The following is a 60,948-nucleotide window of genomic DNA, read 5'->3' as shown; positions in this document are numbered from 1 at the left end:
GTTTCCTTTTCTTATCATGCCTGTCTGGCACCTGAATTGACCTCAATTGTCTTTCAAGGCAGTGAGCCTAGTGAGCCTCTCCCACACCGACCTCATTATCTAGCTCCATGAATGCAATAACACGACTCCTCAACTGCAGGAGGTGAGACAGTGTCTTCGGTCTACTATAGTAAGTAAAGAAAACAAACAAGAACAAAAAAAACAAAACAAAACTGCTGAATCCTTACAGTTGTCAATGGAAACAAGCATTATGCACATTATCTTTCATGACTTAATGATTTACACCCTGTTGATCTGTAAAACCACTGTGCTTGATGATTTCAAATGGTTGAGAAAATACCACCATGCACAGCAAGGTTTGACATGTTTGATATACTGTACAGCTGGCACGAAAGGCCCCTAAAAGGTTAGGCACATTCCAGCAGCTCGTACTGTAAAATTGTAAATTCAAAATACGTCATACTCTCATAGGACAGGCTGTATTTATGACAGCATGAACAGACGATTACAACCATTGCAACTGTCCATACACATGCAAATATGATAGCACATACTCTTTCATTAGTGGGTGGATCCTGGCCTCTAGGAGTGATGGAAAACATATTATTAGTGAGGAATAATAACAATAGGGGGACGAAGATGAGACTGTGACCCCTTGAACCCACACAACACCACCCCTCAGGTCTAAGTACAAGTACACCTGCCAGGCAAGCCTCAATACGCCCCAAGAAAAGTCCATGCTTACAATGAAGCAGTCGGTGTAGTGTCAGAACTATATTTTGTAAATTCATAGGGACATTATGCCATGTTTGTTATCCAATGTCATATGTCATTAGATGGTAGAACGGCCACATGTAACAGGACTTGATAAAAATCACTGAAGGATCTATGAATGATGGGACTTGTTTGAATTTAAGAGTGTTCTGAGAGGCTATGAGAGGATGTTGCGTGTGACTGGACCTCTCAGCACTCTGTCACCCACTCTCTGTTAGTTTAGGCGATATCAGAGAAGCAGGATGTTGAACAAAAAAAAGTCTGTGACAATTAGAGGAGTTTCAGTAAACGAGGAGAAAATCCCCGCTAGTACATACACACAAATACACGTCCAAATCCCCACTGGACATACAATCATTCCCACATTTAGACCCCATCTCCAACAACAGCTGCTACCGCACCCCTGTAGAGGAAATGCCAAAGTCCTCTGAAGTGGAGCATAACAGCACTGCAGTCACATCCACAGTGAAGGGCTAAGAGGCTGGAAGGGCAGGAGAGCCTCTAATAGCAGGAAGTTGTAAGAATAATAGCAGTATGGGGATGTCATGCCTCCTGTCCTTCTGGCATGCAAGCTTTGGCCAAAACAGCAGAGTTTATATGTGCTGCATACTTTCTTACACAACGCTAATTTTTCACACAACTTTCAGTGGGTAGTAGTAGACCTATCAAATATTTCTGTGACACTGCCATCACCTAAAACTAGTTGCAACCCTGTGTAAAAATATCCAAAGAGTCTAAAGAAAAAGAGGAGTACAAAGACATTGACAACCTCTTTCCCTTTAAAGGAAGTGGGTATTTTCATGAGTAATCGCAACTTCTGAGTGTGTCAATCCAATATTCACCAGAGTATTACTCAGCCACTGTTAACTATTTTCAGATCAAGTCTTAGGGGTGAAAAGCATGGCACAGAGTATTAACTGTTGATGAATAGTGATCAGAATAGAAATTTCATGAGGTGAAATCCAACCTGAAACATCAGAAAATAAAAACCTGTGACTTTTATCCTCTACATCTGTCTTGGATTATCTAAGAATGGCTGTTAAGTAAATTACAGAGCTCAGGAACAGTCTCATAATCCAAGATCTTAAACCGCCATGTTGACCTACAATCTGATACCAGTGTATGTGTGTGTGTGTGTGAATTTATCTCCAGTATTAGCCAGTGGGTGCATGAGTGCACCTGTGAGCGTGTGGATCAATGCATGCTGTGTTTGTGTGTCACTGTTGGGCAGCAATTGAACAGACCCCCAGCAGTCCTTAAACACTGAAACAGCCTCCCCTGCTCTTTAAAAAAAAAGTGCAGTCTGTTTCAGACTCAGTTCCCATGAAATTGGTCCTTCTTTGGGTCCTTGAGAGTTTGCCTGCACTGTCTGGTTTCTCCAGAGTCTGCCAAGGGCCAGTGGGGCTGATTCAAAGACAAAAAGAGACAAAGAGAGACTGACAAATCAAAAGCTGCAACACTGCCCCTGTAACCACTCTAAAGCACATAAACAATGCTTATTCTGGATTTCTTTCCACCTGGAGCTTACCCACCAAAAAAAGGTGATAATAATTACTGATTTTGCAAGTTATTGGAAAATAAACGATTTAATTGGATTGGTCAATTTGCTGTGTTAGTGTTATCTAAATATTCGTGATGCGGTGCATTGCCACCACTACTCTCTGCTTTGCTTTACCACAACAAAAGTGACTGTTGGTCACATTGTGGAACAACTGAATAGCAGGGAAGCTGCCCCATCGAAGACTAAGGTTACTAGTGAAAACCAAGATAAAGTGGATGTATGAGATATACATTTTATGAGTGGTTGCATTGCAGGCTGAACACTTTTCTTCCAAGTGACCCAGCTAGTGGAGTCATTATGCTTTCCACTCTCTCAACGGGAGGTGGGGCTTTATAGTGAAAACTTATTCTACCCCGCTCCACAAAGACCAGTGTGCAGTCGCTGCAGTCTCCTCCACGCTGTGAGTGCGCAGCGCCTGGACAGATTGGATTTGGAACTTAACCCAACATTGCATGAACTTGCGTACCTTTACTGCTGTTTTCTCGGCCGTGAACGACCTTCATAGTTCCGCTGTGGCTGTTTCCAGCAGATAGTCCGACCCCGAAAACCGTGGGGACCAAATAAGAAAGAAGCTGCGGGAGTGGCCTGGAAACCTTTGCCATCATGAGTATGCAAACGGTCAACCTTGATACCTACAGCCTGTCGCTGCTCACGGCCAAAGAGGACATCCTCAACACCCGGTCCTCCACTAACTGGTAACACAGTGCTCTTGAACAAAACTGTATCTGCCTGCCATAACAGAACCTGATTTGACTGCTTCATAGCCTAACAGATTAATGTCATTATAGTTTTATGCGTTTTTAAAATGAGAAAGACGAAGACATGTGGAATCAGAAACTTCCATGAAAGTTTCATGTTTTACTGAATGGGCCGTAGCAGTTTGCTTACGACTACAGTGGCAGTTGCGTAATAGAAGTTTGATTTCAATTAATCCAATAAGTAAAAGGCACACGGAGCTGCGCCAGCACAAGGGTAGGACACAACCTGGACTATATTTTAAAGTTCAGCAGTGACACACGCATGCAAGCTGTTTTAAGTGGCACAAAGACATATTGGCTCCCCTCTCCTGAGAGCTGATGTGAGGTGGATGGCCGTCCGTTTCGCACGCCAGACGGTTGGTGTGGCTCAGAGCGTAGCACCTGGCTGGCGGCCCGCTACCCTAACCCAGTCCTTTCCTTCCATGACTTTACTATTCTCCCTCTGGAGCTCTGAGGCTTCATTCTTCGTATTGAGGATCAGGTTTCTGCTGATGTGCAGGTCTTTGACAGGGGTTGTCTTTCATTTGACAGACAGGATAGCACGCATGCATGAGTAGCATCCACTTGACTATCAAATAGTACGAAGTAACATTTTGAGTAACAACTGAGATGTGTACAATAGATGTGTGCATTTAATAAGTGTTTCATATATATAGTTTTTCTTCTTATTATTCATACATTATGCTGTGGCGTATGTGTGACCATGTAACTTGGCTCATTCTCTCTTGTCACAGGGTTTTACTGGTCTGTCACTATGGTGACCTGTCGATTTTTTTCCTAACATGCCAACATCCAACTCTGTCTGCATGTCTGATTCTCTCTCTTTTTTCCTTTTCTTTTACTGTGTGTGTGTGTGGTATTCTCAACTCGAGCCATATGTGTTTTCACTGTCTGTTTTCAGCTAGCAAGGGGAGAATTAGACATGCTATCCCTCTCTTTCCACTTTTCCACTTTTTCTCATTTTAATGACCAACGGTATTGTAAATTACATTATTAAAGTTATAGCTGTAGAAGTGGGGCAAAGCCCAAGAACACGTGTGCTCATGTGTAAGCAGATGACTGAATATGTCTATCTCTGTTTTATGCTTTTCTACCTCTCATCTCCCTCTGCCTTTGGGTGTCTCTGTCCACTTTCATCCTACCTTTTCCCTGGCTTTCCATGACACTATGCAGACTTTAGGAAATGAGCTTTCAGAGCACCATGAGTTAACCTTGACAAGCTGAAATCTGACATATACGGTGGAAAGAAGTTCCTCATCCAGGCAGAACATGCTCAGTTTCCTTTCTTTTCTGTATTTGGAAAATCTCTAGAAGTTTCCATGTTCAGTATCACTATGGAGATTTTGTCCCAACACCTCCACACTGAAACTTCCCTGTTCCAGCAATATCTCACTGGAGAGTATTATTCTAAAATCTCAGTGAAAAACAGATCTGGTTTGTATTTGTGCCAACCCACTGGCTGTCAAACAATCACACAAAGTATCCACCACACACACGTGTATGCTTGTGCTTAGAAGAGACAAAAAGAGAAAAAGAAGGCAGCAGAGCAAAATCCCCTAGCATTCATTGAGCCAGCTATAGAGGGCTAAATAACAGGACACGATGATGTCATGATTCCCACTGTCAAACCACTGAGACAGACACCCACCACGTGTGTGGAAGAGATTTTATGAGCGCGCATGTGAGCCTGCGTGTGAACGTATTTGTGTCTAGTTGTGTATCATACAGAGACTATTAAAGCAAGTTGGGGGCATTGAGAAGTTTGTATGGAGAGAGGGGTAAGAGACTTGTTTTGTGGAGAGATCCCACCCCCACTGTGTGGCCTTGAGGTCCCTGTGTGTATTATCTAATGACCTTGTGTCCTGAATGGGAAACAGACCCTTTGTGGTGAGGTTGTGAAGAAAAGAGAAGCAATTTCAATACATCCTCCATTCAGACCTCTCTGCTCAACAAACAGCCTTGGAGGTCTCTTCTTAGTCTCCCAGACCACTGAGGACAACAAAACATCTCACTCGTGGGCTGGATATCTGCACTGTCTGCATGTGTTTTGTGTTTGTGTGACACATACTCCCAATCATTTGTCCAATCCTATTAAAAGAAAAACACGAATAAGTCTGAATAGCAGAAGAAAGTATGATTTATTTCCATAATTCATGTACATTGATACCAAAATAAATGATGTACTTGTAAGGGCACTCCCACAAATATCATTTGTCTGAAAGGACTGATACAGATTCAATACTACATTCAATCTGATCACACTCAAAACATTCAAGGTTCTTGTGTTTTTACTATTCAATAAAATGTCTCAAATAGTGGTTTGCTCTGCACATTCACACATTTTCTACCCAGCCAGTGAGTCAGTGTAAATAAGAGCAAGTTTCCAAAGCAGCAAGTAATACTGGAGGTGTCTCCCTGCCAAAAATACTGCTGCACCAGCTTAAGAAAACATTTTAAACCGGGGGAGAAATAAGTTTAGAAAAATGTTTGCAGCATTGTTTCAGGATTGAAAAGCATATCAGATGGGGATTTCTACAGAACCATGACACAGTTTGATCTCTATTCATCAGAAGTGGGTGTGGGCTGTATCAAGGCATCTGTGGGCCCTTGCAACCTCAGCAACTGCCTAAACACACCTATCTCATGGACTTACATGTCAAGCAGTGACACATTCATTATAGCAACAGAGTGATTCAGTTGAGATAAAGTCTGTGGAGATCTGGTCAATCTCCCTTAACTTCCAGTGAAAAGGCGAGATCCAATTCAGATTATTTTTTTTTACAGATATTGTGCTAGTAACATAAGTGACTCATGCATCTGATTTGAAGGTGTTTTCTTTTACTGTAAAGACAGTTTCTTGTTAATTTAAATTATTAATAATTTCTTGATAAGTTAAGTTGAATTTCCTGTGGAATGATTTTAAGCCTTCCTTTGTGACATTGCAAGGTGATACACATCTTTCACCAAATGGTAATGGTCACAGAAGCACAGATTATTACTTTCAGTTTTCTTACTTTTTGCAGCACCACTTTATGGTACCCAAGATGTTGTTCTTTTGCAGCTGCTGTAACATTGTAATACAGCATGTCATTCACTCTGCCAATTATATGGATAACTTCTTTCTTCTTCTTGCGAAGGGACTCTCCTGTTGGTGATGAATGGAGGAGCCTTTATTTCAGCATAGGCCTGGGGTGTTTGTGTTGCTGCTACTTGCCAGAATTTCCACAGGCTCATGCATGATTAACCAAGACCTAAAGAGTTCTTTGGTCTAAAGTTACACATCAGATGGAGTACACCTGTGGGTGTGGGGAGGAGGCAGGCAAAATGCATGGTGCCCAGTGTGTGTGGATGCACATAGCTGCTTCTGTTTGTGTAATGGTGTATTTCCTGACTCCAGAAGGAGATTATATATATAAATGCAGCAAGCCAGTTATCTTGTTTGTAGAGATAAACAACTATTATCATCATGCTGTTATCAAGCAATTACTAAGTGTCTGAACTTCCTCACACAGGTTCTGCTTTTTGTTCAGTTCCTTAATTATCCACAGATACCCACCTGTCAAACGAAACCCAACATGTTATTTGTTGACACATGACTTGTTGTGCAATCTGCATCTCTTTAAGTAACGTTAGTTTTCTGCATTTAAACAAATTGTTCTGATCATCTGACTATTGAATCTCAAATAATGAAAACAAGCAGTCTGGTTGATTTCCTTTGTCTGTTCAGGATACAGAAGGGACTCAAGGGTCTCACATGGTGTTGTTATCAGGCTGAATGATAACAGGACATGTTTGATTGATCCCGGATATAAATAGCGGTATGTTGTAAATGGGGAGTCAAAGGGTAGTTACACTGGAGCAATGCCCAGTCTACACTTTTGCTCTAGGTCTTGCTCTCACTCTCTGTCTTTCTCTCTGTCTCTGCTTCCTGTGCAATACAGTACCTGGCAGTAGCTGCCTGTTTGAAATAGATCTCCAATGATTTCTAAGGAAGCATGCAGGCATTTGCAGGACGTGAAAGAGGGGTTGAATAAATATTCTGCTCTAGGAAAAGATAGAAATTAAGTGTTGATCTCCCTATTGCTGCTGTAACAGTCTTGCAAAAAACAATTTTCATGTATTTCAGGTGACAGGTAACATAACTTTGAATTTGAAGGTTTATGTCTTCCTATATTGGTGGAGAACGTTTTTTAAATCTCAGAAATGATTGGTATGCACAGACACTGATTTCAAAGTTAGTATTCATTATTAACTCTATGAGTACTCCAAAGCAGCACTTAGAGTAACAACTAAGCAGATATAGGCACTTGGATTGGACTCAGGAGGAGTTAACATGACTTAAGGGTTACTAAGGGCTCAACTATAGGGCACTTTGGCTGACCAGAGCTATTGTAGTTCCTTTGGTGTGACATTAAGGTAAAATGATGTGTCCTTTTAGGGTATGGACTTTTCTTGCTCACTGTCACACCTCTACTTTTGTTACCTTACATTTGCACACTGTGGGTCTTAGGTTGTGCCTTCTGCAAAACAGTACCTTGAGCTTGCCTAGCTGCTTGTGTGAGCCAGTCTGTGGGTGGCATTTTGGAAGATGATGACAATGATGGCTATAATAGCTGTTATATGTATCTCTGTTTAGATGAACTTAGAGAATGATTTGAGCAGTAATCACTAAACAACTGCTTACTACTGCCTTAAACATTATTTAGATGCATCTGAGTTGTAAGATGAAGCTGCAAGGTAATAGTAGGTCTCAGGCATGATGAGACATGACTGCATAAAGTTATACCGTATGTGTGTGTGTACATTGCGTGCTTGTCTCTGTATGGGTTCCTTAGCATGCAAACTGTTGAGAAGAAGACCACAAATTGACACCGTGTTGAGGTGTACGTTGTAATTGCCTCAATAGAAAATGCAAAAGGATGGTTATTAATGTTTCATGACTCTGTGGCACTGCAGTGCTACTATTCTTCTAAACAGGCAGTTTAACTTGAAAATTATCAACACAAATGAACCTTAAAAAGACATTATATGCAACAAGTGTGTTTTCATTGTAGTACATGTTTTATTGAGATCTTTGTACAACAATAACCCTCCAAGTATTTTGTCACTTGTCTTCACACCTGACCTTTCCATCAAGTCCTCCTTTTGTTCATGCAAGTGCCTCAGAGCAGCTGACCTTAATCCAGATGCCCTCAGCACATTGTTTCCACTGGAAATCTGTCCTTCTTATGCCTACAGCAGTGGACACAACACATACTGTATTGTTTTCCTTTGCAGTTCAAGATAAAGGCTCAGGCACTTGGAAAATTGGACAGTTATGAACTAGATTCATTTGTCATTGCAATACTATGAAAAATAGAAGCTGGGATGAGGTGAATTGCTTGTTTAAACTAACTAATGGGCCTTGAGTGTAGCAGACAGAGTGGTTTCGAAGGGTGTGTCAGATAGCTGTCTAAAAACATCTGTATTTTAGTGTTTCTTCAAACATTGACATGGAGATGAATACAGTGCTTGGTGTGTGTGTGAAGTCCTAAGCACAACTGAGGCACTTTCACAGGATGTCTATCAAATAATATGATATCACACAGATTCTTCTGTGTATGTTTATGTTCGTCTTTAGAGAATTTTCCAAAGAGATAACCCATGTAACCAAGTGTTTGGCACTAAAATACACCGAAACTCATATTCTAGTATTGCAGATATGAGAATGACCCACCTATCTTAATTCTGCTCTCATTTTTGGAACACAAAGTGCTTAAGAAGGAGATATAGAGACACAATGTTCTACACAGCTGTCTTTTTGCTACAGAATTACCTCATAAGAAAGTAGGCCTTAGAATCAGGCTGAAGAGGATGCCAGTTAGAATAATAGAATGTTACACACCAAATGAATCAAATATGCATGAAAATGCTGTACTTTCTGAAATCAAGTTAAGATGTGTTTTAAAGTCCACCTATACGCTATGATTTATGTTGGTCGGGCATCTTTGTTTTTAGGCTACTGAATAAGCCAGAGGTTTGAAAATAAAGAGCCAGAATGAATATTGTAAAAGGAGTAACCAAATGCATGCTAAAATGTCTTGTCATGTTCTGAGTTGCTGTAGCTCGTCTCTTTGTGAATGTGCCAAGCACAACACAAGCAGGCTCTGACTGCCACACATTTTTTCAAGGATGACAACATATTTGTTGTTTTGCTTATAATTACACAGTTACGAGAACATCAGACAGAGACTCCTTTGCTCTCTTTGCCCTAGTTGTCCTAACTGAGGTAACATCAGCTGTGTTTGATGAGTTACCATGGTTACAAAAGAAGCACCATGGTTGTAATCATGACGCTCTTATGTTTAATTGTTAGCGTCTTGCAGTAAAGTCACACTGGATGCAGGGCCTTGTCTGGGAACTCCAACTCCTGTCTTGTTTGTTCACTTGCTGGTGGTGGGATTGAGGTTGAGGAGAGTTGCGGGGCTCCGTTGTCCTGACGACCACGGTGGGAAAGCGAAGTTGTTTGTTAAGAATGAGTGAATGAAATGGGGGAGATGAGTGGGGAGGACCTGAGGAGGATGGAAAGGGCTTTGCGAATCAGTGGGTAAGGATGTTTTTGGTAAGAAATAAAGTGTAATAATGAGAAATGAGGAATGAGCAGTAACAGCAGATACTGAAGTTGTGTTCAGCAGCGAGGTCTTGACAAGACACTGTTGAAAGGCAGAATCAGTGATTGAATCAAATGATCGAAGTTGGTTTGGGGAGCGGGGGGTGATAGAGCTCAGAAAAGGAAAAGATCAGAGGACAGGTGGAGATGTGAAGAAGAATGAGAGGAAGATTAAAGAATTACACCAAATGAAGTAGAAGTGGACATGTGATACTCGTGAGAGTTTTGTTTAACTGAAGGAAATGGTAAGGGATAAGATGCTATCTTGTTGATGACCCTGTAGAAACTATGTCTGGTGTGTCTGTAGTAGTGTGGGAGAGGAAATGCCAGAGGAATCCCAGTAGACCACGATTTTTCACAACAATTATCATCACCCTCTCCTCTCTTCTCCTCTCTTCTCCTCTCCTCTCCTCTCCTCTCCTCTCCTCTCCTCTCCTCTCCTCTATATACCTCCCTGCAAGGGTCCTTTTAGGAGTCAGAACAATTTACCCCATAGAGACCCACAAAATTTCTGCTGTAATACTTCCATAAGGCACTTGCCCCCAATAACCACATACTCTTCTGCTCCCTTGGAAACCTCCCATACACTCTGGCTGTGTGTGAAATGTGCTCCTCTTACCCTTCCCATTTATACCTCTGTGCATCCCCTGGTGATTTTCATCATTTCCCCCAGTGTGAACTCCAACCTAAATATATCCCTCTCTGTTGTGCACTCTTTTCATGTACCTTATCACTCTTTAAGCACACACCCTTTTGACACTGATTTTGTCATCTCTTAGATCATGAATACTGATTTAATCAGTGTTAAAGCCCAAAGTCTGGCTATGTTTGCTACTATCAGGAGACACATGGTAAACTTATAATGCTGTTGTTGGCTTTAGCTGCATGTTTGAGCTGTACACGTGCACCTCAAGACAATGCCTTTTCTACTCTGTTATTCACAGGTGAATAAAATAATGAATAACTGCAATATCTAATGCCAATCTGCAGTTTAATATAAAAAGATGTTTAAAATAGAATAGTTATGGACATTGTTCTTTTCTCTATAACTGCAAATGTACAAAATGTGAAATGTGGCATTAGCATGTATGTTTCATAGAAAGCTGAATTGTATATTTGAGAGTAAACATACCTGCATCCTCTCTGTTATCAGCTTGTACACATGTTAAACACAACAGAGGAGGTCTAGACTGCTTCCTCCTGCTGGATTGAAAAATGTCATACAGCTTTGAAAGGCAGGATACTGTTTCTGTGAATCTCTTTAAAACCAATAAGACTGAGCTGCTCCAAGTTCCAGTCTGTCCAGGATGTATGCCATGATACAGCAATAAATAATGCTCTCACATTCTGTCTTGAGACAAAATATGCTGAGAGAGACAGACACAGTCACCTGGACATGAACATATACTTGCCTCTCTTTGGTGTTAGGATTATATTACACAGAAAGAAATGTAGGGGCCAAGTAATTAGTACATGTGCGGCTCTGCTTACACATTGACTGGCTAATGTTATCTGTGGATAAACTTGCAGCTGTAACACGAGTTCAACTGTTGTCCATGCATGCATGCACAACCCCACCAATATGTTCAGCGGTGTCCTCTGCAGTCTGAGGGTTAATGATCTGTTTTGTTTGTCACAAGTTTGTTGTTAGAAGACATTTGTAATGAACATCTTACATACAGAAGCATACTTTCTGTCTCTCTTTCTCTCTTTGTCCATCCCCCGCTCTTTTCCATCCGCCTCAGCACAGAGAGGGCTGTTTTCTCTCACTGGTCCTTGGCAGTGATTTAATTACTTATTTGTTTAGTTTTTCATATTCTAAACTTCTCTGGCTCTCTGTTTTGCTGAGAACAGATTTTTTTCTTCCCTCCCCTCCTCCTTTCAGCATTCCATCCACTCTCTCCCTCTGCCCCTCACTTCATCACTGCCTGATATTTTATGCAGTTAGTTGCTGTCATTTAATTTTGTACACACTGTGCTCTTTCTTATAATTTAGCTTCATATCACCTCTGTCATTTCCGTCCTCTATTTATCATTCTCTTCGGGCTAAATAGCTTCAGTGGTCTGTAATAGTCTCCAAGGGAGTCTGTTTGGTCCTCCACCCAGTCAAATATTATACAGATCAGTCAGTGTTACTCAGTGGGTGGATCTGAGCAGTACTCTTATGGGTCATATGTATTTCAAATCGACTTGCACAGCTGTCATGAAAGGGAGTTAAACACAATTCATCAACACTATGATACTATTAATTATTATACACTATTAATACAAATAAAGAGAGCAAATAAATATCTTCATGGTAACAAAGTATATGGCTACTTCTATATGTCCTTCTCAATGATGCAAATAGAAACTGATGTGTCAGAATCTGGGAAGGGACAAAAAAGTAAAGAAAGGAATTTTTGAAAAGGCTGAACTGACATGAGGTCATATTTTGACCCCAGTATGTCTCAACATCCTGTAAGTACTATTTTCAAAAGGTATTTGAAATATGCAAAGCAAGCAGTGGTTTTTGCATTAATTTGCTTTGTCTGGAGCCTGTAGGATTCTCCTGGTAGGATTTTATTCATGCACATTATTGACACTATATGGACACTGATTATGATGTAGCTTCAAGCACCACTGCCTGTCAATTACTCCATTAGTACATCAGTTAAATAGCAGAGCTTCAAACTGAGAAAGCATTTCATTTCAATTGTATTAATTAATATTGACTCATGTTTGATCCTGTAGCCTGCTGCTTTGTGTTGACTGAAATTGTCAGAGTATCAGATGAGGCTTTTCAGCAATGTTTCAGTTCGTTGCCACTGGTAGAAAGATTAGTGCAGGCTTCTGGATTAAGTGTGAGTTGAAATATCACTGAAGCATAAGGGGCTTTACAGACACAATGTTTGTCTTGCTTCATCATTTTCAGAATTAAGTGGAAAATTCTAGTTAATGTTTATTAAGGGGTAAACCTGTCATCTCCAGTGATACTGTTATAATATATTTAATCTAATTTTAGACTGGACATGAAGCACTGTATGAATCAGATTCTTTGGTTGTGCATCAAACTGAGTTTGTTTGTCCTTTGTGTTGTTGATTGGTGCTTGAAATGGCTCTGTTACTGGATCAAGGTCTCTATGCTATGCTTTATCATCACATCATAATCCAAATGTTGAGCATCTGCCAAAGGCTTACAAAGACTTTTCCTGAGCTAGCTTTACTTCTGACATGTTCATGCCTGAGGAGTAGACCAGACACTATATTGTGGAATATTAGTTTGAAAATAAGTTTCATCTTGAAATTCATGTTTCAGCTTATTTTTCTTGCATAAAATAGTGACTTGGTGATACAATGCCCTTCTCATGGAGTCTTGCTTGAAACTTGTCTCAGTGGGAGAGGGACATGCTAAGTATTGTCTTCAGTGGAAATGACAGCAAAAAGATATTAGACCTTACTTCATAAACCACAGTATTGCTTGAGGGTGCTTGGCTTGTTTATATATGATTTCACCCCAAGTCATTGCAGGGATCCACAAACATCCATCTGGCTATTGTCTTTGGTTTTTAAGACTTGTGACATGAGCCCATCAACAATATTTTCTGATGAGCAATAAATTCAAATGTAGACACTCTCTTCAATTTAATTTGTGGCAAGTTGAGCAATATAACTTTACTAATAACAGTTTAAGTTGTCCCTCAGGAGTCTTTGGTGCTGTGTTTCAATCCCCTCCTTCTCAGCAGCTCATATTAAGGGGCCCTGTTGCTTGGCCTGTCAGGATTATCGTGGTTTCAACCCACTCTCTGCAGGGCACCTGACTGAATACTTAACAGTGAACTATGTGTTTGAGGGCCAAGCCTCTCCACTGTTTGTGTGCTTTTTCCTTCTCTGTTTCTTTTGCAACTTGTCACTGGGACACTACCACTTTCTCTGTCTGCCATGCTCTCTTTCTAACTCTGTCGCTGTCGTTCTGTACTGCCATTCTTTTTCTCAGTGGATTTGGGTCAGCTCTATGGTGGCTGGTTTAATAACCACACAAAGGTCTTCATATAAACACCTTCCCTCAACAGCAGTCTTCATCCTTTTGACATCCACGTTTCATCACTTGATGAGAGGCCAAATAGGACAACATTGCTTGGGTTCTGTTGTCTTTACTCTAGGGGATTGTAGATAAATATTCCAGTCTTCAATTTTTTTATTTTTTTTACAGGACAATATGAAACCTCATGCAACAGTTAACTTTGTCATAAGTTTGTGTCTGTGGTTTTCTATGCCACATTTTTCAGTCATGATGTTTACAGTGATGCATCACCTTAGAACAAATGGTACCACTGAGTAAGACTTTACAAATCAGGAAACTTTCTTCCATTCTTCTGCCTTCTTTTTTGGATTTATTGTTCTATCGGTCTCTCAGTTCCTGTAACTCTCTCTCTCTCTCTCTCTCTCTCTCTCTCTCCCTTGCTCACATTTCTCAACTTTTACCCATAAACCCCTCAATATCTCCACATGTCTCTACAGTCCAGACGGATGGAGGAATGCGTGTACCACTGGGGTCGCGGCGTGGACACTGTATGAGTAACATGCTGGACAGGGGGGGGGGGGGGAAATGACTTTTTCAGCAGTTGAGTCTGGCTGGACTTATTTTGCCCATGTTTGGAGACAGGAAATGAGCGCTGTGTGCTGTGGGGACGTCTCTAAGCTCCCCTCAACAGCACAGACAGAGAGGTAGACAGAGAGACAGGCTAAAAATAGCACTGGGAGCCCAGGTCAGCTCTGAGCCAAGAGTAAGGAGTGATGGGGGTTGAGGGAGTGAGGGGAGAAAAAGCATATAATGAAAAATGAACTGAACAGAAATAAGCTTGTGGGCAGGTAGATGTAATGAAAATACAAATGTGAAAGAACTGAGAGCATGAAAACGTGTTAAAAGAGTACCTTAGAGCACTGTCAAAATCCCAACTCTTGGTTTGCCCACAGGGGATGTGTGTACAGCATGTGCAAAAGAAGGAATGAAATGATGCTGTTACATGTCTGATGGAGAGTTTTACTATATCTCTGCACTGAATCTTGGTGAGAGCTCCCTACCTTTCATCCATTTTCTCATGTGCACTTCATCATATCAGCAACAGCGTGCATAACCACAAATCTCTCATATCTCCCCCTCTGGCAAAGATGGAATGAATAAATGACCCATGAGCCTATGAGATCTTCTTGTCAGAGAGAAATGGAAGGTAAAGAAATGTGGAGTCAAGGGGGAAAAGATGAGTAGAAGGTATTATTTCAGTCTGCGAAAGAGGTATGCTGTTGTACAGTATTTAAAGTAGGAGGGAAAGAAATATGTCCTCTAAGCAATGGGGGTCAGAATAATGAATTTAGAGTGGTAATGATATGCTGATATAGCTGACATGTCAGCAGAATATATGAACAGAGTAGGGATGATGAAGTGCGAGGAATATAAGAAATCGTTATTGTATCTTGGGTCCTAAAATATATTTGCATAACTAAGTTAATTTTTGCATTCTTTTACTTTTTTTTTTAGAAACGGCTAAAGTCTGTTCAGAAATAGCCATAAAAAATAAGTGTGTACATTGTGTTAAAGTATTTCCTGCTTATTACCACATTCAAATGGCTCAGAGTTCAGCCTGGTGTAGCGGAATGCCTGAATAAGTGAAATCGAGGCCTTCTCCAGCACAGCTCACCATCTGTTTCTGTTATGTTCATCTTGAAATGGTAGAGCGTAGCATGTTTGGAGGTATTACAGGGGCTCTGGCCGTCCAAAACAAACCATCCCTATTGTTACTGGCTCAGGGTTACATTATACAGTGTGTGCACAAGCTTGTGTCTTTGTGTGTGTGCGTGTGTCTGTGTTCTTTTTGTATACTCTAAGATAAATGCTTGCTTATTTGTTTGTAGCTGAACTGAGTGGCTGTTTGTAGTAATGATGCACAGATTTAATTTCTCATTGTTAAGTTCATGACGTCATTGTATTTTTCTTCTCTTTGCCTTGCCCTATTCCCTTTTCATGCCTCTCACTCCCCTTAATGATGGCCTCTTTCCCAACTTCTTTCCTCTTCTTTTCTGCTCTCTTCTCTTCTCTTCTCTTCTCTTCTCCTCTCCATCTGTCCCTCCCTCTCTTCGAAGCTTAAGTCATAGCTGGCTGGGTATGGAGGTGGGCTGGAGTACAGAGATGAGTCTGTTTTTCTCATCAGCCAGTCAGGCTCTCAAGAAACCTACATAAGTTAAGGAATGGGAATGAGTCTATCTGCTCTGTTAGTTAGAATAGGTTTTACAAGTGGTAATACAATACTGACACTACTACAGTTGTACAGTAACAAGGCTAATCAAGTGGTACAGAGAAAACAAAGAGAGATGAGCATCTCATTGGCTTACCACACTGCTATCATTTATCACACAGTGGTTTTCAACAGGTTCAAAAACATTTTTGTTAGGGTTAGTTTTGCAGGCCTTCTCATCAAAGGTAATCCATTTATTTCATATCAATATAGTTTTCTTTTTTACATCCTTTGACATGGTTACTGAACCACAGATATTATTTCATATAAGTTTCAGCCATACAAGGAACCATTTGATAAAACTACTGGAGGAGTAAACAGTCATTAGAAAGAGACTTTCAATAGAGCTCAGGATGGTAACTTGATCCCCTCAATACACTTAATGGTGTTTTATTAAAGGGATTGTGTAGATTACCTTGTGAGGTAACTGGATTCATATGATGTCACAAGCTCATGCAGGAATCAATCTTGTCAGACTCTACACCACCAGTGGTTTGTACCTCATTGGACGCTGATTACGTCCAATGAGACTCTTGCGTGATCTCGCAAATCAAGCTGCTTCTCAAGGTAAGAAGGTGATAGACAGTGATGGACAGATGGTTAATCCAAGGACAACTTCTCAGATTGTTCTGTGTAACAAACCATCTGGTGCATCAGGTTATCATGTATGGCCCTATTTTTGCTTTTGAAAACAAGATTTCATTTGACAGATTTTGGTTGCTTTTATAAAATTATTGCATTTGTAAACCCATTAGCCTTGTATCCATTACAGGGATAAAAAAAGTCCTGGGAAGAAAAATGCCTGAAAATAGGATCTTTGTAAACTCCATCTCAGTAAAAGCTCTGGCAGAACAAAGAGTCTCACACAGCCTAGTGTATCCTCATGTGCAAGCCTGTTCCCTGTGGGTGGAGAATTTGCACATGCAATTATGACTCCTTCAGAGACACAGTGACCTATGACCATGACTTGTTTGTGAATGGTGACCTTTAGGCATGTCTTGAGGACTAAGGATCAGTAAATGTGGATTGGTGTCTAATCTCTGGATGCTTGTAAGACTAATTAGTGAGTGTTGTTTCTGTGTTCACTGTGGCTAGACAAATCCCTGAAAAGATATGCGAATGATCTGGGTGACACAAAGGCTCATGTAATGCTGGAGAGCCCTGGAGAATGTTTCCAAGGATTACTTTATATTCTGAGAAAATCTTATGTTCTATATTGAAATCATAAAGGGTAGTGCATACAGTAATTTGTTTACAATAGTAACATGATGCACAGAAAACACAGCATTGCCATCACAGTAAAAAATGAGAGTGCAGTGTCAGCCTACCTACTCACACGCTGCAGTTTGCAGCTTTCTCAATAGGGCAAACAATACGGTTATTGTGTCCTCAGCAGACACACACATACTGATTGACTTTTGTCACTCTTTGTTCTTTGGACTGACAGAGACTTGTTGTATCAGGTTGATAACTATGTTAGCTGTCCTTGTTTGTATAGTACTGTGGATTTCGCAGTAATGCAAAACTCTTTTAAAGAAACACAATCACTCTTTTCTGTTTCTTTCTGTCTCTCACTCACTCCTCCAGACACACGCACAAACATGTGAATGCACGCACACACTTACGCACTTACATACTCACACACACACACACACACACACACACACACACACACACACACAGACCATTCACCTTTGGCCCATTGTAATAGCTGCTCATGCCTTTTGCTCTCACTACCCAGCTCCAGATGTTATTGACACACCCCCAGGAGTCAGAGAGAGAAATTTACACAGATACGCAGTCGGACACAGACCCATTCACACACACACGCACACACACGCACACACACACACACACAGACACACAGAGTTCTGTAGAGCTCTGACAATTAATCTCTCTGCGGGCCACCTCTTAAAATCACCTACACTCACAAACATTTTTACCCCCAGTTGTGCTTCAAACACACCGATAAATCAGGATTATATTAGAAGCATGTCATGTCGAATCAATATGAACTTATGTTTATCCAAACAATCAAAAAAAAAATTTGGCACTTGTTCAGCAGTGGAGTAGTGGAGTAGTGTTGCAGTGGTCTCATGGAAACACATCATGAGTTGTTGAGTTGCCACAGTGACCAGCAGTTTGACAGACTGAAGGGTGCGGTAGGACAGGTTTTCACCTGTAAATTGTCCCCTTTAGCTCTGAACAGCACTGACTGAATTTATTTCACATTCAGGAGTCATCCATCTGAAGAAAACACTATGAATGAAGGTTATTGTGCTTCTGCATGCCTTCCTTTTACACAAATATACTTTAATGGCCTCTGAGTAACAAGGACAGGAAGGGTAAAGAGGGAACAAATACATGTGCCACAGTTGAAGAGAATTCATTTTTGTTGGTACATTGTAGAGATAGTTTGCACTGCAGGGAAGCTTGTTATGGTTTAGACAAAGTATGTGCAATAAAACATCGGACTGTGCATGTGTATGTGCCTGTGTCTGTGCCCTTAGCAAAAACTAGTTCATTCAAGTGTAATACTAAGACTTACACTTATACTTTAATACTAAAGCTTATACTTGTACTTTAGTATACTTTTTACTTCTTTCTGCCACAAAGTACTAATACTTAGTATCTTGATCCAAGTACAGTCAAGTCATTGACTCATGCTTACATTTAATTTAGCAGAATAAAAATGTTTTTCACTACACACATTTGCTTTGAGGTATTACCCCTGTTATAAACTTATATGTTCAAGAACATATAGTATACAACTAGTACAATGGTAGTATATAAAAGAGTGTACTTGTGATATACTTTAAGTATACTTCAATAAACTAAAATGTGGACTAGAAGTATATACCTAGTACTTGTTGTATACTTGAAAGTGTACTTTTGTAAACCTAAAATGACCTGATAAAGTATACAGTATACTTTTATAAACTCAAAAATGTTCCAATTTAGTCTGAAGAGGTATTAAAATAGTATACTTTCTAGTACACTACAAGTACATGGTCCGTAGTATACTTGCTATACTTATACTTACACTCAAGCATACTTCATAAAATGAACTTCAAGTATACTACTTTTTGCTAAGGGTGTGCTTGTCTTTGTCCCCTGTGCACAGTGATAATCTGAACACGTGGCGTACCCAGCTGTCCACATGCTCATGCATGGATTTGACAGTTATACAAAAATCAAAGAAGTAGTTGTTTAGTCCAGAATATTCAACCTGTGTGCTGTTAAACTTTTATCTATTCAATCATTCAACATAACAAATGTACCTGTCATGTCTTTGTCCCCCACATTTCTCGCTACCTGACCTGTGTGTGTTTCTGCATGTCCACAGGGCATTATTCACATACGCTGGAGTCAGCAACAAGCTCAAACTGGCTGACTCAGGAGGTAAGGGTGACTGTAACATGTAGTGTGTGTCAGAAATACACATAAGCACCATAAAGAATGACATTTGTCAGCTTCATAACTTTGTCCTCTTCATAGGAATTTATATGTCCTCTTGCATTTAGAGATTAATGTAATACTAGTTTGCAAAAATAGTAGCATTTTTACCCATCAGTGTCTCTTTATTGTTCTGTCCAACACATCCTCGTTTCTGTCTCTTTTCTAACAGTGGGTGGTGTGGCAGAGTTGGCAGAAAAGTTTAATGTGTCCAAGGCCCAGTATGGACTGTGCAGAGTGGGAAGTGCGGAGACAGGAGGCCACCGGATTGCTATGATCTTCTGGGTAAGAGGCAGACAAGCTCATGGGGTTTAGCTCATGTAGGCATGACTCTATTGTGTTAAAGAAACACACATTCCAGCACAAATTACAAACACCACACACACACATATGCTTTGCACATACTTCTCATAGGAAAATAGCAGGCAGACAGCAAAGTTATTAGCAACTCCGCAATAATTGGTTTAACATCTTAAGTGGCCATGTACGGAATTACCTATGCACTTATTAACCTGTAGAGTTCTTTGGAGAAATCTCATAGCCTCTTAGCCTATTCACATTCTGTGATTTTGCTTTGAGACAGGCTTATTTGGCATCTGACATGGGAAAATGTGGTGAGAGCGTCTCATTGCGTCATTGCTGTACAAACATTTATGAATCACCTGGCAAAATAACATTGAAATACTCTTGCTCATTTGTAGAGGTTTGATACACGTCAGACAGTAAATGTGCGATTAAAATGACTCAAAAGGTTTACATCCACAACATGCCGTAGATATACATATATACAATCATAGAAAACCACATGTACACACATTCTGAGTCCGAGAAACAAATGCTGAGAGAATGGATTGTTAAAACTAATATTTTAGCTTTTACAATATTTGCTGTTCTCCATTCAAATGCTCATGTTTTATGAAACAAGGATTAGACTCTACTACAGCATTGTTCCCCCTCCTCTTTTTTTAGTCTCCTCAGGACAGAGGTATGACATGAATGTCAGTGTCTACATCCTGTGTTTGTTTGCAGGTCGGCCAAAATGTGGATGACTACCGGAGGACAGAATGTGCCAGCCACATTCCAGCCATCAAAAACTTCTTCAAGGTGCAGTAGTTCAAGTTGTTTTAACCACTAAGCAGAATTATTTGAATTTGACAGTTGCTAATGTGCACTTCTTGAGGCAGTTTGTTTGGTTTCCCTGCTAAACTGTATATTAATGATGACATCATCTTAGCTGCCCATTAGCGTTGACAGTATATAAAAGTATTTTAAATATACTACGTGGTAGTCTATGTGTCCCCTGTATTCCTTTTACAGACAAACAGTTCTGTCCTGTTCTATTTTTTTTATCCCTGGACCCTAGACTTTGTACTCTCAACATCTATATTTACACACTCAAGTTTACTTTGTATTGTTTTGAGAGTTTCCTGTCCTCAGTCCACTTCCTGTCCTACTGTGTTGGTCCTGGTGGTCATGTTGATATCAGGGGGAGATGGCTAACTTTGGGGTTAAAAGCCACTTTGTTTGTGGTGCCACACACATGCAAGTGGTGACAGAAGAGTCAGGAAGAAGAAGAGTGGATTTGATGATGGAGGTGTTTGGTTGTGGATATGAGAAACTCTGTCAACCACCAATGCCTCTCCATCTGTGCTCCTCAAACAGTGTTTATTTAGCATTTCAGTCTGACTAGAAGAAGTTCAGCAGACCCCTAAGTTCACTAGTTTCCATATAAAGGCATCACCCAGCCAACTGCAGCGGAATCTGTGGAATGTTTGTTGTTTTTTTGTCTTTATTTTAACAGTGAATGTGGAGTCTGGGATTTTGTGAGCCCTCTAACTCCTTTGTGAAATTGTGTGTGTGTGTGTGTGTGTGTGTGTGTGTGTGTGTGTGTGTGTGTGTGTGTGTCTGTATGAGGACCCTTGGGCCCTGCTACATTTTCATATGGGATTTAAAATTTTGCTGAAATGATTACATGGTCAATATGGTGTGAAGTGAAATAAATCTTCTCCCACTCTGTGAATTGTGGGAGAATTGTAACACCAGGAGGTGGTGGGCAGGGTTCAGACAGGGCAGGCAGACAGCAGGTCTGAGATGGGGTAACCAACCCAAGCTATGGTCCAGGTAAAGAACGAAGGAGAGGAAGGACCTTTGTCTTTGAAATTGCCAGGATGGGGCAGAAGGAGGACAAACTGAAGGCTGTGGCACAGCAGCGTCAGGGACACTGAACTAGGGTGTTGTGAGTTGAGAAATCAACTCAATCAAATCAGTGCAGACTTCTGGAAACTGCCACAGGCTTGACTCAGCTTTCTCATCAAGGTTACTCTACCCTGCCCTTGCTACCTCCATCAGGTTTCAGACAGAGCAAACCTGCGACCTCTACACCACCATCAATGCCTCCCTCCAGTACATTCTGAAAACCTGCAATAACACAGGATTGGTTTAAATGACATGACCAAGTGCTTAGTCAGCTGGCAGATGATCATTTTTTCAAACAAGGGGAGCCTCTAGCTAACACCAACAGAAAACTATCACCTCAGCTGACATCAGGGTTGGAGTGGAGAATGGAGATGGACCTGGGCAGGCAGCTACATTTTCCTGGGGAAACCTAGAGCACCACACTGCGGCCAGAAATGCTGCAATGGACCACATCTGGAAAATGTGGGGTGGGTGGAGGAGTGGGAGGCAGCCCACAAAAGGAAGAGGGCAAAATATGCGGTTGTTGAGTACAGGGAAGGTGGATGGAGTGTGAGGCTCTACACAATTGAGGTGGGCGCTACAGGCTTTGTTGGAGACCCAATGATGTGGGTGGGGCAACAGAGAGCCAGACTGCACAAGGCAACCAGGGAGGTAGCGTAAGAGGCAGAGAAGACAAGCTTTTGGCTCTGGCTGAGAAGATGGGACAAGGCATGTGGAGCAAACATCTCCATGACGAAGGCTGGCTGCAGGGGACGTCCATGTTGACTGCCCTGCTGCCAGGATGTTCCAGGATAAGGGGTGAAACATCAATGAGTGATGGTCCCCACAGATGACCCTGCAGCTAATAAAGCAGGCAGCAGTGGAGGTGTGGCAGGCCTAGAGCCTAGCAGAGATAACAAGTACCTGCACAGTTTAAAAAGAAGGAAGAGGAACAAATTATTTTAAAATTAAGACCAAAGTGTTTCTGGTTTAAATGCTATGTTTTGTGTCTGTTGGTGTTTGTAAGAGAAGGAAAGAATGTACATTCAGTTTAACTTTCCATTACTCAGCAGTTCACACTCTTACATGCACAAGGGGCACCACAGCCAAGCATATGGATTGCATTTGCAGAAATATTTTGAGTTTAAGACTATGGTGATGATACATGCACATAACCATGCCATTCCTTCTTCAGACATGACATTTTTTACACTCTGTTAAGGCCACGTGATCGCCTTTAATCACCTTTCCCATCAAACACGTTGTTCATGAACAATAAAATTCTTTGAAATCATGCTTCATATGCTGACAAAGAATAACTGAAACATGACACATCAAGGGAAGCTTGTAAACAGTCTGCATCATACATCTGTCTGGGAAATCATCTGGAGTTAATATGTGATAAATTCTTGAAAAATGTTCTCTCATTTCTCACAAAACCTGTTTGTTTTATGGTTCAATCTATTATTCTTGAGGACTGTAAAAGGATTGGCTTTTCTGTATTTTATTTAATTGAAATTTCTAATATTATTGGGGTTTGGTGTAATGGTTGGACCACTTTGAATGTAGTAGGTTTTCGTGCAGTTGCTTGTCTTGAAGATTGTAAATGTGAGGCTTGTACTTTTAATAGCTTTTTACATTGAATAAAATATTATTTTCCCATCAGTGCACCAGACTTTACATAACTATAATATATCTACAGTATATCACCAGCCACCTTGCAAAGCAGGGGATTTTTAGTTGTATGATTCTGTATGTGTTGATATATTTAGCTAACATAAATAAAACAAGATGCTACAGCCTTAAATAAACTCAATTCTCAGCTAAATTCCCACTTGACCTTGCCATGACCAGATAACAAATTACTCTGATGAGCTGTATACATACACTGACTGATGATCATGGCTAGAGACTAAATGTGTTTGCTTTCTTAAAATCTTGGCTTCATTACCTTAGATACAATATTTCAGAATTTACCCTAGCACTTTCTTTCTTTCTTTCTTTCTTTGATTTTTTTTCATCTGTCTGCTGCATGTCTCAGCTAGCAGTAAATGGGGTTTTGTCAAGGCGAGTCAGCAGCAGATTTGGGCGTGTTGCATACTGTACTCCAGTGTGGCATTAAGTTATGAAAACTAAAATATGAATAGGGTATAGAATTTTCCTTTGTTCTGCATTTCCACTGAAATAATAGAAGGTCAGAAGGGCAGAGTGTGTGTGCGCACATATGTGTGGCTTTAGATGTTGATACTGTGAATGATACATGGGTGGAGATGAAAAGGTAGATACTACATGAGAGTATCTAATGTAGGCAAACATGAGAAAGGGTAGCTTGAATTGAAATAAAGGCATTTGAAGAGTTTTATGATTTTTTTAACTTTTAATTTTGTTAAATTAACATTTGAACCGTTTTATCACAGGGGTTTTCAAAGTCTAAGCCTGGAAAATGGCATCTTCCCCCGGCCATAGTTTATTGCATAGTTTCACTCAATTCCTTGATGCCCATGGGATCATGATTATTAGATGTTATTTGATCTCATATAGACATTGAACAATTAATATTACTGTCTGACTAGTGTCAGATTACATCAAATACATAAAAAGATCCATCTGAAGGCATTCATTTGTTTCTCTGTCTGTCGCTATTCTATGTGATATCCTATTGATAAGTAATGTAGTAACTATTGTAATGTTTTTCACTTCCATTCACTGAGCCTTCTCTAAAACTGTTTGGAGTCCCCCTGAGGAGGCCCGCCTCCTGCTTTGAAAACCTCTGATTTATCAAAATATTATAAGCATACCCTTATTTGGCCACATAACAACCTAGCACATGCCCAAATGTCTTTTAAGGTGGTGCAGGAGATTTGAATTCCAACACAGAACAGTATTTCCTTTCATCATATGTGTCATCTCGCCCTGACACACACTTGAGAACAGAGGCTTAAGTATCCATCACCTTTAATTTTGCCTTCTGTCTTATCCCAACTGAGGAGCTCAAATTGCAAGTCCTTTTTTCATGTGAAGGAAAATAAATGTTTTAAAAACAGTAATAATTTGCTAAAAGAAAATCTAAATTCACTATTGCACAAGGAAAGCATCATGAGATCAGCAATCAACTGGGGCAAACTTAAATTAAGGACAGTTGAGTATCCCCACATCCACCTGCTCACTCTGAACAACTCCTTAGTGGAGAGTTTAGTTCCAGACAGTTTGTGCAAAGTTGGGCCAAATTATATATAGCCAGTAACTGCCAACCTGTCACATCACATTGGGCTACTTTCACTCACAGAGAGGTTACATTTTTGTACTTAAAGCAAGTTTCCTCAACCCAACACATCCCATAAAAGAAATATATTCTATTGTATTTTAGGAGAATATTTATGTATTATGAGTAAATCTGAGTAAAATTCTTATTGGCATTTCTTTCACAGTAAAGACACAAGTTGAGTAAAAGAGTTGATACAAAGTGAAAAGAAGTGAGAGAGTAAAACATTAGGGTCAGATGAGTGACATAGAACGGTAGGGACTGATAGCATCTGAAAAATGATTGTGATTATGATTTATGTCTGAAAATAGATAGAGAAAAAAAGGTGTTGATATATATGGACATGCAGCAATATGACTTGAAGTCATGTTATGTTTTGAAATGAGATATGAAGAGGTGTTAGGTGTGATTTGTGTGTAGAAAATCATATAAACCAATTTTTTCTTTTTAATTCCGAAAACAGACATCTGCTCTGTTATCTGTTACGTGTTTGTCTGTCTGCTATCCAACATACAGCTGGCTGAACTGTGTGCTTCAGAGTATCACTTACACCACATCTAACCCAGTTTTTACACCTCCTGTGCTTCATGAAGGATGCAGGGCTTTTGGTGTCAGTAATAGACAAACAAAGTGATTTTCCACACGAAGCTACTCACAGTTTTTGCTGTAGATTGTGGTTCTGTCAGTTATGATTTTAACAGTGTCCCTGGCAGCACTATGGACCGCCTGTCTGGTTTGTGTGTGTGCAGTTGGCAGTGACAGCTAGAGTGATATGGATTATACACTGTACTGACATGTATTATAGGGCACATTGAATGCTTTGCTCAGTGTCAGTGTCAGTGTTGTCACTCAGATAAAGCTGTGGTTTCCTGCTGGAGGCTGACAGACCTGGCCCACCATCAACAAGTCTGGGCTTACTCTCTATGGAAATTATTGAGGTTTATAAATGCCTGCATCCACACACAGACATGTACCACCGAACACAAGAGTTCAGCCCATGTTTAACACCTTGTGTCTCATAGAAAAAGCATATTATATTCTGGTCTGTGGTTTTTGAATATGGTCAATACAATAAAACATCTTAACTAATTGATCCATGTCATGTGAGGGTCTTTCTCTTTCTTTGCACACACTCATTTTTTCTCACTTTCTCTATGTTGCCCCCCACCATATTTATTTTTTTCCCCCAACACCCCCTCTGCTATCAGTAACCATCCAAACCAATGCATTCCTGTTCCCACCAACCTCACAACTGAAGCAGTTGCACAACAGTTTGGCTTCAAGTTTGCATAACTCCAAGAAAACCACCAGTGGGACTGTGTGTACTTGTGTATAGATGTCTTTCTTGTGTGTGTGTGTGTGTGTGTGTGTGTGTGTGTGTGGCTACAATATGTAATGGTGGATTACTCTCACATCTGTTTTGTCATGTCTTCATTTTAATCCCTCGCCTTCCATGTTTCAGGAAGCACATGCCTTCATTAGGGCAGAGAAGGTGGAGGATGTGACGGAGGAGAATATAAAAGGTGAACTCAGCAAGACCCAGGCCCAGGCTCCCTCACAATGGGTGAGGAGGAGCTCCAGGTCTGTGGAAAAGGAGGACATTGTGGTGAGTCTCCTGCAATACCTAATCTGCCCATGAGATGGAGGCAAAGACTATAACATGTACATTTATGACACGTTTTTTACCCTTTTATACTGTTTGGGTCAGATTTGGCCAATTTTGACATTTGAAAGCAATTAAAAAACACATCAATTAATTTCTTTAAGCCTGATATTTTATAACTTTTCCTACAGTGGCATAGAATGTCCAAAAAACTTAAATATTTTTAAAATTATATATTTTTGCATAGAGGGTGTTAAAGATTCAATTGTATTTTCACTATAATAGTGTCAAATCTAAAAAAACATGAGCACAAAATACATTTGTGACTCAAAATTTGGAAAAGACACTAATTGTAAAGGAATACTGAAGGAAAATCAGAATATGAAAAGTATGTAAGGGTTAAGGTAGAGACTCAGTTCAGTCTTCAGTGTCAAGTCCCCCCTCCCTCCCCTCATATGTTCATTTGGTTATTTTAATGAAAATAATGAGAAATAATGTGTTTTAAAACGTTGAAGTATATGGAAAATAATAGGGTATATTAATGTGTATAGTAAAAAAATACATGTATGTATTGCAAGGTTTAAACATTTCTGCTTGGTATTATTTTTCTAGGGTACAAACTACAGAAAAACTAACGCTGCAATGGAGATGAGACTAATCAACAGAGACTCCTTCTGGGCACGTGCAGAGGTATACAAAAGAAGTGTTTTCTCTATATTTACAGATGGCTACTGTGTGAGTGGCAACAACATGGTTCTGTTGGATGCTTACTTCCATTTAGACGAAGAGTTATCGTGTGAAATGAAAGTGATAATATTTTGTCCCATTGTTTCTCTTTGTCAGCGTGAGGAAGAACAGAGGAAGGAAGAGGAGAGGAGACGAGCATCAGAGGAGAGACGACGGCTTGAAAGAGAAAGAATCTTAAAGGATCGAAAAGATGCAGAAGAGAGAGACAGAAAGATGAATGAGAAACTGCAGATGATTGAGGAGCAGAGGTTGGAACAATGCCTCTTTCCTATCAATAGGGCCATCTAGTGGCTATATTTTGTATTGATTTGGAGCCATATTCACAATTCTTTAGCTGTCCCCCTAAATGGGACTGAAAGAGCTATTAACAAAGCTAAACTAAGAGCCCAGGTGGAGATGATATAGTTGCCATAGATGACATCATATACCTGAATTAATTTATCAATGTCTACAGTGATTAGTTGACAGGTGACTGGTGCGTGTCTTTAAATGTGAAATAAAATACTTATCCATAGATAAGAGTGGAAAAAGGAACTAGACCAGATTAGATTAGATTCAATTATAAAAATAAAAATAATTTTAAATAAAATTAAACTAGATTAAAGTTAAAAGTTCTATTAAAGTAAAAAAACAACAACATCATAATAATCATATTAAATCAAAATAAATTGAAGTTTAAATTAGAAAATGATTATTAAAGGTTGAATATGTAGAATATTTATTAAAAGCTATATTTTTTTTAAAATAATACAGCCACGGGGCGTTTTGAGGAGTACAGAATGAAAGTATTGCTTTTCCATAAAAAAAAATTTAGTCTGAATTAATATTTTTAAAATTTTTTGACGGGTTCGACAATGACGTTCTGACACGTTCTGTGTACATTGTACCAGCCATTTAGCGGCCGGAATTGCGGGTTGCCAGGGTTGTCTGTTGTTCCGGTGCAGCTACTGTAGGCTGGCACTGGGTGAAATGGAGTTGAAAACAAGCAGAGCCGTGTTGGAGCCGCGTTTTTTGCTCTCAAGTACAACTTTTCGTCACAAAACTTCGAAGGTAAGATAGAATATCTGTTAGTAGCTGTATATAGTGGTTATTGACCTTTGTATTGTTTGGCTGCTGGTTCACTGAGTTTTTTGCTCAATAATAGTGGTACTGTTGAACTCGCCAGGGTCTTAGCTTTCATATGAGATGCTATTTGTTTGTGTACCATGAAGTATCAAAACGGTAGCAATGGAAATGTGGAGAGTGGGTTGACTTTCTGACGCTATTCGGATTTTGATATTTGATCATTAACCTCTTAACGCACGCTGTTCCGTTCACGGGACAGGACGGATGTTAGGAGGTAGCCACACGTTCTTCTGAATGTTTTAAACACCAACCCTTAAACATATATATTCATGCCGTACATTGTTGGAAAGCTTAGATTGTTCTGATTCATTCAAGACCACTCACGACTTATATGGTTGCTCACAGCCGTAATAGTATTAGCGATTAGCTCGGCTAGCCACTCAGCTAAGTGAGAAAAGCTATAATGCCTACATACCTTCAAAGTCTTCCCTTTATCCACAACGATCATCTTATGACACAGGACTTTCTGTACAGCTCGCCAAATATCCATTCTTGTGAAATATGAAATCCGTTTCCATAAAACCGGAATATTTTCCTCAATATGTCCATGTATTTAGTCCAACACGTAATGTAATAACACAAATAACAAACCATATACGGTCCGTTTACGTCATTTCCTGACCTGCGCGTCCATCTCAGAGTACACGTGACTAGATGTTTTTACGACCGTGAGCCTCTCCTGCTTCTGACGACACCACACACAAGCCAATCGGTGTTTAGGATTAGGCAGTACATGCAGAGACATTGCTGCTACTCCCACTGGCGTTACAATGTAATGTACCTCGGTGGTAGAAGGACTTTGTTTCAAGTCAGTTACAGCGAGGGTATGTTCGCTTCCTGTTTTCAAAATAAAAGCACCAACTCTATCGTTATGGTTTTCTTAATAATAAAAGACAACGGGTGTTTTATTTTGTGAAAATGACCGGAAGTGCGTTACTCGCTACGGCTAACTTGAGTGGCTCCGAATTCGCAGGAACAAAATTTTAAGCAGATGTTATTTGGACAAATTAGCGTCACATTGTGGATCTAAAGGGATACTTTCTCGCCTAAAAAGGTTAGACATGTGGATAAAGTGGTATATTTACAGAGTTAGAGCTAAAATAAAATCCGGCACCGGTTGTTGCGACTACGATCTCGAGACATTAGATGGCGTTGTTCTGCTCATTCTACATATTCTACCTTTAACTTATTAAATTCCAAAGTGAATTAAACTTTTTAGGTATTTTATAAATTGTGTCACAAATGAAACAAAGAACATTTGACTTAGTTTTTACTGAAGAACATATTCTACAGGTAATCATTAATAGCCTTGATTTCAGTAAGCTTATCCTACCTGAAAACTGCATTTTCCCAGTGTTGAAATAGTGGAGAGAAAAACAGTTATCTCCTTTGTTTTTGGATAGTTTCAATTTGTTGTTTTATTTTTTTTATGCTTAACTCACCCACCATTCAATATGGTTTTAAATTGTTAATTGTTGTCATGTGCACTGGTTCAGTGAGGCACATTACCTGCAACCTTTAAGTGATTGTGAGTCAGGTCATAGTGTCTTAGTAAGAAGTTATCTTGACTGCCATTACCTACTCTCAGACTTACAGTAAGAAAGTCTAAAATGAACTAAAATAAACTAATACAGTATTTTTGGTCTTTTCATTCTTTTCTTTTCTTCTATCATTCAGAAGAAAGCAAGCAGAAAAAGAAGAAGCGCTGCGTAGAGAAGAAAAATTAAGATGGGTGAGTGAAAAGATGTCTTGCAACAAATTTCATTTTTGCTCATAAAATGAAGCAAAGTGCCTTTAGAACAATTGTGAAGGCCAAGTTATCATAGGCATTTTGCTGGCTTCTCTTTATGCCGTTTGGTTAGGCTAACCTGAACTCAGTGACCCTTGTGTAGGACCTGGATTGATCATTGGCTAGGTGAGGTCTGATCCATGTGAGGGTCATGTTGTCTACTGCAACATCTGCTAATATATCCAAATCAAAGGGACAACAATGGTGGGGAAAGTGGCCAATGTAACGACTGTTGATTGTTCATTTATAATAAGATTCAAGATTAAAGGGATTATGTATTGACTTTGTATCATTTTTACACATAGAGCTATAAATTAACCTGTAACTGCATCCTTGTCACATACAGAAAGACTTGGCAGTTGAAGATTTTGTTTCTTACCATTATTTACCAAATGTACAAACAGTTGTGTGTTGACTTCTATTTTTGAATTGTAGAACAGTAAATGTGATGTATTTTAACTGTTAACTTAGCAAATACTCCAGAAGTTGTCATTGTAGATGCAAATTTTCTAGAAAACGCTATTTGTGCGGCTATAACGTTATGTCACCCAGTATTTATGTTCTGCTGGTACGGGTTTTTTTATGTTAACATAAACAAAAGTATTAAAATGTGTGTGTTACAGTTAGATGTAGTATATGTGATTGCTGCTGTGTATCTGCACTGACAGAAGCAGCAGCAGAGGGAGCATGAGGAGGACATGAGGGCTCGTCTGAGACGGAGTGAGTCCATAGAGAAAGCAGCAGTAAGTCCCCCTATACCTCAACAGATCAAATGACCAAATGTTGCCTTGATCTAGTGCTTTACCAAAAACCTAAATGAATGCTGAATTTGGCTAAATCCTGCGTGACAATCAAAGTCAAAGTCTCCTTGCTTTCATTCATAGTATTTATTATTGTTTATTATTAATTTACCTGAAGGAGGCAGCAGTATTAGTGTCCCAACGCTCCATGAACCCTAGGGAGTTCTTCAGGCAGCTGTCATCGACATCACAAAGTCCAACCAGCCCTGGATCCTCCCGTTCTGGTATGCACTGGTATATTTGTGTGAGCTTGAATAGAAAGTAATGTTATCATGTATTCACTTAGAAGTGTGGATGAGCTCATCATAACAACGAAATTAGCTCTGTCCAGGCAATTTGATGTTTTTGGATATAAATGTGTTTTTTTGAACTGCTCACTGTTTTGCTTCTCCAGGCAAACCATTCAGACGATATCAACGCAGCCTGACAGACACAGCTTTCATCTTCTCTAAAACAGAGGAGAGTACGGCATCCTCCCCTAGTTCTCCCCTGGTATCCCCCTTCTCCCGGGCCTCACCCTCCCCCTTTTGCCGTTCCGCATCTCCACCCATAAGCCCTGATTTCCGCCCTGTCACCTCTCCACAAAGGCCCAGAGCCCCCATGTCACCACCCACATCCCCACTTCGTTCTGCCCCTCAACTTTCAGCCCTGCCTGTAGTCCCACCACCTAACCACCAAGTTCAGCCTGCTGATGAGCCCAGAGCTCCATCACCCACAGAACCTTCTGCACCTCCAGCCTCCCCCAATCTTTTGGCTTCCATGTCCTCCAGTTACGAGAAAAACAACCCCTCTCAGTCACATCTGGATGATCTGCCTGTTTTACCCCCAAATACCCCAACTGAGCCAGAGCCCACAACTTTCTGCTTCGAGCCAGGTCTAACTCCACAGGCTCCAACAGCTCCTCTTCCTGAGAGACCACAGCCAAACACAGGTGGGTTGGAATAGAACATAAAGAATTATATTGGGATCTGAAATCGATATCTGATCATTAATTTAAAACCACCAAAATTCTCTTTTATAGTGATAATGCAATGTGAAGAGGAGCATATTACTTTCCTTTTACTCATTTGTTTTCCAAAGACATTAATCATTTGACATTAAGGTGGTTTTTATTTTTTTGTTTTTTATTAAATGCTGAAGTTTCTTAGATGCCTTTGGCAAAGCCGCTGCACATACTCCAGACTATTAAAAGCAGCCAAGGGAGTTTGAATAATAGGCCTGTTGTACAGAACTATATTTCTAATTGCCAGCCACAATTGAATATTCCTTGTGTGCCCTAAAGTAACCACATATACTGTAACTCCTAGTCATGCTAAGGTTGAATTTAATGTACACCCAGAGAACTTAACAGTACTGCCACACCCATACACAGCCGTCATGGACACATTCGCAACATGCAAGTTTATCAAAATGTACAGCTGTATTTTTTTATTTTTAACATTATAATTTTCCAATCAACAGAACTACATACAGCCCCACATGTGCACACTGAGCTGGTCTCAGACACTGGCTACAAAGTGCAGGCCGTACTGATAGAGGAGGAGGAGGAGGAGGAGGAAGATGAAGTGGAGGTGAACGAGGAAGAAAAGGTCAGAACACAACCGCAGCATTGTGTCTTCACTACAGAACCAGTCCAGACTGAGGTGGAGGAGCAGGAGCAGGCGGAGGAGAAGTATGATCAGGTAGAGGAGCAGGAGCAGGAGCAGGTGGAGAAAAAGTACGATCAGGTGGAGGAGAAATACGATCAGGTGGAGAAGTACAATCAGGTAGTGGAGCAGGAGCAGGTGGAGGAGCAGTTCGGTCAGATGGAGGAGCAGTTCGGTCAGGTGGAGGAGCAGTTCGATCAGGTGGAGGAGGAGTACGATCAGGTGGAGGAGGAGTACGATCAGGTAGAGGAAGAGACGAATGAGCAGAAGGTGGAGGAGAAGGATGTGCAGCAGCAGGAGGAGGAAGTGTTGGAGGAGGGATCAAAACAGGACACTGAACATGCATCACTAAAGGAGCTTGTGGAGGTGCAACAGGAGGAAGAAAAAGAGGCAAAGGAAGAGAGAGAGTTGATTGACCAATCAGAAGACAGCTGGGCCCTTGCTCAACCTGCTGAGCTCTCAGAGAAAGAGAAAGAACCAGCAATAAAAGGTATCTCTTTTGGTCTTGGATCCAGTTATGTTAACTTGAATGTTTTGTCTCTCAGAAATGAAAAAAATACATTTTACAAAGAGCTTTCACTCAAATCACTATTTCAGATGTCGAACCAATTGGTCAAGAAATCAAACATGAGGTTGTGATCCCATCAACCAATGGAATCACAAATGGAGACGACACACAGGAACAGAATGGCATAGGTTTGACAACTGTTCAGTTCATACAATTGTATACAAAACATTATTGTACACTGATTATATGTTAATACATTGATTACTGCTTCCACATTGGTCTTTCTCAGAGCGATCTTTGAGCCCATCTGACACTGAACTCAGCTCCCCAGAGCTGGCTGTGTGCTACGATCTCCATGGCACAGCAGAGGATGATGACATCAATGAGGATAAGGAACAGGAGATCTCACAAAATGGACAAGAGGTACTGCATCTGCAAACCCTAAATGCACTTGTACCCCAAAATTGTCAAGCAATTCAAAAAAATTTGTTTTTATTATTTCCCGATTGGGTATATACATTTAAAAGTATAATAAAAATATGAAAGTGGTTACATACTTATTTTCCTCTATTCTGCAAGGCATGCATTACATGATTAAAGCCTTTCTCTCACTCCATTTTCATCTCTGCTTTAGGTTTTAGCTGAGCGACAAATATGCGTCCGAGCTCTGTATGACTACCAAGCAGGTAAGCTGCCATTTAGAAGATAATCGCCACGCATGTGCACATAAAGTGCCTCCACTTAGAGTAATTACACTGTGATTAGCGGGTTTTCACCATGTTATCTTGCGGTTCCCACAGAGGATGAATCTGAGATCTCCTTTGAACCTGGTGACATCATCAGGGATGTGGAAACGGTGGACAAAGCCTGGTGGAGGGGGTGGAGCAAAGATGGTCGACAAGGCCTGTTCCCTGCCAATTATGTGGAAACCATATAGGCAGACACACACACACACACACACACACACACCCACATGTACACACACACACACACACACACACACACACACACACACACACACACACACACACACACACACTCAGGGACACCTTCACCACTCACATTCATGCATGCTTTTACCTTAATCCTCCCACTGAATCTTTGTATTATCTATTTTGCATAAAGAAAAATGTGATTCTATTTTGATGTTTGAAAAAAACAAAATATTCTCACAAGTATGCAGAAATTACCCTGCCTCATTTTCTTGGATGAAATAGTTGAGACCTTTTCCTGGACCAAAATAACTTATTTCCTCTTGAGATACTGTAGGAATGTTGGTGGGAGGGATCAGATCATGATGACAAACGATCACAAACTTGCTTTTCTAGTAAGAAACACAAACAGATTTTGATAGTGTATAGTCTGCCTTTTGATCCACACATATAACAAGCCTTCAATTCTGCTCACTGTTTGCTTTTTGTGCTACATTGCTAAAAAATAATTTACTGCTCTTGACTGGTATATATAATCAAGATTCATGTATCACACATCACCTTATAATCATATTCCTGTATTTTGTTGAGTTATTTTATAGCACTATATCTGTTACTGACAGCCTGCCAGCACATTTTAATTACCTATTGAAAAACAGACAGCAGCATATCTTTAACAAGCAGAGGAAAAAGGCACTGTATCTGTATTTCTCCATCACTCTTTGAGACAACGTTGTATCTTGTTCATATGGTCATGTCCTTTCATACATTTTGCTTGTAAGTCCGTGATTTTTTTTTCTTTCTAGATTTTAAGAAATTAAAAGAATATGTTGTCACACAGATGGTATACAAAACAAAATCTTCCTCCAACTTTGATCTTCTGTAATATCTTAATACATTACACTGTATATAAGAATGTATAGAAAAACAAATATCTTCTCTTTTTCTATACTTGGCTTGTATGTTTGTATGTTGTATGCTTGTTTGATCTCATGTATGTTCTTTGTATTTACTCCAAACTTACAAATATATAGCATTTTTAAACTCGAAAGGTTTCATTAAAGTGTTTTTAATTTTAAATGTTACTCTTCACATTTACTGTTTTCAATGGGCAAACAGAACCAGTCTCAAATGCTGTCATTTATACTAGGTGCTATTAATGTAATGATGGAGACATTTTAGAGATTTTTTGAGTGTCCACATTTTTGCTAAGAAGAATCCTTATCAACACTAATTTGTCTGTGTGTTCATGGGGTGTTCATCTTAAATCTCAAAAAATGTCCCATTTTCTTCATCTTAATCAGAGCATAGCATTTTATATTTGGAAGGATTCCTAAAAAAACACAATATATGTCATACATTACATAGTAACTACTTAAAAAATGAAATTGTCATAGTCATCAGATATTTAAGACACAAATGCTGACCAGTTAGCCTTAGTTAATTAAGTGATTATAAAGAACTGATTTGTAATTTCTCAAGTATGCAGACAGATTCATCTCTATAGCGTATGTATGCTTTGATGAAAGCATCACAAGGCTTTCTTTCGTTTACTTTAATGGTATACTGTGTAGCACTATAGTTTAATTGTGATGTTTGTAATCCCAAACATGTTTGTCTTGCTGTATTTATTTAATTTAAGTACTGATTCTTAAATTAATGTGTAAAGAATTTTAAAAAAGCTTTTGAGTTGTAGTGCTATACTTGAACCCATAGGTGGAGACATTGCCTTTTCCAATGTGTCACCGGTAACACTATTGAGAGTGTGAGTGATTTGAACAGATTCCTCAGGACAAAATGCAAAATATTTTGACAGGCAAAGAGGTGGTTCATTGTTATACACATTTTAGAAGCGGGATATCCAGACGTTTTCAAAGCTAAAAATTGCTAATGCTGCTACACCTCAAACAGGATTTTCCCTTAGGGTAATAATGATTGATTGAATATGACATTAATATTTCTTAACCATACACCTTTAATACTTAGAGGGGAGCTAGGTTACGCTGTTGTAGTGCCAGTTCAATAACAGTATTTGGCAGATGTGCCTCTGTTCTGAAATAGAGAGGTAATGTTTGACATGGGTCTCATCCTGCCTGAACTGATGCCTGTTGACAGACTGAATAAATCTATCCAGGAGACTATTCTGTCAAGGTTATCCCAGAAGGCTAATCATCAGTGATATGTGTGAAAAGGTGATGAGCCTCTTATGAAATACTAATTGGGTTGCAAGAAGAAGACCGTGAAAAGCTCAAATGAGCAAGATTGAGAGATAGAAAAAAGTAGTTAATTTTAGTTTTGAACAGGTCAATAAAAAGCAGCATATGTGCACACACATATATATAATATACTTATATACACTTTATATATAATTATGTGTGTAATATTATATTATATATATGTATGTATATTACATTAGTGTGTGCGAGAAAGATAGTCATAGCCACAGAGTGAGAGATAAAGTGAGACAGAGAGCGAGGACATCTGGAGAGAGAATGTGAAGGCAAATTGATCTCGACAGTTGTGTTCCCCTCACCACATCCCCGTTCCCATGGTCATCCCCACAACTCAAGAGATCCCTTGTCTCTTTAGATTAAGCAGACTGATAGGGAGACACCGGCTAATGTGCCAGTCAACTTTCCCTTCCCCTTTGTCTTTAGGCTGTTCCTTCATTCCGTGACCCTCATCAGTAACAAAAACCCTTCAACTGGGGTGCTAAACTAACAGAGAAGACCCTTCCCCCTCCCCATGACTTTCCTTTATCTCTTACTTAACTGACAGACCATATCTGACCGGTTGAGGACTGACAAGTGTGGGATGGCCGAGGTAAAGTGGCGGTAGGGAAGTGCCACTCATTGTAGTGTTATCAGCACAAAAGCCAACGACAGAAACCTAATCTGACCTGGCTGCTGATGGCTCGTGGCTCGCTGGCTACATTTCTGCTCTGAAACAGATCCTGGCTGCCCCCGAGATATTTGGAAAGGAGGATAAGCACATGTATGCACATGGGCATGGATACACACATGAAACACATATACATATACACACAACCACAGGCTATTCTTAGCTCTTGTTACTGATGCAACCTCCTTCTCCTTGCTACTCCTCAACCCCTGCCTGTCATCGTTTAACTAAAAGAAACTTTTTGTTATTAATTATGCGTTTGGGAAAGGTGTCAATTTCCAGGAGACAGAAAATCTTACCAAAGCTGTCTCATAACTCTGTTTTCATCTTCTCCTCTTTACTGTACTCTAGTTGCAAGCACCTGTGCGCAAGTGAGAGCAAATGGGACTTGTTTTCCTTTTGGCCCAGCTTACCTCACCAGTCTTTGTGCCAGAGGGCAGCCCATTTGGATCTTCTGCACTCGAAAGCGCTGTGAAATTTCATAGGTTTTCGTAGGTTTGGCAGAGCTCAGGTATGCTATTCTTAAAATACCTTAGGAGCCCCTGTTTAGGTCTTTTCCCTTGCTGGAATAAAGATCTGTGTTTGTAAGCACCAGCACAGAAGAGCACTCACTGAGAAATTGGGTCTCATTTTCTTTTTGGCTCATTGTTCTGCAGGGGCAACATTTACCACAGGCAACATTGGATCAAACATTACCCACCCAATAGAAACTCCATTTCAAGCCTTGGTGGTGTATCAAAATGTGAATCCACTACTGATTCTGTTTGCTTTTGACACAATCTCAAAGCTATACAACAGTTATCTGGGAAGAATATTCTCTAAACTATTATGCTTCCTCAACATAAATCTGCTTTAGCTCAGTGATAATTCCATCTGGTATAAGTCTTGATTAAACCTTTGCTTTTAGACATCTCTCTTGTTCTTGACATTGTCATTTTTTCTGTTTTCCCTTTAAAGATAATCTTCAAAACCGCTGAAGTAGATAACGCCTTGGAAGCTCCTGATGGCTCCAGCCAAGATTTTACTGTCAGCATAGAAACCGGCCCATTAACTTCTGAAGCCCTCTTTGGCAAAGCTCCCTTTCCCCTCAACTGCCATCAAAAAGCTATTTCCTTCGGCCAGTCTCACACAACCCTAACAATGAACAGAGGATTAGAACATCTCTCTATCTTAAAGCAAAGAAAAAAAATCTCTTTTTACCAGTCATTGGTGAAGACTAGTTGGCAGCATTTCCTCCTTGGGATTTTTCCTGACATGATTCCCAAGAGGCGGTTTTTGCTTTTACGATACAATTCCTGTGCTTGCAATCAGCCAACATGTGGCATTGTGATCCAATCAGAGGACCCCCCCCCCCCCCTCCACCCCCCCGCCTTCAGTTTGTAAATGGTTAAGTCTCTCAGTCTATTGTGAAGGAATCTTCAAAGTGGTTGGAAACCACAGGGGAACATTGGTAGTTGTTAATTAATGCAACAGACTTCGTACAAATGCTTTATTTTCCCGACTCTAAAGATGAAAACAAAAATTTGTGCTTTGAATCTAGCAACAGGCACATCCAAATCTCTTACCTCATCTTCAAACCATCATCCTGGACAATGAAATGCTGTTGTTTCTCTGAAAACCATAAGTGATTTTTATTAACTCAGCTCCAGTTCCAGAAGAAATCTCTCTCTCTCTCTGGTTTAGGTTTATTGGATTTTTGTCCATACCGATCATTTATGTTTCCATTCAGTAAATTGACGTAAAATGTGTTTTGCTAAAATGATCTTTTCTGGTTTTTATGACTATCATTGAATTTGAAAGAATTGGGAGAGAGAAGCTGTGGTAACCGCTGAAAAGCAACTAAAGCAAAATTGGATATGATAAATGACGGATAATAGGGTTTAATCTTAAGATTTTCTAAATTGCTTTCAATCCAGTAAATGATTTTAAAGGTTTTGGACAGCTTGTGATTGTACACATTTCTTATTTTTTGGAAAATAAACAGCAGTAGAAAAAACATTGTCAAAATAAATCATGAACCTAAAGGGAAACTTTGTGATTTTTCAACCTGGACCCTATTTTCCCATCATTTTGTGTCTAAGTGACTAATGAAGACAACAATTTTTGAAATTCTTCCAGTGAGAGCGCTGCATTTGGCAGCCGCAAAACAGGCTGCAATGTAATCCTTTGGAGCAATAGCTCCCCGTCAATGTATGTCAACTTAAAGTGCCTGTTTTTTGCCTCTAAGTGTCATTATGGAAAGGGCCATAGAGAAAAATGAAACTTTTTTTCTTTCTTTCTTTTCCGTTTCTTTACCATCCTGTCTATTTTTTATTGTGTCTAACCAAGTCTCGATCAAGGAGAAGTCTTTTTCTGAAATCTTATGAGAGAGGATGTAGTTTGATGGAAAAATAGGGTCCTGGTTGAAAAAAAATCCAGGTTTCCTTTTAAGCTGGGGATTAAATTGTATCCGGAAGTCACCAGTAAATATGAGCATGTTTAGGTCCTGGAGGTCACTGAGCCATGTCTTATCCTACAGACTAGCACGGTTAAAAGGCCTCATCCTCCTTGTGAATCACTCACCAACCTCTGGGTTTCACACATACTGCCTGTGGCATCACAATCACTGCCAGATGCTGTGACTTTCTCTCAGACAATTCATTTCACAAGTACCTCTGAAGGAGCGATGCCGATGGTGGCATTTGAAGGAGACAAATGTACATAAGCATGTGTGTGTTTGTGAGTGATGGGGATTTGCCAGTGGCAGTTTGTGAAAAGGACACATATGAGATCAGATAGAGTTGAGTCTAATGCACAGCCTATCCCGAGGACACAAAGCAGGATAATGTGAGACATCTTTTCTCACACCATTTAGGCTATGCTCATGGGGAAACATTGTTTATTTCTTGGTTGAACTACATAATTTCAGGCTGTATGCATGGTTTTGAAACACAGAAAAAAACATGGCACAGTTTTATGTAGATGTAAATACAAAAAAATGGAATAAAAAACCCACCACATCAGCAATAATGACAAGGGCAGACAGGCAAAAAAAATACTCATTTTATTAATGTGATGTAAAAGCGAGTTTGCATTTTATTCATCCTGTATTCAGACATGCACAACAACTTTGTGCTTCACACTGCTGTTCCAATGATTGTGATGTTAACCGTGCAGATTTATAGTGGATGAGACACCCAGAGCCAGCCCTTGGCAGCCCAGGCACGGTGCCCGACCCAGGGGAGGAGGATGATGGAGAGCAAACAGCTAATAATTAATACCATGATTACACAGGCTGCAACAACACAGGGAGACAAACCTTCACACACACCCAGGCAGGGACCTGACCAAGACTGATAGCACAAGAGCATGCAAGTACACACACAGATGCACAAATATACAGACACATGCATGCACACACTATAACTGTCACACACACATACTGACAGCAACATTTGTTCTTGCTTATGTCTGCTCCTGTCTAACTGCTCTGTAACTGTTTGTTAGTCGCTTTGTTCAGTCGTAGTTTGCATTGCTTTTACTGTGTGCTGCTTATGTCACTCTCTGTTTTATACTTATTGTAACTCACTTGCCTTATAATGTTTTATATCTGTTTCTTGATTGTAGGCTGCCAACTCACACCTGGCCAGGGACAACAGATGAAAACTAGCCTTTGGGCTAATTCTGGCATATTTACAGATATGTTTATTAATATGCACTGTCCCTGACAAATAAACAAAACAAAATAAAAAATAAAAGATCAATCAGAAAATGTGAAAGCCATGCTGAAGGGTTAGGGTTATAAGAGGAGTACAAAACAACTATTTTATACCTTTGTCAAGATTTTGTATGGTCCGTGCAGAGTGGATATTAAAGTCTATCCTCAGCTGAATGGAAACTGTTGTGTCTATTCTATTCTATTCTATTCTATTCTATCTTGCATCCCTGAGACGAAATGCTGGTGTTTGCTGTTTAACTGTAAACAGAGCCAGGCCTTTTGTGTCAGTTTGGCTGCTGTCAGACATTTAAAGTAAATAAATCCATATTGCTAACCAACCACTAAACCCTACCTGCCATGTGTAGAACTGATACTATGATTCAAAGGCTAAAAAGACCATAAAAAAGTGTTTAGGCTGTAACAATACCACCCAGACCCCCCTGTGCGTGTGTGGATGAAACCTCCCATCCTATACAGCCATTACCTAAGCCACACAGTAGGATAACAACATAAAAACGTCACGGTCACCCTCATTAGCAGCCGTGCTGGAGTTGCTTTGATTTGTACGTGCATGCACGGGGTCTGCGATGGCTTCCATATGGGCACCCTTTCATTTTTTAATATAACCAGCATCATGTTACTCTGAGATGAGGTGATCCCAATTTCTCCAAAACCTCAAGTATTTTTCTAAATGTGCTCGACATGTCCAGGATTTCCTACCATTTGAAGGGATGCAGGGGCGGTGTGTGTTTTCACTACAGTGTGGCTTTCCTCCCGCATAATGGTGTATATGTATGTGTGTGTGTGTGTGTGTGTCAATTCCAGAGAGGAAGAAAAAGAGAGAGGTTGTGTGTGTGTGTGTGTGTGTGTGTGTGTGAGAGAGAGAGAGAGAGAGAGAGAAAGAGAGAGAGAGAGAGAGAATAAAGAGATGCCAACCATGGAGGGGCCATGCAAGGCCTGGGGCCCACAGCCCTTGGCCACCACTTCCTCCCCCTCCGTGCCACATTGACTCTGTTTCCATTACTACAGTGGAAGGAACAATAAAGAGCTGATGTGTGGATGTGTGGTCTACTAGCACAGCACAGGCCTGGACAGCACAGGACAGATTGGACTAAGCTAGTGGGACCTGGAGGACCTGGAGAGCTTTATGTGTGTGTCTGTGTGTGTGTGTGTGTGTGTGTGTGTGTGTGTGTGTGTGTGTGTGTGTGTGTGCATGCGTGCATGCGTGCACATACTTGTGTGTGGTTGCATACTGTATGTGCTCTACCTGACAACAGCTTGACAGACACAAGAGAGTAGAGAAGAGGATTACTGCAGTAATCATAAGGTTTTTTTGTGCCAATCTAATTTTAACACCTCAACCTGCTCAGATCAGGTAATAACTCATATTAAGTTTTCAGTGTTGACCAATGTACTGCCTAGTTTTTTGTTGATTTTACTTAGATAGGTGTCTTGACTGTTATCCAGTTCTTTAGCAATAAATAATGCTGCATAACAATGACATAATATTCACAACGATATAAACAGACTTTGACTTAGAAAACACAGATTGTAAATGTGTCAACTTCGTGATGCTCATTGTTCTCTGCTGTTTTCTTCATCAAAATAATATCTATTACCCAAATAGGAGAGACAAAGTCCCCACTGTACACCCCTGAAAATTACCTATAAAAGAGCTAAATAAGTGTTGACTAAATTAAAGACTGACTAAATTTAACAAAATGAAAAACATTAACATGATATTTCTGACAGAAATTAGCTTATGGTACAGAAAAGAGTTTCTCATCCCTTTGTTTCTTTGTTTGAGAAGATGATGACACATTTGATCCTGTCTCGCAACATCACATGTCAGCCTCCTCATGCCCTGTCACTCTGACAGCTCACAGCCCGCAAGGCAAAGGATCATGGGTGCTGTGTCAGACACAGCAGGGAGGTCGGGGGAAGGCAAGCTAAATGCACGATGTGTGTTTCTGTGTGTGAGTGCATGTGTTTGTGTCTGTGTGTAACTGTATGTGTGACTGCATGTGTGTGCATGTGTGTCAGTCTGAAGGGATGGATGCATGCCAAAGGCGAGAGCAGCACCATGTCAGAGTGCTAGCAGACGATGCCCATTTCAGATACACTAATTCAAACAGTCAGCTCAGCCATGAAACCATTTCCTCCCATGATTCCTCCACCCCCTTCCTCTCTGCTCCCTGTGCGTCAGAAGGGTATTGCAAGGTGTAGCAACAGTCATACCTTAGTCTGAGTGAGTTTGTTACCTTTGTTATCCTTAGTTCATCAGGTGGAGCTGACCACAGGAAAGTGGATAATCAGCTTCAAAGTTTTCACAATCCTTTTTAAAAAGTCATTATAAGTTTAAAGAGTACTCCACTGCTTTAACTTTGCACACCTATAACACTAGCAAACTCAACGTGGACAGTTTAAAATAAAAATGCGCAGAGCCAGAGATACTGTCTTTTTTATTGCATGCATTCTTCTTCCTTGTCAAAACCTGGCACCTACATAACCCATAATGCAACTTGACCTCGGATCTTTCTAACTCACACCAACAGATTTTTTTTTACTTTTTCAATCTTTAGCCCCTATCACTTGAGGCAGATTATCAGACTTTGTACAGCTCCCTGTGGAGCCCCAAATGGCTTTAACAAACACACTATACACTACTATATCTATATCTATATGATACTATTGTATAAAAGTCTACTAAAATTATACTGTATGGAATGAAAGTCTGTAAATACTGAACAGATGCCTTTGCTCACACCATTTTCAAACCTAATCTTGATTATATTTGTATTTTATCATATGTCTACAATATCTGTTTTTGGCAGCTAAAACAAAGTGTCAAAGACTTGTGGTTTGTGTGCCTACAAACTATTCCAACCACCTCCTTATGACTTCAACTTTGTGAGTGTGAGTGTGAGTGTGAGTTTTGATGGGAATTAATTTTACTTGCTTAGAGTTTTGGTGCGGCCTGCTAGCTCTCTCTCTCTGAAGCTCCATGGACTTGTGATGTGAGAGCCCTCTCAGTGGATAACCTATCAAACCTACTGGTCATGACACTCTGAAGTTGATAGGATGAATGTGTTGGCATTGAATCTCTTGGCTGCTTTTGTATATGTACTGTATGCTGCAGGGGGATTGTCCCCTACATTAAAGGAGATTTTCTAGAGATGAGTTAATTTTTTTTTGTAAAAGATGGATGGATTTATCAAAAGAATGTCTGCTATATGTATAATAACGTATAAATATACTTAATATATACATAGTAATTTAGGACTTTTAATTAAGTTTCTTTGTCATAACTAAGCACCAGCTGCTGTTCAAAATACACATTTGTGTTGTTTTACCAGTGACTCAGGCATTACTTTCTTCTCAGTGTTTACTTTGTTCTTGTTGCACTGCTGTTGTTCAACCTCAATTCCAGTTCCCAGCCCATGAGACCATAACTATCACTTTCACTGACCAGCTCCTTACATGGCACACATTGGTTATTTCACCATGTCCATCTATCAAAACACATTTACATATATTTATATTGGCTTAACATTCTGTCTCCTTTTTACATGCAAACAAACAAATATAAAAATACAGCTTTGAATGTCTTTTTTCCAAAATTATGGCTCAGCATATGTGAAAATGAATCTTCCTTTGTTGACATGATGATGTCTTACTGTCCCAGTGACAAATGTTGAAGTTCAAATGACAGCATGCTAGCATGAATGTGACAAACGTCATTGCCATGGTAGTGATAGTATTACATAAATAAATGACCGGGCGGGTCTACAGTGTAATTGCCCATTAGAGTCTGGAACATTGCACGATTATGAGATCTGTCCAACAAAGACCATTCTGTAGTTTATACCAGAGAGCAATCATATTACATAGAGGACTAGTATGGAAATTGTGATGGCCTCATGCAAAGATATGAATAGTAGGCCCATAATAGTTGTGGCTTTTCCTGAATGATCCCTTTTGAACCAACAGTTGGTTACAGCATTGCCTTTAAATTGCTTTAGCTGTCTGCCACTGTCAGACAGAGAGTCCCACCTACTTTCTGTGTTTTGGTCAAGCTATAATGTGTTTCACAGGTGTAGGAGTCTTGGGGTAATTGGTAATGGGCAGCGGCAACAGAGGCCCCCATACCACCTGGAGAATCACACTACCCACGCCAACCACCACCAATTTACTCCCCCGGCACCCACCCCAAATCACGCACACATGCACTCACAGTAGTCACAGAAGGATGTTCCTTGGAAGCAGAAAGAGTGCAAACTGGCTCTCGACGTGGATGTATAAATAGTCCTCACACTGCACAACATGTTCTGTTTTGATGTAATTATGGTGCAGCAAGAGCCTGGTTTAGCAGGGAGGGCTCTTGGGCAACTGTTGTGGGGTCTTTAACAAGGGCTTTGGTAAGAAAAGCGGTTGCACCTGGCTGAGCTTGGTGGAAAAGGAAAGAAATGACAGATACATAAAGAGGTAGAGACAGACATAGAGAAAGAGACTGAGAGACAGAGAAGTCACTCTCTCCAGCATACACACACATAAACAGTTACACATACACATACACACATGCACACACACTGTTGCAGGAACACCTGGATTTGATGAGGGCCAGATGTTCTGGCCAGTTAAGCCTGCTGTAAAGTGGAAAACAAAGAGGATTGAGGTCTAACACAAGCCGGGGCACGACTCAGACACTTTATCTCTAATCTTGTTCAAGTGAATTATTTAGGCCCCCCACACCATTCAGTGTCAATTGCCAACATGTTGGATTGATTCAATTTACACAAATCTCCTGAGAAGGATCAGCCTGTTAAAAAAAGTTGAAGAGACAGACATTTCATTGGCAGACTTTGCCTCTTTTTCAAACAAGTGACTGGAGGACAAAATGAGGTAATGCTCGCTGTGCTCTGAAGGAAGTGAGAGAGTGAATGAGATGTGCAAAACTTTGTTCAAGTATCCATAGTGACAGAGTGCAATATCAATTTAATGCGAGCTAGAGTTACACTGCCCGACAGTGCATGATCATAGTTTATGAAAGAAAAGACATGATCAGACGCAGAGATGTGTATGCTGAACACAAGGGGGAGCACTTATCCTTTCCCTGTCTTTCCCAGGCCTGCCGTCACTTCAGAGCGAAGCAATCTTTTCCAGTCCATTGTTCCCTCTTATAAATCATGATGTCTTGAGTGTGTGTGTGTGTGTGTGTGTGTGTGTGTGTGTGTGTGTGTGAAAATATACTGAACACGGCCTAATCAATCAAGTCACACCCTCCTGCACACACTGTATACATATGAAATACTTTTAAAAAGGCAGCACTGAACCTTTACAAACTTTACCAAATACTGGTAACTAAGGCTGAATTATATATTTTTTAAAACATAAATTGAAAATACTGTACACAACTCAACTACTAAAATGAAAGCTGTAACCTTTTCAGGACATGTTAGGGAACAGTAGTAATTCCAAAACACAATGGAGCTCAACATGCTCCCTCTTAACACTTGTTCAGGCCTGTGGCATTGAATGATTTGAATTCTTACTCTGGTGAGTTTCCCCCCTCCGTGAATTAATTAGTCTTTGCCAAAGCGGCCACATTTGTCATTCGAATTTATGCTAATGAGTGCCGAGATCTCGTGGAAGAGCTGATAGGCCGGAGCAGCTGCTCTGTCCTTGCGGGGCCTAACTGTCTCCCCCTTTTTAACTGCTCCATCTCTCTGTCTACTCCTCTGTCTGGCTCCTCATCCCATTTCTCTCTTTCAGGTTTTGTCTGCCTCCTTGCCCCCTCCCCCTCTCCCCTGATCTCTTTCCCCTCAGCTCCTTCTCCCTCTCTTTTGCTCTCCCCTACTTGTCTCTCCTCCTGTGGCCTTATCATCCCACCTCCTCCTTTTCTTCAACCTCCCGCTGGTCCTGGGCTCCATGACCTGTCAGTGTAGAGGAGACTGCCGGTGTGCCAGGCTGATAAGGCAGCTAATTATCCAACACTTCACACACCAGGGGAAGTGGATCGGCAAACAGACAGCCACACACTTATAAAAGTATATGGTCTGCAAAAACACTGTCTGACGTATGCATACACCAGAAGGACACAGTACAACACAAGTTATAATACAAGACATAGATAGATAAAAACAAACAAGTAAAAATATTGACTTACAGATTAATAACTACTACAAATGTGAAGAAAAACTTGGTATAGTGTTAAAAGACTAAAAGGAAAAAACATGGTTTCAAAACATAAAAATACAAAAAAAGGAAATATTTTGGTTGTAAAAACCCCCACAGCCAGAGAAAGACCAGAGAAGCCCTTTCTCTCCACTCCTCCATTATATTGTTGTAACTGAAAGCTGGTTGAAAAGTCAGTGGCATATCTTGGCAGCAATTTTAGGAGCTGAGCATTTCAATCTAGTCTCCCAGGCTCCCCATTTGATGGAGTAGAAATAAGCACTTTGGTGCTCTTTCTGCCATGTTCAAATGCACCATTGGTGGAGAAGAAGTCTACATTCTGTAATGCTCTATTTTGAAGCTTGCTACAAGTAGTGGCCAAGTGGTTGAGACAGTGTGTTAGAGGACTGTCCAACTGGACAGTACTATGCTTTTTCTTTTTTTGGACTTCTATGTAGCAAATAAAACACTGTCTGACCTGATCTTTTGGTATGGTGGTTTTTGTTAGAGATGTGAGTTATGGATTACAAAATAGCATGCAAATGGGACTTAATAGTGTCTTGCTCCATAAGTTACAATAAATGTGTCCTTTTTCTGCCATTTTCTTTAGAAACTTCAGTGACCAACATAGGATGATGAAAAGTTTAAAAGAGCAAATGTTAAAAGCATACCTTTTGACTGAGGAAGCAAAGTCAAACTATCATATGGACCAAAATTCATTTACTGTAGAGCTTCTAATTGGCTTAGCATGGAATGCTGAGCAGAGAGCATATTTATACTTTTTAAACTTAATCAAATTACATTGGGAACTTTATGTGTTTATCACATCGTTCCCAACACCCTAGAGTGTCTTCAGTAATTTGGCTCAGATACATTCCACCTACTCAAAGAGGAGAGTGAGGACTAATGTCATTTCGAGGGGATTATTGTGATCTTACAACACATCTTTGGGGAGTTAAGCATGTTGTTAAAGAGAGGAAGGGAAGAGCAAGAAAAGTGATAAAACCCAACCATAGAGCCTCTGTTTTAACTTTCACATTTTCTCCCTCTCTCCTCCGATCTCTCTCATTTTCTCCCTTAGAGCACCAAAAGCCATATTATGTGCTTGTCAAGATGGATAAACCCCTCAGCCAAATGTTCAGATGAAAACAAATAAGTAGGAGACGTTCATGTAATCGCTTCTGCCAGAGAAAGGCTTTAAGAAGAACATAAACACTTTCTGGAAATGTGCCTCGCATGTACTAATTCCCTCACGCTTTTGTTTGAGTCTCATTCAACTTCAGAACCATTTCATACTGCGCCATGATGAGATGTCACCATTGGAGACACGCTTAAAACTACTTTGCAACACGGTTAGCAGCGCGAAACAAAAATATGAGATCATATTACCTTGCTGCTTGTAAAACTGTCATGATTATATTCTGGGGAATTAAGGAAAGAATTCTTTAATTAACCTGGCTACGAATATGAATGTGGAGAAGGCAAAAAAGGGGACTGTCACTACTTTTTTTTTTTCTTTTAATGATCAAACTCGGAGTGCCTTATTGTCAGGTCATGGATGCTCTTTGTTTGTAGTGCTGTGTTTTTCTATGGGACGACTGGGCCCTTTTCACATGAGAAAAGTCCCCCAACTGTCACTACACTCCCACAATCTTTCCAGCCAGCCCCTCTAGTCAAGTTCCCATGGTGGTCCTTGGACAGCTCACAAACGGGCGTTCCAACTGCCTCAGTCAGATAGGGAGTTTACTTAGGTTGTCACACCACAGTGTGAATTCAAATTCCGGTGAAGGATTGTGGGGTTAGAATCATTGACATACTGTATGCTAACACCAAAAGAAAAAAGTCAAAACATTTTCTCTTGTGTGTGTTTAAAAGCATATTTAGCAGTTTTTAGCATATATTATAGATATGGCTTCAGTCACAAGTGAGTATCCAGACTTGGTTGTGTTTATTAAGAATATCAGATCTGCATGGCTTGGGGTAAATTAAATACATTTTAAGATGTTCAGGTAAATATTATGTATGTTAAAATAGTGTTGACACAGAATACCACTCCTCTAACACAGAATGCCACCCCTCAGAACAGCCTGCCTCTCAAGGGTCTGGGAGTTGTACATTACAGGTGGAGGCATATAGGCTGGATCCGCGACGGGTCGGCATCCACCTAAGGGTCTGGATGCAACTCCAGGCAGGACCGCTCCTAAAATGAAAAGTAATTCAAACTAAATGAAGAAAAGGAGAAACAAAAAAAACTAAGAAAGAAAATAAAATAAAATGAAAACATTGGTAAGAAAAAAAGAGGGAGCAAGGAGGAAAGATTATTTAATTATTTATTGTGTGTTCATTTGTTCTCATTTGTTACACACACACACACACACACACACACACACACACACACACACACACACACACACACACACACACAAACACACACACACACCCTACTCCTTTCTCAAACTCAAAAACTGATGTAAGCTGCTATATGTTTTGTATTGTTTTGTTAGTTTTTTAGTTTTTTTTAGTTTAGTTTATTACTTTCTCTTGTCTGCTTGTCTTGCACTTTATTTGTACTGGACCACCTTGTTTGTTGTCTTGTAGTTTCACTAAAAAAATAGTGTTTATTTTTCATGTTTTACTCCTTTGATACTTCTACTGCAGTAAAGGTAATACAGACATAGCAGGGTGAGAGAGAGGCAAAGAAAGAGACACTGAAAGAAGAGAGGGCCATATGAGAAAAAAAAATACAGTGACCAAAAGGATGCTGGAAAGGTTCAGAGAAAATGCTCTCCTCTTGTTAAATATTAAAGTGAGAGGACACGCAACTTTCCTAACAACCTCCCTGAGTTTTTAAACCTCACTCAGTGTACATGCAGTACATAGAGTCCATTTCTCTTCTGAGGCTGGCCTTAAACTAAAAGGTCTGTATATTTGCCTTGCCTCAGTGCTCACAATTAAAGCTTTAAAGCAATGTCTGTTTCAGCTAAATGTCACATCTATATCAACAAATCAAGTAAACCTCACATGACTTTTAACGCTAAATCTACGATCATTCTCTGTTTATATAGTGAAATGGAGCAGCTCGAGAATCGATTTCTCCTCAGCAGTCAGACGTCTAAAAAGAAAAATAAGTCCATGTGATGTGGTTGGAATTTTAAGGAAAACCGTAAAGCCTGGCAATGGGTAAATCCCAAAAACTAACACTAAGCTTGTTAAAAGGGAGCATTGAGAAGTCGTTTTTTTGGACTAGCCTGATTTCAAAGTGATGTAATACACACAGAGCGCAAATAGCAACTGGATGAAGGGCTGTGGCCATGACCTCTGTGTCTAGGGAACTCATTTTCATAGTAACTAAACACCAATGAAATGTCTTCTCTGGAATGAGCCAAGCCAGAGCAGTGGACGTCCAATAAAAGGGATAGAGGGATAGGGATATGTAAATATATAAATAATACTGGGGATGTAAAATAAAACTGCACAAACCTGTACTGATGACCTCTTTAATTTCCTCTGAATTCCATTTCATCTGTCACTATATGTATTGTGGATACTGAGGAGGACATGCTTGTTGAAATATACAGTATATCTCTGCTTTGTGACTCAGTGCAATTTATGTTGTATTGTGTTAATAGATAAAACGTTTTTGTTTCTCTTTGAGCATTAAAAACAACTACATTCAACCTTCTAGACCTCAGAAGAAAAAGCTACTTAATAAAATTACATGATCATGTACTGAAAGCATACCATAATATTTACTATGCATTTACTATGATTCAATTTAGTTCAATTATTCCTCAATAGGACAGCCAAAAGAATTGAGCTGTGGATGGCCACGTAAGCCTGGTTTAAGGCCTCAGGCGTGTTAACTGATAAGCAGGCAGAGCATGTCAGGCCTGCGGGCCAGCTGGCAGGGCTCTAGTGTTTGTGTTGTGCTAGTTGGGATGTCAGGGCTAGAGTGGGCTGAAGGGGACTGGAGGGGCTACAGGAGGACCAGGCCTCCTCCAGACTTGGCTGCTCCAACTAAATGGACCAGATCAATCACATTGGACGGCCCTGTGACAGTGAGTTAAAGTTCTGCGGCACGGCACAGCGTTTTTGGACACAACGGCCCTTTGCAAGGCTAGCTGGCTGGCTGGCAGACACACATAACCGTTCCTCTCGCTTTCCTTGGGCTCACCAAGCAGATGGCGATGGCAAGGACGGAGGCGGCAAGCCTGCCGTCAATCCCAAGCTCCCGTCCATCCAGAGACAAGTGATGAGAGAGATTAGGTTGTGGGAGATGAGGAGCAGGATGGAGTAGATGGTGTGGATGGAGGGTGGACTTGTGTCAGCCAGGTCTGGGCTGAATCACACACAGCTGGGCAGGGCTGGCCTCGCCTGAGGCTGGATCTATGAGGCGTGGCACTGGATAGTGGTTTGGGGATACAGTGGCAATGGAGGTCCCAGACAGTGGTGCAGTATGGTAACATGTCTGAGGTCTGACTGGCACAGCTTCTGTCGGAATGTGTGTGTGTGTGTGTGTGTGTGTGTGTGTACGTGTGTGTATGTGTGTCTCCCAGGAGGCAGTGCCAGCTCTGTGTTTGGTGGCATCCAGAGATGGGGCAGGCCTCTCTTCATGCTGAAACACTCAAAGAGGCAGAGTTGGAGGAAAATATGACCTACATTGCCATAAGGGAGGGAGTATGCTTAGCTTTCACAATTTACACCAAGGCAATCAAAAAGTACTGTTGTTTACTATAAAAACTATACATGTACAATTTTATCTCAAAGACATTTTTCATACATTCCTGTGCAGCCTACTTGATGACCTTTTTTTCTGCACAGTCTATTGTACACCAAGGTGAAAAGGCTGTTTCATCAGTTGTATCAATAATGTCACTTCCAGCGCTGGTCAGATATAGAGAATAACTCAATTCTCAATAAGGGACAGGAAGAGAAGTTCCACTGAACTACATGGTTTACACAAAGTAAATCATAGTATCTAGCATAATGTAGTTATGCTAGATGTCCCTTGGTAGGTACCCTGGTGCAGCTTGCAATCCATACAGTTGGGGGGTGCATGTAAAATGCCTATGGCATTTTATTCTTAATCCACATCTGATCTGATTCTTTATTGTGTTACAAAAACAGTGGGCAGGGGTATTGACTTGTCACAGTGCTTTGTTTACTTGCTGACAATGAATCCTCCCACTTATTTCCATGCAAGTGGCAATGAGTGTTTCTTTCCTTCATGCTCCCCCATGCTCCGTTACAGAGGTTTTGTGAAAATCTGCAATATTTTCACTATGAAGAGGCTTTGCAGTATTCATTGATTTTCCTGAAATAATGTTGTCAGAATTGATTATAATTATTATTCAATCCATGTGTATCAAGAGAATCTAATCCAGCTATTGAACATCCATAATTTCTTTCAATGAGCCATAAATCTGTTTGAAATCATTAAATACACTGAAATGAATGGTGTTGCAAAATGATTTAAAACCATGGTTATAATATTGAATCCTGGTAATTGTTCTGGCCCTGCAACATAAAAATACCAATTGGCACCTATGATCTATTTCTGTGTTATTGTTAAAGACAGGAATAGTATAATAGAAAGACCCACAATTGATTTCAAAGTGCAGACAATGTAAAGGACCAACAGAATAGCACTTATAGAGACTGTTCCTTGAATGTAATTGCAAAGCACATTTATCTTAACAGTTACTTTAGAACTAAGCCTTTATTGTTTTTTATTTTCCCTCTTTATAGTTTTAAATCCATTTGAGACCCTATGGGAAAGTGTTATACTCATCTCTTCCAATAACATTGGATGATGACCAGCACAAACCAATGGGCTTTACAACACATTACAAATATTTATCAGAAGCATCACAGCCTATGGCCTATGTCTCGCCTATGCTCTGGACACTGTAACTAATTGGAGATCCTTTTTTGTTATCACTCCTCTCTTGGTGGTTGAAATGTAAACAGGGTGTTATGAAAGTGCCCTTATGGCGTGGAGGGAAGCGAGCGAGGCCACTCTGGCACTTACACGGCATGCCTTATAAATAAGTAATGGTACTGGACGTGTAGCGGTTAGTCATAGAGGAGGAAGGTCTGCGCATCAACCCCACCTCTGTTTGCCTTGTACATATTTCATAAGATTCTGGGGTGGATGGAAGTGGGAGGTTGTGGGGTATATGGGAGGGTGGTTAAAATAAAAGGCAGCTCACACAGGCTCCTCTCTGTTCACTGTCATGGGTCTGTTACTATTAATAATACCAAGTGTCCTCTCTCTCTCCACTGATACAAGTTCATGGTATTTTTCTCCTCCCTGCCTTCCTGTATTTGACAACAAAATAGAGCTAGCTGCCATTGTGCCCACTGTAACCCAGGGAGAACACAGCACAGGTTGCACAGTGTTAGTTTTAACAATTAAGGCAAAGTTTCCTTTACAGAGTCCAGATGACCATTTGCTTAAGGACTCTGATCGAAGTTGGCATGGAAAAGTACACACAAGCTATTATACTTCAGACTAAGAAATGAAACCGTGAAAGTTGTGTAACTATGAATGTGTTCTATGATGTCACTCAGTGTGTTCAATCTCTGTTTAATCTGTTGCATTAGCTTCAGAAACATTTTCAGCTTCAGACAATCTTTTATCTAGTTAGTAAACTATGGTTACAGTGGCATGCATTAATTAGCAGCTGTAAGGGCAAGTTGATCCGCTTACTTCTCCATCCACAACCATGTACATTATTAAAAGAAGCGTCCGCTGAAACAGCTTGACAGTTGCTAATGATTCCTTACCAATCAATGACCTTCATGTCTTCATGATGTCATAATGGAGGTCATATTATCTGGATAGATCGGGATCCTGTTTACTGTTTAGTCACCGCTCAAACAACACCTTGAATTATTGATCGGAAGGAAGGAAAAAGTCCTTCAGAACAATGTTGACTACATAATGCACACACACACACCCCCACACACACACACACACACACACACACACACACACACACACACACACACACACAAACACACATCATCACCTCATCAATTAAGTGGCGTTTCTATGGAAAGGAGTTTATTAAGCATGAGCCACCAAGTAACACAGTTTGACTAGTTCATGTGCACATAGTCCCCTCTAACACAATAATTATAGCTTGACTTAGATATATAATTAATATAGAGGCTGCCTAACTCTTCCTTGATATACAATATAGCTTGTATTCTATGTATAGCACCCACAATTAGAAAGAGTGTAGCTTCTTTTCCCAGTCTAAAACTCCAGTGCTCATGTTGTACCTACCAGTATGATAAATGGCCATGGTGTCAATCAGTCACAGACAAAAGCATGCTCTCATACAAACACTGATGTTGAATAATGTTGAGGATCCACCAGAAGAGAGGAGCATCAACAGACTACATATGAAAACCAACTGTAGTAAAACTTTCGTACATGCAAGTTCCTTTCCTTCCTCCCTTCTTGTCCTCAGGGCTGACTTTCTAATGAGGCTTTAACCTCCTTGTTACCACCTGCCATTGTTGTACTGATCAAACTGAATTCAACCACAAATGCTAGGACAGTAATTTTGCCAGAGGAGCGAGCTTACCTGACTTTCTCTACTGTGTTACACAGACCATTTAATTTTTTATTTTTTTTTATTTTTATAAAGCACACAATAAGTGAAGAGTACATAACCTGTTGCCAGGTTACAGCTAGCCTGCAAGCACTGCCTCTTAAGGTGGAACAAAGACGGAACAGATAGCTAGAAGAGCCTCGGCAGCACACCTCTAAATATAAAATCTTCAGCTCTTGTCTGTTTGCAGTTCTCTCCCCTCTCTTTGGAGGAGGTTAATGGGAGGCGATGGTCATGCGGTCTGTTGCCACAGGCGAGAACGCCTCTGGCCACCACACATCTGACTGCCCTTTGTGTGTGTGTCTGGGTATGTGTCATTCACCAGTATATGTCCAATATGGGATTTAAACCTACATTTAGAAAACAAAGGAGTCCATTTACTCAACTAATAGAATTTAACTAACACTAACTAAGCTGGAGGCTACTTCACAAATTACACAGATTCTGCACAAACAAGGTGATTATTCCTGCCTAAAGCATCATGGGTCATGTGAGGACAGCCTAATCGAGCATGTACTTTGGTCACTCCCTGCTTAGGCAGTTCAAAATCATTTTTGTTTTCTGTGTAACATTCAACTAGAGTAGAAGATACATCGTTTAGGGTTTATCAAAGCACTCATGTTAGGACACAATGTCACAAGAAGCATTAGTTTAACTACAAGTAAAGTGTTATGAAACTTAATATATGCTCTTACTGTACTGTACCTAGCATTGAGTTATGTGGGTCAGACATTGTGCTCCTGGGGGCCAATTCCAGCCTGCAGCTGAGGGATTTGGCTGAATCAGCATTTCTAGTCCACTCTCTGGGACCAGGATGCAGCGCTTTGTTCCGCTGTGACTAGGCAACCAGCCTCAATGTTATGTGCACACATGCAACGGCTTTGCTTCTCTCTAATTTAAGTCGGGCTGTGTCCCACTTTTACCCCATGCAGACAGGACAATACAGCTTTACTTTATAGTATCCGTCTGGATAGGTGACTTATGCAAGAAATCAACAGTAATCCAGTGTCACTGCCTAGTTTACTATTTCGTAGTGAATATCCTATTCTGTCATCCTGTTATTTAGGACTAAAGTGAACATGTATTACTCATAGTTATGTGACATTTATATTAAATGTTATCTATTTGATCAGTGATTGTACTGTAAAATGCATACTGTATTATTTAGCTTTTCAAAATGATCAAACTGAGAAGAAGGAGATCTAAATTCAAAAAAGTATGATTCATTCCTGTGGTGAATAAAATCATCTCTCACCTTTTGACTGACTGCCTGGTTCAAATTCCCTTAAGGACAGTGAAAAGTCAGCCACATTCCTACATTCCTCATTAATTTAATCCTCGGTTAACCTTAATATTGTAACACACAGTGTTCATGATTTACTACATATTAGATGCACACTCAAGGCCAGTGACAATGTATTATCTTTAGCTCTAATTGAATCTGCTTTTTCATTTTAGTATGACACCAAAATGGAAACAAAATTAGCAGAACCATCCAGTGGTGTTCAAAACAAATGCACAATTTAAAATTATGTTTTTGAAATTAAACAAGCCACAAACACATTCCAGTAAATCCCCCCTACACACATATCAAAAGTCCTCTCTATTGTGTAAAAAGCTAAAATCAAATGAAAAGCGTGGTCCTGAGGATGCAGAGATTTGAAAGGTGCTGACCAGGCAGAGCTCAATTTTTAATGCTGGGGATGACAGAGGACTGAGTTGTTAGGGTGATGCAAATGGATATATTGTGTTCAGCAGTTCGCACTGCCAACCTTGTGATGAATAATAAAGTTTTGTTCATTTTCTCTATCTCTGGTTCCATGTGATGAAACCTCTAAGCTTTCTTGGATGACGTAAAGGCAAGTTGCACAAAAATTGTAGTGAACCTGTAAGAGGCATTTCCAAAAAAACAGCTTAGAAGCTCTCTCAACTTGTCAGAAGCTATCTTCATAATAAAACATTAAACAATAATTCACTAATTAACTCTGTATGTTAAAATCAATAACCGCAGTGTTTGCTCAAAGTTTTTTTGGTCACAAAGATCTCTCTCTCTCTCTTCTCTCTCTCTCTCTTCTCTCTCTCTCTCTCTCTCTCTCTCTCTGTGATCAGATGGAGCCATATTATACAGATATTACTTTCCTTCAGAAAGGTTACCGTGGATACAAGGCTATTACTTAATCGCTCAGCTTGTGGCATTTAGAGCCACTTCTGGCTGTCCCTATAATTACTCAATTCCAACAATTCCATCCATTGCTCTTGTTCAACTGTGATTTGAATAATTGTACAGTGAACCATCTCTGAGCCCAATAGAGTGCCTTGGTTACTGTTATGGGTCATTGTGATTAAGAGGTAGTGAGTAATTGTGGGAGCTTTTGGAGTCAATTGAGGTTGATAGCATTGGCTGTCACTGGCCATCTGTCTCTCTCACTGAATCAACACATTAGTTATGATAGACATCAGGGAATCGTGGGGTTACATAGTCTGTGGCAGTTATTTGGATTGAGCAATTTAGTGTGCTGAAATACTATCTAATAGGGGCACTGACATGTGCTATTATATAGACACTAACTATCTTGGGCCTTTTGTAGGCTGTTCCAGCACACCCATTAAACCATAAACTTGGAAATGACTGTTAATATTGTGAACATGATAAACAAACCAACTCTTTCCCTCTCCTGGACACACAGTGCAAACATTTACACACAAGTCACATGCACAAACAGAGAGAGGAAAACACACTACATAGCCAGTTGGATTGGGTGTCTCATAAAATCTTGTGATGAAATGTGATGAAATGAATCAAGACAACAGCAAGCAGCAGCATTTCACTACACTTCATTTACTATACATGTAAACTGCTGCTCCATCAGCATGCCTTTTTGTGCCCCAGAACTCCTTTTTGTGTGGCTTTATTATTTTTTATTTGTGTGTATGTGTGTGTGTGTGTGTGTGTGTGTGTGTGTGTGTGTGTGCGTGTGCGTGTGTGTGTGTGTGTGTGTAGCTCACATTACAGTGGCCGCCTGCTCTTACAGTAACTCCTGATGACAATGCCTTGGTACACAAATTACATACACATTTTTTTCAGCTCTCCCCACAGGAATAACAATTTGTTTCGCCCAACATAAACACAATGCCATAATAAGGGCTCATTATGAGGCGACCAGATTCATTTTGTCTGTAACAGGAGAAAACGCTTGGGAGATTGAACATGACAGCTCCTTTCCATGGATATACAGTTTTCTTTGATGCATTGTTGAATTTTTACATGTGGTATGTTCTGTTCTCAATAGCATTTCACTGAATTATTGGATGGAGGAAAAAAAGTAGTTCCTTCTCCTTTGATGAGAGATGAGAGTCATTAAGTACATGATTCAGTTCCTATGGTTACAACTTAGATCAGTCTTCCACTGAGATGTAGTGGACCAAGTACATTGTGACATGTATTTTCTGTTATAGATGTATACACTTTTTGTACAGCTGTTCGTTGGGTGAATTATGATAGGACTGTAATGTGACAATGGTTAGGGTTAGGATTATCTCAGAATCTAAGTAACCCAGATGTAGTGAGTGTTAAATGCTCTCAGTAGACTTTTGGTTGATGAAAATCAAAGAAACTGGTACTTGCTTTTTGCACCCCCTCTCCGCCTTTGTCTTCCTCTAAGCCCTGGGTAGTCCTCAGCAGACAAGAGCAAGAGGCCACTTGCTGTTAATGCTCTTCAGTGGCAAATTTATTTTAGTGGGGATACAGTGCATCATGCCAAAGGGAAGACTTCCTGACCCACAATCCGCTTAAGCCCCGACCAAGGGCAAAGTGAGTTACGGCTCTCCACAGCATGGTGTCACAGAGAGAAGCATGAAGAAGCAGAGGTCTGAGGAACTGCGAGGCGCGTGGCAATCGATTTCTCCTTAGGGGAATCAACACAGACACTGTCGTCGCGTTACTGATTCCTCTCTTCCACCTCTCTTTCTGTCCTCTGCCTCCATCTTTACTCCTCACTCTCAATCTATTTATTCATCCTGTCTTTCATCTTTTGTTCTTTCTCACCTTGCTCATACCTACCTAAAAGCTTCGGATCTGGAGATGTTACTCAACAGTATCAGCTTCCTTGGATCCAGCAGCATGAGCTTTGTGACTCTGGCCTGACCCAGCCCTAATTAAACACTATTAGATAAATCCCATGGACTCAAGCATAATCCTCTGGACTGCAGCAGGAGCAAGAGAGAGCACAAGATAGAAAGAGGGAGACTTGGCAGGAGAAGGAACAGCACATCCCAGCAGAACAAAGCCAAGCAGAGCGTCTAATGTATCAAACACATGGATTAGCGGTTAGCTGGGAGATCTGGGGCTGAGCGAGAGCCTGCGGTTTCAAGCTTTCTTGGAGGCTGACTTGGCCCAGTGAGAGACAGGGGGCCCTGGTTAGTCTTGTGGGAGGCCAAAAATCCATCTCTAAACGTGTAAATTGACAACTGTATAAAGATAAGTAAATATATTATAATTCTGTCTGGGAGGATTTATTTTTGTTTGAATAGACAGGTGCCACGATTATTAGTTTTCTACATCCATGTAACCAGAATCCCATGATGAAACATGGAAAAAGGGAAAAACTGAGAAATAAGGTAAGACTGTTTTACTCCTGCCATGCTGAACGGAGGCACACTTCTTAGTCCACGTTTGATGAAAAGTGATTTTGCAACATTTTGTCTCTTTCAATTCAAATATTTTTGGCATATACTTTACATTATTTAAAACTATACTGTGAATTTGTTTTTTGTTTGGATGGATGAACTGTAATTTCTTCACAAAAATAAACAAAGCTTAAGCAGAAACGATTTGGACAGGCATTTCAGAATCAACTTAGGCCAAACAATTTGATAACAAATTATTCACACAGAGCAGTAACTGTTAGCCTGCTTCATACGATCATCTTCTCACCTCTCCTATTGTGTTACAAAGACTGCAATATTTTCATAACCGTGGAAAGATAATCTCGCACTTGACTCCCAGTATTGAGTCATTTCAACAGACCCACTTTTGGCCATGTATTATTCACGGGTATTCAAGCCCCACTCTGGCCCAGGGAGGAAGTGCTCTCTCCCAGTCTCCGTCACAGGATATCAGCCTCTAATTCATTATTCAACATGCTGGAGCAGGGCCACTCAGTCTAACTCACTGAGATGCTGCCCGGACAGGAGAGGATAGTGTGGGCCTACAGAGGGTGGTCTGAGGCCTCCAGTGATTTCTTCCCTCTGCTTTCTAAACACTTCTGTGGATTTTTCTTTTCTGGGTGGATAGATGGCTGGACGAACTTGTGGCTAGATGAGAGGATGGAGTTGCATTCTATATAGGTTTCAGATCTAGTCACATAATTTATGTTGTGTAAGACCCCAACAATCACATTTGTTTATTCACCTGATTATGGAAACAATGATGCCATTTATGACTGATGATAATGATGATGCAGCTGTGGCTCCTGCTGCTAAAAATGACAGTAATGATGGTAATGATGATAATACTAATGACAGTGATGTTAAACAGTGGAAAACTTTATAATCAATGTATACATTCAATTACAATCTTACTGCTCTAATGGTACAAGCATGTCTTCAGTCTCCCTGCAACTCCAATTTGTGAACTTGCTTTTAGTTTTTAGGCTGTATGATAGCAGTGCTGCAGAGACCATGGACACACATTCTGTTCTCCTCTACATTGGCTATAGTAAACATGTTGACACATTTTCATATACGAACCCTCATGATTGCCTGATTCCAATCTTTTACAAAGTCCCACTCTGATGGGTTTAACAACAGTAATAATTTGAGAATAGAAGAGCTTTGTTGGTGAACTTTGATCTATCACACAGAGCAAGTACAAAACTAGAAAGACTGGTGGAGTTATTTAATGTTGAACTTGAATGTCATTATGGCCAGAATATGTGCAGGGAGAGAAGAAACAGAAATTTGCACATTTACTGTACCACTTCAAGACATATCATCAAACAATCCAGTATCAAGTATCATTCCACACATTCAATACATAATATGGCACAAATTCTTCAGAAAAATAAACACAATATTTGCCTTTTAAAAATAGGCTATAGCAGCATTTTCTGAGATGCAGGAAATCTTTTCAGCACATTTAACCTTGTTAAACAATAACACTGTCTGATCTTCCAGTGCATTTTCTAAACATTACTCCTCTTTTTCTGTATCTCTGTTTGTTTGATATTAAACTGCTTTTTCACTGTCAAGCAAAAGTGCCATGATAAAGCAATACAGAGGTCAGAGAGACTGTTGGTAGATAGATGCATATTTTTACATCTACATTTACATCTGTACAATATGCATCTTGATACAAATATACTGTAAGAGAGGTGAAAGGCATCAATTAAAAAATCCTTTATACCCACAAAAAGAAAGTTTCCAGTCCAAATGTTTAGTTGTGAGGTAAAGAAAAGTGGCTGAGAGGTCACATTTGAGGGCTTGGAAGAAGATCA

The 60,948-nt window shown here is 40.2% G+C and overlaps 1 protein-coding gene across 7 annotated transcripts; it reads left to right on the top strand.

Moving 5' to 3' along the window:
* The first annotated feature begins 2,717 nt into the window (after window positions 1-2,717).
* Window positions 2,718-34,255, top strand: si:dkey-40c11.2 (drebrin-like protein A). 7 transcript variants are annotated; one of them, XM_053325045.1, is made up of 17 exons: window positions 2,718-3,030; window positions 19,361-19,416; window positions 19,643-19,755; window positions 20,500-20,574; window positions 26,370-26,513; window positions 27,123-27,200; window positions 27,354-27,505; window positions 30,060-30,114; window positions 30,840-30,914; window positions 31,090-31,195; window positions 31,366-31,902; window positions 32,433-32,653; window positions 32,699-33,107; window positions 33,215-33,313; window positions 33,415-33,548; window positions 33,760-33,811; window positions 33,926-34,255. In XM_053325045.1, exons 1-17 carry the CDS (start codon window positions 2,939-2,941, stop codon window positions 34,060-34,062), a joined length of 2,535 nt encoding a protein of 844 aa, XP_053181020.1. In that variant the 5' UTR covers window positions 2,718-2,938; the 3' UTR covers window positions 34,063-34,255. The 7 variants fall into 7 exon arrangements, with proteins under 7 accessions (XP_053181020.1, XP_053181022.1, XP_053181023.1 ...); XM_053325047.1 differs by having other exon boundaries at window positions 32,433-32,677; window positions 32,783-33,107; XM_053325048.1 differs by having other exon boundaries at window positions 32,433-32,737; window positions 32,861-33,107.
* Window positions 34,256-60,948: the final 26,693 nt, after the last annotated feature.

The sequence above is a fragment of the Scomber japonicus genome, chromosome 9, assembly GCF_027409825.1.
Source record: "Scomber japonicus isolate fScoJap1 chromosome 9, fScoJap1.pri, whole genome shotgun sequence".
Taxonomy (NCBI): Eukaryota; Metazoa; Chordata; class Actinopteri; order Scombriformes; family Scombridae; genus Scomber; species Scomber japonicus.
The sequence above is the reverse complement of the archived record's forward strand: the minus strand, read 5'-3'. Positions and strand labels throughout refer to the sequence as shown.

Bases quoted from the DNA above. Each gene is read 5' to 3' on its own strand.
- si:dkey-40c11.2 (XM_053325042.1), top strand. From the start codon at position 2,939: ATGAGTATGCAAACGGTCAACCTTGATACCTACAGCCTGTCGCTGCTC. The intron at 26,514-27,122 runs GTGAGTCTCCTG...TTATTTTTCTAG, and splicing joins TGGAAAAGGAGGACATTGTG to GGTACAAACTACAGAAAAAC. The intron at 33,108-33,214 runs GTATCTCTTTTG...TCACTATTTCAG, and splicing joins GAAAGAACCAGCAATAAAAG to ATGTCGAACCAATTGGTCAA.